Source organism: Thamnophis elegans, chromosome 2, assembly GCF_009769535.1.
Source record: "Thamnophis elegans isolate rThaEle1 chromosome 2, rThaEle1.pri, whole genome shotgun sequence".
NCBI lineage: Eukaryota > Metazoa > Chordata > Lepidosauria > Squamata > Colubridae > Thamnophis > Thamnophis elegans.
This window is the reverse complement of record NC_045542.1, coordinates 145398207-145469487: the sequence shown is the minus strand read 5'-3', so window position 1 is coordinate 145469487 and position 71281 is coordinate 145398207. Positions and strand designations below refer to the sequence as shown.

Here is a 71281-nt window from a genome sequence, read left to right as displayed (position 1 = left end):
TTTTGCCCTCCCCAGCCCCCAGGAGTACTTTGCAGGCCTCCCAAACCCTCTGCACGTTCATTTTTGCAAAGGGGGCGGAGTTTCGGGAGGTCAAAAATGCTGTATTCAGTGTATAAGACGCACCCAGATTTTCACCCTCTTTTTGTGGGGGGAAAGGTGTGTCTTATGCTCCGAAAAATACGGTAATCCTCTACTTAAAGCCATTCGTTTAGTGACCGTTTGAATTTACAATAGCACTGAGAAAAACATTTTTCCCCACTTATAACCACTGCAGCATTCCCCTAGTCCAGGGGTCAGCAAACTTAAACACTCAAAGAGCCATTTGGACCAGTTTCCCACAGAAAAGAAAACACCGGGAGCCACAAAGGTCCTAACCGGAAGCCCCCTGTTCAGTTCTGGAGCTGACCGGAAGTTCAGTTCTCCCACCATAGAGTCTCCTCCTAGCGCAGCATCCTTTTTCCTCTACCTGTCATAACCGAAAGCCCAATCAATTGTGGAGACAACTGGAAAACCCTCCCCTTACCATAGAGTCTTCTCCTGGCGCATTGTGCTTCTCCCCCCCCCCCACTGGAAGCTCCTCTCAAAATTGTGGTGCCGACCAGTGACGGAGCCGCAGCAGAAGGAGGAAAGAGCCACATGCAGCTCCAGAGCCACAGTTTGCTGACCCCTGCCCTAATACAGGCTTGTCAAACTGGTGGCCTGCGGACCAGATGCGTCATGCACAGGCCATGCCTACCCTAGCTCCGCAAAGCGGAGAAACGTCATGTGACAGCAATGTGATGCTGCACGCTTGACACCCGTGCCCTAGTACATGATAAAATGACTCAGGCTCCTAGCAACTGGCCTGTGTTTATGACAGGTGCATTGTCCTGGGCTCATGTGATCACCATTTGTAACCTTCCCAGTTGGCTTCCAACAAGCAAAAATCAATGAGGGAGGCCAGATTCACTTAACAACCACATGATCTGCTTAACAACTGTAGCATAAATGTTGCAAAATGTGACAAAGCTCATTTAACAGCCACCTTGCTTAGCAATGGAAATTTTGCTCAGTTGCGGCTGTAAGTCAAGGACCACCTGTGATCATATTAGAAAATCTGCCTATTGACAAACTTTCCCTCCGCCAAGCACACCCACGCTCTCTTTTAATGGTTTTTCAGACTCTTTCTATGCCACAGTGATTGGTCTCATTCGAGACAACGATGAAACCGCATCTAGATGGGAGGTTTTAACAACTAGCCTCGTGGTGTGACCGAAACAATCTGGAACTGAACACACTCAAAACCGTAGAAATGGTGGTAGACTTTAAGAGAAACCCTCCCATACCACCACCTCTTACAATACTAGGCAACACAGTATCAACAGTAGAGACCTTCAAATTTCTAGGTTCTCTCATATCTCAAGACCTAAAATGGACACCTAACATCAAAAATGCAGAACAAAAAATGTTCTTTCCAACTCAGGAAGCTCAAACTGCCCAAAGAGCTGCTGATTCAGTTCTACAGAGGAATTATTGGGTCTGTCATCTGCACCTCCATAACTGTCTGGATTGGTTCTGCAACCCAACAAGACAGACACGGACTTCAAAGGATGATCAGAACTGCGGAAAACACAATTACTGCCAACCTGCCTTCCATTGAGGACCTGTACATTGCATGGGTCAAAAAGAGGGCCATGAAAATATTTACAAACCCCCTTGCATCCTGGACATAAACTGTTTCAACTCCTACCCTCAAAATGACACTATAGAGCACTGCACACCCAGACAACTAGACACAAGAACAGTTTTTCCCCAAACGCCATCACTCTGCTAAACGAATAATTCCCTCACCACTGTCAAACCATCCACTAAGACTGCATTACTATTACTATTAGTCTGCTCATCATTCCTATCACCCATCTCCTCCCACTTATGACTGCAGGACTGTAACTTTGTTGCTTGCATCATTACAATTTATATTGATACTGATTATTTCCCGATTGCTTATTTGTACCCTATGACTATCATTAAGTGCTGTACCTTATGATTCTTGACAAATGTATCTTGTCTTTTTATGTACACTGAGAGCATATGCGCCAAAGACAAATTCCTTGTGGGTCCAATCACACTTGGTCAATAAAGAATGCTGTTCTATTCTGTTCTATTCTATTCTATATTCCAATTCTATTCCTATTCCTATTCCAATTCTATTCCTACTCCTACTCTCTGGCCATTTCCTCTACCAGGGCTGCTACTTCTACATCGACCTGCCTCCTCACCTGCACTCCGCCCACTGCCTTGACCCCGCAATTCTCAGGGGTCACATGTCTCACATGTCCCAACACATGTGCATTGAAGGGGACCCCTTTCCAGACCCTGAAAAGCTTGGCAACTGATTCATACTTATGACCATTGCTATGTCCCAAGGTCATGTGATCCCCTCTATTGCAACCTTCTGATAAGCAAAGTCAATGGGGAAGTAACAACTGCATTACTTATCAACGGCAGTGAGTCACTTAACAACGGTGGCAAGGAAGGTCGTAAAATGGGTCAAAACTAACTTAACAAAATGTCTCATTTAAAATCAGTAAATTTTGGGCTCAATTGTGGTTGTAAGTAGACAAGGCTACCTGCACTACTCCACAATAGTGTTGTGAGTCTCCGGGCTACTGAAACTAATAATAAGACTGGGTTTTTCTCACTGAGCAAGCTTCTGTCCCTTTAAGGGCTCCAGAGAAGGAGAAACCCAAGGCCAGGGGTGTCCAAACTTGGGAACTTTAAGACTTGTGGACTTCAACTCCCAGAATTCCGACGTCCACAAGTCTTAAAGTTCCCAAGTTTGGACACCCCTGCTCCAGGCAAAGCAAGTCTTCATAGACAAAAGGCACCCCAGGGCCATATTGAAAGGCTCCCGGGCGCAGGTGGCGTTAAGCTCTGCTCTCCTCCTCGTTATTTGCATCCAGCTGAGGGAGCAGCCGGTTGTCTGAGGACCAAACACACAAACACACAAACACACAGAGGGGGAGAGCCAAGGCTTGCTTACTTGCATCGCTCGCGCGGAAGGCGACCAGAGCAGAAAGGACCAGGCGCCGGAATCCCTCCCTTTCCTCGTATGGAAAAGGGAGCCCTTGCCTGTCGTTTTGCGCTCACGGCGGAGACCGGGGACGGAAGGATTACAGGCACCCGCCGCTCCAGAGTCCAGACGCTCGCGCCGTGGTTCTGCAAGTCAGTCGCTGCCCCGACTCCACATCCGAGTCTCCTGCCGGGCGCGGACCGCCTGCAAAACCTTGCAAGCGCCCGGGGCTGCGGAGCTGGCAGTGGAGGAGGAGGAGTGGCAGGAAACGGCGCCCGCGCCTAACCTGGAAGCCCAACCTCGGCGGCGAGGGAGGAGGGCGAAGCAAGCGAGGCGGAGGGCGAGCCGCTTCTTCCACCGAGGGAGCCCTCTCGCGGCAGCCGATCTCAGGCTCGGCTGCGTGGCTGTGGATGCACCATGAGTCCCGGTTTAAATCGAGCTCGACGCCGAAGTCTCCCCTCCCCCCCATCCCCTAAGCCAAGACAGTTCTAGGCTGCATAAACAGAGGATAGAATCAAGACCACGTGAAGTGTTGCTACCACTTTATAATGCCTTGGTAAGGCCACACTTGGAATACTGCAGTCAGTTTTGGTCGCCACGATGTAGAAAAGATGTGGAGACTCTAGAAAGAGTGCAGAGAAGAGCAACAAAGATGATTAGGGGACTGGAGGCTAAAACATATGAAGAACGGTTGCAGGAACTGGGTATGTCTAGTTTAATGAAAAGAAGGTCTAGGGGAGACATTATAGCAGTGTTCCAATATCTCAGGGGTTGCCACAAAGAAGAGGGAGTCAAACTATTCTCCAAGGTACCTGTGGGCAGAACAAGAAGCAATGGGTGGAAACTAATCAAGGAGAGAAGCAACCTAGAATTGAGGAGAAATTTCCTGACAGTTAGAACAATTAATCAGTGGAACAGCTTGCCTCCAGAAGTTGTGAATGCCCCAACACTTGAAGTCTTTAAGAAGTTGCTGGATAGCCATTTGTCTGAAATGGTATAGGGTTTCCTCCGTAGGCAGGGGGTTGGACTAGAAGACCTCCAAGGTCCCTTCCAACTCTGTTATTCTATTTAGTTATAATGTTAACATTGAAACCTCTAGTATATAACAGATATTTTGATATGAATTGTGATAATCCATAGGGCTGCGTGGGGAGCGGTCAAGGCCCTTATGCATCCGAGGGGAGCAGAAATGCCGGAAGATAGCAAAAAGGGTTCGCACTTGTGCTCCCTTCAAACCTTTCTGGGGAGGCCTGATTAGTTATTTTGGAAGAGGAAGAGTTCAAATAAAGTGTAGTGATTTTTGCTGGAGTTATATCTCGCATTTATCTTGTGCAGCTCAAGGAAGCGTACATCCACTTCCCTCCTCCTCTTTCCCCCCAGAACAACCTCCCTGCAAGGTGGGTTGGACCGAGAGAAAATAATAATCACTAGGCTGACTTCATGTCTAGAATTCCTGGTCTCCCAGTTTCTAATCTAGTATCTTTAATCTCTAGAACAGTATTTTTCAAACTTCGTCCCTTTGTTTGTTTGTCAAACATGTATGAGACAGCAGGCATAAGTATGAACATGGACATGGACAAAGGAAATGAATACAAGTAAATGGGGACAGTAGGACAGGGATGGTAGGCCTGCTGGTGATCTTATGCATGCCCCCTTTATGGACCTCTTAGGAATGAGGTGAGGTCCACAGCAGACAATTTAAAGTTGAAGTTGTGAAACTTTAACATGGAAAGTCAATTCCTCCCGTTTGGGAGTTGAAGTCCATATATCTTAAAGTGGCCAAGTTTCTCCTCGGTATGCCATTATAGGGCATTGCATGCCAAAACAACTACTAGACACACAATTCCCACCCCCCATGCTATCACTCTGCTAAACACATAATGGCACTAACTTATGTCTAAATTCCTTGTGTGTCCCATCACACTTGGCCAATAAAGAATATTCCATTTCCAATTTGAAAAAGACTACACCAAACTGACTCAATTTATGGACTTCAATTAAATTAAACACCTATTTTTCAAGATCATAAAGGTCTTGAAGCCCTTATTTTTTAATTGCCTATTGAATTAAGTTTCCAGGTTTCCCCACTGTAGAAATTCATTGAATTACTGCATCTCATAGGGCTGACTTTCTGGAAAGCTTGAAGGAGGGAGAACTTATACACTTAAAGTTGGATCATTCTCTTTAAAGCTTCCACTCTCTGATTCTTGTCCCATCCTCTTTTAAGCGTGTTGCTGCCATCTAGCGATCATCTGAATTTTGGCAGCCCAGGTTTCTTGTCCAGTCTTGTTAGTTGCGAAGTCGTGTCCGACCCATCGCGACCCCATGGACAACATTCCTCCAGGCCTTCCTGTCCTCTACCATCTTCTGGAGTCTATTTAAGCTCACACCTACTGCTTCCATGGCTCCATCCAGTCACCTCATTCTCTGTCCTTCTTCTTTTGCCCTCAATCGTTCCCAGCATGAGGCTCTTTTCCAGTGAGTCCTTCCTTCTCATTAGCTGGCCAAAGTATTTTAAGTTTCATCTATAGGATCTGGCCTTCCAAAGAGCAGTCAGGGTTGATCTCCTCTAGGCAAACTGACTGGTTTGATTGCCTCGCAGTCCAAGGGACTCGCAGGAGTCTTCTCCAGCACCATAGTTCAAAGGCCTCAATTCTTTGGTGCTCAGCCTTCCTTATTGTCCAACTTTCACAGCCATACATTGCAACTGGGAAAACCATAGCCTTGACTATACACATTTTTGTTGGTGCATTTACTTACTTATTTGTATCTCATTATTATTTTTTACAAATAACTCAGGGCAGCAAGTATATCTAACACACCTTCCTATTTCCCTCTCAACCACTACCTGTGAGGTGAGTTGGGCTGAGAGAGGGACTAGCCCAAAGTCACCCAGCTGATTTCCATGGCTAAGCCAGGACTTGAACTCAACACCTCCTCCTAGTGCCTTTGGGAAATATGCAAATCCAAACCAAGCAAACCACATTATGACTAAGTGAGATTCATGAACCTGTGAAACATGTAGTTTTGGGGTGAATCCTGCAAATAATTGTTACTGCCAATGGAATTTGGGACCCTTGGAAGGCTGCCTGGACAATTCAAAAGGTTCAGATCGGTTTCCAGACCTGTCAGTCATCTGAATGTCAAACTAGAAACTATCAGGAAACCAACCTGCTTAACTTCCAAGTCCTCCTGCTTTCCAAGCCAGTGGTTCATCTAGTCCAGCATTATTTGTGGCTGCAACTTCAAATTTAGATTCTTTGCAGTCCTTTAGTTTGAGATCTCTCTAGTGTAGAGGCCAAGGAGAACCAAGATTTTTTAAAGAGAGCCAAGATGTTTTAAATATAAAAGTATGCAACCCACCTTCCTGATTTGCCAGTAATTGATCTCATTTCAGATTATTTCCATGGGTGTTTTTTCTCCAGGGCCCATCTAAAATCAGTAGTGGAGTACACCCATAAGTGTCTCTCGTTGTGAGGCAAATATCCTTCAGATTTAAAGTAGCGTGCTTCCAATACTAATATCTGACCACCCAGTAAGCCCACCTACTGTGTATGCTGGCCAACCAAGACAGTGTGGCATGGTGGTCAAACCCTTGGCAGCCCTTGGATGCCAGGGCTCAAGGCCATCCTCAGCCATGCAAAACCAGTAGATGAATTTGGGTTAATTACACATAGTCCTTGACTTACAATGATTTGTCTCAGTTTTCTAATAGCAGCATTGAAAAGTTCCCCAGGCCCCCCAAATTGAAAAAAAATATTATTGAGTGATCAGGTGGTGATGGGTGTGTGTGTAATATCCTGGTAATGAGATTATTGCTTCACTCACAAAACACACAACGTGTGGTCCAATCTGTCCTCATGCCTGAAAACTTTCCCCCTCCCTCCATTTCCCGTTGCATCTTTTGTGAAATGTTGGCTTCTATACAATGTGTTTCAAAGTTGTGACACTGATTGCTGTACATGTGAGTTGTTGCTGGAGCAAAATATTTGTTCCTTATGTAATTAGAGACTTTTGGCCTCTGTTTCTCTTCCATCTCACTGGAACAGTTGAGCTCCACTTTAACTTCAGGGAGTCTACATTCCCTTTGGCAAGAATTACCACCGATTCTCATCCCTTGATAGGGCTCTCTCCATTCTTTCCTTAAACCTTTGCCATCCCGTGCTGTAGGGTTGTTGATAATATTGGCAGTCCTCAACTTACAACAATTTGTTTAGTGACCATTCAAAGTTACAACAGAACTGGAAAAAAAGTGGTTTATTACCATTTTTCACACAACCGGTTGCCGCATCCCCATGGCCATCTGACCAACATTCAGAGGCTTGGCAACTGGCATGCATTTCTGATGGTTGCAATGTCCCGGATTCATGGAATCGCGTTTTGCAGCCTTGGGATAAACAAAGTTGATGGGGAAGCAAGATTCATTTAGCAACCGTGTTGCTAACTTAGCAAATGCAGTTTCACTTTAACAATGGTGGCAAGACAGATTGCAAAATGGGACAAAACTCACTTAACTAATGTCTCACTTAGCAGCATACATTTTCAGCTCAATTGTGGTTGTAAGTCAAGGGCTACCTATAGTAAGGTAGTAGTATTTCACAGATAAATTATTTTTGTTCCTTGCTTGATTTAAAACAATCCAAATGAGATTGACTGAAAGAATAAAATCTTTCTCTAGTCATTTTCACCTGCTTTTTGAAAGACCAGTTTTAGGGGGGGAGGGCATTATTTGGGGGGAGGGCAATGGCAGCTGTGTAAAAATGCTCTTGTGTAATCACCACTTACGACCTTCCCAATTGGTTTCTAACATTTAAAGTCCATTTGGGAATCTGGATTGTTTAATGATCCCATAATTCACTCAACTGCAGTGATTTGCTTAATTGTGGCAAAAAATGATCATAAAAATTGAGCACAGTTTGTTTAAGAACTGTTTTGCTTAGCAATGGAAATTCTGCTCTTAGTTGTTGTAAATCAAGGATGTAGAGGTAAAGATTCCCTTCACACATACAGTATGTCCTAGTTCTTCCCGACTCTAGGGGGCGGTGCTCATCTCTGTTTCAAAGCCAAAGAGCCAGCGCTGTCCAAAGACGTCTCGGTGGTCATGTGGCCGGTATGATTAAACGCCGAAGGCGCACGGAATGCTGTTACCTTCCCATCAAAGGTGGTTCCTATTTTTCTACTTGCATTTTTACATGCTTTCGAACTGCTCAGTTGACAGAAGCTGGACAAGTAATGGGAGCTCATTCAGTTACTCAGCACTAGGGATTCAAACTGCGGAACTGCCAACCTTTCTGATTGACAAGCTCAGCGTCTTAGCCACTGAGCCACCGTGTCCCTAAAAAATCAAGGACTACTTCCATGTAAATTGCAAATCCTTTCTATGCTTCAGTTATTAAGGCCAAGAAGCCTGTGCAAGGCATCTTAGAGGTAAATCCAATATATCAAAGGGGCTCAAAGCTCAGGGAATTTGCCCAGATCGTATTTCATAAAGCCACTGGATGATATAAGTCTCTCATTCCCTTTTCTGAGGAGCAAAACCTTCTTCAATTGGCTGCATCACCTTCAGACCACCAACCTATCTGGTATAGCCTGATTAGATCAGACATATTTGCTGAAGCATTTGTTAGTGGCTGAAGGGCTATGGGGAAAGCCTGCAAGCCCAAGTATCTGAGATTCTAAGTATCTGAAGATACTTATAGTATCTAAAGATTATAACCTGGAGCTGCCAAGTCCTATCTTTCATGAATTGGTTTAATTCTTTCACAGAGAATGGTTACCAGCAGACCATGAAGAAATCACTCCCATGGTTGGACTAATATTCCCCATAAAACAGCCTCGGCCAAAGGAGTTATAAAGCAACAATTCTGCAACAAATGCAGAGCATAGAAGAAATCTCAAAAAACATTGCCAGTGCTCTAAAAATGTCTTGGATTCAGACTGAAGCCAGAATTAAACAAAGCAATATTGTTACGGATACAAGTAAGCATAAGAGCCAAACATCACAATTCTGCTCACCTGCTTATCTTTTTAGAAACCATTTTTCAAAGGTTCCACTGAAAGAATCTTAAGATGTATGGCTAGATTTTTTTTTATGGAGTCTAATTTTTCTTTCCAAAATGCATTGGAAAAAGTATAGAACATACTAGCAAAGGAGGAAATTCCCAATCCAGGAAAAAAAAACAAATAAAACTTCTGTCTCGGTTCATGTATCATGATAAATTATGAAGTTTTCTGATTTGGAGTTAGTGCGCTAGAATGCTTAGCTTATTGGAGACCACGGTTTAAATTTTATGCAGTGTGTAAATATAGCCAACTCTGGCTTGTTAAGTGACTCACAATGTAGCAGAATACATAAATTCAAGGATCCTGCTTATTATAAAAATGTTCACTCAGGGAGAGGGTATTTCTGGTTTGAGTACTCTTCTCACAGTTGGGCTGATTAAAAATAGCACACAATGCAGCCTGTTTGGACAGAATTTTTGAACATGATTTTGACGATGGAAACAGCCAGTAAAGATTATTTTGCATTTGCTCATCCAAAACAGAAGGACGTGGCTTAAGCTATACACCAGACCACCAATCTCCTAAAAGGAATACCAAAAAGTAGAGGTAGTCCTCGGCTTACAACAGTTCATTTAGTGATCATTCAAAGTTACAATGGCACTGAAAAAAGTGAATTGTAACTTACAAATGTTGCATCCCCATTGTCATGTAATTAAAATACTTGGCAACTGACTCCTATTGGTGATGGTGGCAGTGTCCCCGTGATCATCTTTTGCGACTTTCTGACAAGCAAAGTCAATAGGGAAACCAGATTTGTCAGAATATTCATGACTGGCAGAGACATGGTAACAAGGTCAGCCAATGAATAGGCCATGATGGCGAACCTATGGCACGTGGAGCCATATTTGGTGGCATGCCAGTCATCAGCTACAGCCTGCATGTGCGCACCGGCCAGATGATTTTTCACCCTCCCCAGGCTTCAGGAAAGTCTCAGGAGACTGGAGAGGGCGAAAAACGGCCCCAGCGGGCCAACCGGAAAGCCGGGGGAGGCTGTTTTCGCCCTCTCCAGGCTTCTGGAAAGCCTCTGGAGTCTGGGGAGGGGTCGCATGTGCAGGTAGGTGAGATTGAGTGGGCATGCTATCACACATTCAATTTTGGCACGCCTTAAGAAAAAGGTTCACCATCACTGGAATAAGGCTTAGTAACAAGGTCAGCCAATGGGAGCTGCAACAGCTTGGAGTCTCGGCATGGTTTAGTCCTGCAGCTCTGAGTGCTGTGTTCAGAATTGAAACTGAAACTAGTCTAATCTAGTCTGCTCTCTGAATTGAAACTGGAAACCAATCTCTCCTCTCTACCATGTTGAAAGAATCTGCTGTTGGTATTGTACATTTATTCATGTATATAAAGAAGTTACTGAATCCTGCTCAATCAGTTATCTGGGTGTGCTTTCTGGATTTGATTTTTGCAACAAACTCTGGCAAGATTCATTTAACAACCGTGTTACTAATTTAACAACAGCAGTGACTCACTTAACAACTGTGGCAATAAAGGTCCTGAAATGGGGCAAAACTCACTTGACAAGGTTCTCATTTAGCAACATAAATTTTGTGCTCAATTGTCATCGGAAGTCAAAAACTAACTCCACACTCCCTTCTCCAAAGTAGGAGCATTTTCAAGAACCAAATTAATGAAGAAACCTTTGCTGTAGATGATCACTGATGCAGAGATAAGATTTATACATTTTATTATTTTTTTTTAATTCAAAAAAAAAAGCATAGAGGAAACACAAGAATGAGGGGCGAAAAGCAAATCCGAGGCTAGATATTGTTTATTTCTGAACAATTATCTCCCCTAATCCTTCCTTGCAAGCTTATTTTAACAGCTTTAATTTAGTTTTCATTTATCTGACTCTCGTCTTGGTATCAGCTCTTCTTCCTGTCCCTCAAGGTACAGCCAACCTTCGACTCATGTGATTTCAGTCGCACACTTGTGTCAACTGATTAGCATCTCTAATAGCAGGCAAAGTAAGTAAGTACTATCCTCTAAGTGGGTTCATTGACTAATGCACCTGTGACTTTCCCCACCAATCAAATCCATAAAAGATGCATACTTAATCCAGAGAAAATAATTTATACTTGTAAATAATGGCAGAGCATAAATCAAAACGAAACTTCAAGTACTAGAAAATGTGGAGAGGCTCCTGCACATTCAAAAACAATGTTATGTCTGAAACCCTGCATATTCTGTTGAGAGGCAAAGAAGAAACCAGCCTTCGACTCATGACTGTAATGGGGTCTGCACATTGCGGTCAGAAGTCACGACAGCCACTAAGTGAAGTGTCCGTGTGTCATCACTTCACTTACAAGCCCCGCCGCTCCTCTCCCCGATATGGTTGTTAAATGAACACATGGGTCATTAAGTGGAGCATCGGGGTGCCTCAAAGGGAGGCCTAGCATCAGCTCTTCCCCAGCCCTCGCCCACTTTGAGGCAACAGATGCTCTGCTTCCCACCCCTTAGGGTCCCTGCAGGTCTTGGAAATGCTTCTCACCTCTCTGGGCCTCATCCCACATCAGCCATCACACACCTTTCTCAGGTGCTGGCATTAGGGAAGAGTTCTTTGTTCCTAGACCAGTGTTTCTCAACCTTGGGGACTTTAAGTCCTGTGGACTTAAAGTCCCCAAGGTTGAGAAACACTGTCCTAGACCATATGGTGTGATCCAAGAAACAGCTGCCGTTCTGGGGCAGCCACACTGAACTCTTGAGTGCTTTGAAAATGTTGGTCACTTCCGAACTCATGCCATGCAACCTGGGATACAAGCTCAGCTTCTCTTCACATCAGTTTTGGACTGCTGCAAAGACCCGTGGACCTTTCTGGAGCGTGCAAAGACGAGCAACTATCTGGGTGCTGCAGCAGCCACCATTTTGAGAGACCGCCTGCTGCCAATTACCTCCAACAGACCTATCAGATCCCACAGATTAGGCCTCCTCCGAATTCCATCTCCTGGCCAATGCCGATTGGCTACCACCCGGAGGAGGGCCTTCTCTGTGGCTGCTCCGGCCCTCTGGAACGAGCTCCCCGTGGAGATTTGGACTATCACCGCCCTTCAGGCTTTCCGCAAAGCCCTTAAAACCTGGCTGTTCCGACAGGCCTGGGGCTGATGAGTTCCCCGCCCCCGCTCGAATTTGTGTGGTTGTTGATCTTTTTTTAAAATTGTTGTAGTTGTTTGTCCGTTGTCTTTCCTCTTGTTTGTATTCCCCCCCTTACTTTGGTTTGTGAGCCACCCAGTCCCTCTGGGAATAGGGTGGCATAGAAGTGCAATAAAATAAATAAATAAATTTTGTGACTGGTTCATAAGTAACATGTTTGGATGTCCACCCGAACAGTCACTATATGACCGGTGGTAAGTTAAAACACCTGTAATTCCTTCTGCTCAGTACAGAAAGTCAGCAGGCTGTACCAACAACAATTTTGTTGTTAGTTGCGAAGTTGTGTTTGACCCATCGCAACCCCATGGATGTTCCTCCAGGCCTTCCTGTCCTCTACCATCTTCTGGAGTCTATTTAAGCTCACGCCTATTGCTTCCATGGCTCCATTCAGTCACCTCATTCTCTGTCCTCCTTCTTTTGCCCTCAATCGTTCCCAGCATTAGGCTCTTCTCCAGTGAGTCCTTCCTTCTCGTTAGGTGGCCAAAGTACTTGAGTTTCATCTTCAGGATCCGGCCTTCCAAAGAGCAATCAGGGTTAATCTCCTCTAGGACTGACCAGCTGGATGGCCATGCAGTCCAAGGGACTCGCAGGAGTCTTCTCCAGCACCAGAGTTCAAAGGCCTCCAGTCTTTGGCACTCAGCCTTCCTTATGATCCCAACTTTCACAGCCATACATTGCAACTTGGAAAACCATAGCCCTGACTATACACACTTTTGTTGGCAGGGTGATGTCTCTGCTTTTTAGTATGCTGTCTACATTTGTCATAGCTTTCCTCCGCAGGAGCAAACATCTTTTAATTTCTTGGCTGCAGTCCCCATCTGCGGTGATCTTGGGAGCCCAGGAAAATAAAATCTATCATTACCTCCATTTCTTCCCCATCTTTTTGCCAGAAATTGAGAGGGCCAGATGCCATGATTTTAGTTTTCTTAATGTTGCGTTTCAATTCAAAGCCTTTACAATGTACAATTGATGCGATGCAAACACCAGGGTATTAATTTGCAGGTCAATTTCTACATTCAAGATCTCAACATAGGATAAGTTATTTGGTTGCATTTGGAGGATCCTGGCCAAAATATGCAAATCTTGATTTGCCTTCCGTTAGGAAGAAATGGCACATATGACATATCTGTGATTGATGCTGGTGCCCTTGCCTACAATTTCTCTGGGTTGCAAGAAAGTATTTGTGAAAGCCCCTTATGAATGGGACATAGAGGGACACCATCCTTTCTGCTCTTTTGTGCAATATTGCTTACCCGAAAAGGGAGTAGCATGAAGGTTATATACGTATGTCTTAATTATCCAAGATGTGAGCCCCTAAAACAAGGGTGGGCAATTAATTTTCCCAAGGGGCCACATGAGAAACTGGACTGTTATGGAAGGCCAAATCAATAGGGCTGTGTAGGTTCATAGGTATGCATGCACGCACACACATACCATAAATTGAAAATAATTAGTAGTCATCTTCAAAATACAGTAAAAAGTAACGCAATTGTATTGTCTGCAGGGCATACACTATTTCAGGCCTGTCAAACTCACAGCCCGCAGGCTGGTTGCATCATGCGCTGGTCATGCCCACATGTCCTGATACATCATGTGACACTACCATGACAACGTAAGTTTGACACTCCTGCACTATTTGATTTTTAATTTCCAATTGAAATTAGAAGGGTCCCGACAGAGACAGCCGAACCAGGAGTTGTAAGATGCCCAGATCTGCTCGAGAAGCACAATCGGTGCAGGAATTTAGAACAGAAAAATAGAAAGAGGCAGCCTGAACATAGTAAGTTGGATTTTATTTTATTTTTAAATTTTTCATTCACCAGGGAAATGCTTAGATACTATGCCGATTAAATTATTATAAATCTCCATTCACTTTAACAGCATGATTGCTTTAAAATTATATCACGTTACCTTTTTGGGGGGAAGGGGGAGAAGTGACTCACACGGACACACACACACACACACACACATCCCGAGCTGTGCTCTAAATTAATGGTAGTCACAATGGGGAGCAGGTTTCAATACCCACCAATCCAGAGCCCCAGGTTCCCCCACTGTTCCCTTGTGAGATCCAGTAAGGTAATCCTCCCTGTGAAGGGAATGTTATTTGGTGTATACAGGTGTATTTATACCTGAAATTGATATGAAAGCTTGCTTTGGAAAACAGATGAGCAGACTGTGGGAAAACTCAGTGCACTGGGAAACATATGGACTATAAACACCTCATGGATGCCCGATGTTCATTCAAGTTCCATCGTTAAGAACTTAGTGTACCAACTATAGGTAACACTGTGAGTATAGGGGTAAGCAAGAGAAACATTTGGCAATAACCTTACTGATCCAGGGTGAAGACTCACTGAGTCTGACAGAGCTTAGTATCTGCTGAGAATGTTGGATTATCTTCCCAGACCAGCCTATTTAGTGGGAAAAGTAATATAAAGGATGACTCTATTATGGCGAAGTTTTCATTAGTTATGGGATGGAACATAATCAACCCTTTGCCTTCAACATCTGGTATTTAGTTATACTGCTAGCACTGGACCTGAATTTCCCTACATTTCTCACAATTGGCAGGCCTTGACTAATCTATCGGGAATGGGAGCATGACATGTCATCTTCCAGACCAGAGTTTCTCAATTTTAGCAACTTTATGAAGCCTGGACTTCAACTTCCAGAATTCCCCAGCCGCCCCCATGTTGGCTGGGGAATTCTGGGAGTTGAAGTCCAGACTTCATAAAGTTGACAAGATGGAGAAATGCTACTCTAGACGGAGCAGCAGGGACTGCTACAAATCGGGAGACCAACCAAATTTGGAGGGAGAAAAGTTCCCTATCACTTAATGGTGATGCATAACCCTTTTTAAAAAGTGAACTAGGCCACAATCCCCCTTTGTGAAACTTATCTTCAGGAGGCAGGTATAAAACCTTTCATAGTTTACTGACTTAGAAAACCCCATTATGCGGTTCAAATGAGCTTCTGGGGATACAAAGGTTCGTTGCCTTGGTTATCCAAGAATGCAAAACCACAAAAGGAAATGGTGCTTTGGGCACTCAAGTCACTCTCTATGCCATTGCAAAAAATACTTTGGGGTAGAGTTGTGCCAAGTGCTGCAATGACCAACATAATGAATGTTAGACTGCGGGCAGCGCTGCAGTGATATTTCAGAGATTATGCTGCAGACAAAACAGCAGAAACATTTTTGAGGTCAGGCCAAACTTAAAAACAAACAAGTCAAAACACAAACCCGCACAACGAAAACCAAACCAAAATTCTTACAAATAATGTGAACACATTCTAAATGCCCGTGTTAAACAAGAAATTGCTCTCTTGAATATATATAAAAAACAGAAACAACTGGAATGCTTTGTGGGTTTTTTGTTGTTGTTGTTGCTGTTCTTTTCCCCCTCTATTTGTAGAATTAAGGAAACACTTATCCCTTTCCTTCTCAGTATCATCAGTAATAAACTAAAAAACCTCAATTAACCTGTAGAATCAACTGCTACAATAGATCAAAGGTCCTATCAGATTCTATTAAATGACAAATATTTTCGGAAAGGATACCTACGGAAAGGATAAAAGGTAGCCACAAAAATTATTTCGCTACAGCAAAAAACATTCTTCTACGGACAGCTAATTCCAAACCTTCCCCACCATATTACATATTTTTCATTTTCTGGCTACTTCTGTTAGATCTAGATATGCAGCCCCAGCTGACTTCTATCAACATTATTTGCCTTCTTTTCATTAATTAATCAACACAACTCTCTGGTTAGTAGATCGCTACATATCCCTGGTGGATCTTTTCTTTCTATTTTTCCTTCCTCTTTTCAAAATACAGACAAGAACCCGAGACATAGAAGGAACAGCTCTGCCTGCACAAGTGTCAAGATTCAAATAATATTTTCTCCAATCTGAGTAGCAGAGACTGCTAGATGGACCAGAACTTTGTGAGAACATGTATCTGAACATAAACTGGACTTAACAAATGAGAATATACGCAGAAATTAATTATTAGCTCTTCTGGACATTCCAACTTTGTCCTGAAGGCTGCAATACTTAAAATAAAAAAAGTGTCAGAAAAACAGGACTCAGGTCCCCTAGGAATTTTGGTAAGATTCTTCATGGGGGGAAATAAATGTATCTATATGTGACCTGCTCACCACAAAAAAAGTACAAATATCCTCCATTTCATTACATATTGCATTCATATGTTTTATGGTCCGCTAATCCAGGTGTGTTGAGTTATTTTCAGATTCCACCTTGCTTAGTTTGGTTTTTAATCAGTCTGTGTGTACATGTGACACCCACCTACACAGACATATATGTACACACCTCCTCAGTCTCCTGGGTGAGCAACTGAGGGAGTCTCTGGCCTGGAGAAGTCCAAGCACCATAGCCACACAACAGTCTCTTTAAAGTGCCAACGCACAATTTGTCTTCCTGTCATTAGAGAATTGTGACCATCTTCAGCTGCTGGACGTCCATTCCTAATTGCCAAATGAGGAGAAAGAGCAGCAAAGAACAACAGATCCGAGATTTGACAAACATAATTTTTAGAGAGGCCTCAAGGGAATTCAACCCACTCAGCTAACCAAAACAAGAGATCTGGAGGGGGGAAAAAATCTCAGTCCATCAAAACATAGGTTTCACTAACTTGAAACTTCACTAACTCCTTCTAATTTAGCAGATGGTTGCAGGGAGTGTTCAATGACTAGGAAATATTCTCCTCTAAAGCCAAAGACTTCATATAGGCAATTTTACACCTTGCCTAAATTACTCCACAGTGTCTTTGCATAGAGACTGGAAGACTTCCCATCTCTCTTCACTTGTGGCTGGTCCGTGCAATCCAGCTTCTCTCAATGCAGTTTACCCAGACGTATGTGATTACAACTCCCATCCTCCCCAGGCTGAAGCGGAGGAGGATGGGAGTCACTATCCAGCAAACCTGGAGATCCCTGGGCTGAGAGGAAGGCTTGTTTAGGTGAGCCAGAAACAAAGGGAATCAAAACAATGGAATCATCAGGAAGTTCGCTCACAATTAAATAAAATTAGGAGATTGTCAATAAATAGATAGTTTTCCATACAAAAACAGAACTGATATATATATATATATCTACAGGATTTCAAAGTATCCCCAATATTCCTGTGAAGGACCCATTTGAGGAACAACCAAATATCGATATTCTGAAACCCCACCTGGAATTAGGAATACTTCCAAGGCTCTTACCAAAATTCAGCACACTTTGAGCATTCATTCTAACTTACCCGGTAGTTTTCTCCAAACCAATGTGCTGTAGCTGTATTGAATTGTAGCCTCATAAATTCCCAGAAAAGCACCACCACTAAAACTGCAGTTCAACACCCCCTTAGAGCAATGTTCCTCAACCTTAGCAGCTGGAAGATGTGTGAACTTCAACTCCCAGAATTCTCCAGTCAGCAAGCTGCATGGGAAATTCTGGGAATTGAAGTCCACACATCTTCCATCAGCCAAGGTTGAAGAGCACTGCCGTAGAACATTCCAAGCACACCTTTAGACATTGCCAAGTTATATTCAACTGAAAGCAAACTTTCTGGGGCAGAAATCAGTCAAAAGGGTCCTACACGCTTCAGAAACAAAAATAAAGGAAGTTCCCCAAGACACAGTTATCTCTATCCTCCCTTCCAACGGGAGCAACCTGTTAAAACAAGGGGATCGGGTAGGCAAAGAGAGGGTTCTCTCGGTTGTGGATCTTCTCGTGTCTCTTGTGGTGGGAGCTGTGGCTGAAACATTTGCCACAGAACCGGCAAGCGTAAGGTTTCTCCCCGGTGTGGATCCGATGGTGCTGGACCAGGGTCGATTTGTCAGTGAAGCAATTCCCACACTCGGAACACACGTACGGCTTTTCGCCGGTGTGGATCCTCTGGTGCCGAAAGAGGTTAGAACTGACGTTGAAGCTCTTCTCACAGATGTTACACTTGTAGGGTTTTTCCCCCGTGTGGATGCGCATGTGCTTGATCAGGTCAGCGTTGTGGCCGAAACTCCGCAGGCACTCCGTACACGTGTTCATCACTTCTGCTTTCTGCTTCGCTTTGGGCTTCTCGTCCGCGGCACTGGCGTTGGCCCTGTCCGCCGGGGCGCAGACTTCTCGCGGCTCTTCCGCCGGGTCCTTCAAATGCTTCTTCTTGTGAGAGCTGCGGCTGTAGCTTTTGCCACAATCAATGCACTCGTAGGGCTTCTCGCCCGTGTGGATCCGCTGGTGCTGAGTCAGGTTGGACTTATCGTTGAACCGCTTGCCGCAGTCGAGACAGATGTACGGCTTTTCTCCGGTGTGGATCCTCTGGTGTCTGTTGAGGCTGGAACGGACGGAAAAGCTTTTCCCGCATTCAGAACACTTGTGCGGCTTCTCGTCGCTCTGGACGGGCCACGGGCTGATCAGGCTGGAGTTCTGGATGAAGACCTTCCCACATTCGATGCAGATATCCGGTATCTCTTCTGTCTGGGTACCCCGGTGCACCAAGAAGGCTTTGCGTTTCTTGATAGTATGCACTGTTTTCACAGGCCATGTCATGGATGGTATTTTCTTCTCCCTTGTTTCAGACCCGCGGGCTTGGCTGTGTCCAGGGCTTAGGCTTAGCATCTTAAGCAATTTTCTTTTGGTTACCAGCTGAGACCGAGCCTCGTCAGGGCTGAAGTTCTCCTCCATATGGCTCATCCTGTGACCTCCTCTCACCTGGGGGGGGGGGGGGAGTGAGAGTCAATATGTTGTACAGTTTAGGTTGGAAAATTCACACAACAGGAAAAACATCTATACTTTAAGCCTGCCCCAGCACCCACAGCATCTAGAAAACCTACATTCCTGGAAAATTTCCCATGTGACCTACCGTGTTTCCTCGAAAATAAGACTAGGTCTTATATTATTATTTTTGCTCCAAAAGATGCATTAGAGCTTATTTTCTGATTAGGTCTTATTTTGGAGGAAGTAGGGCTTATATTACAAGCATCCTGAAAAATCATGCTAGATTTTATTTTTCCAATTGGGTCTTATTTTCAGCGAAACAGGGTGCTCTCTTCTGACTTCCACTTTTTAATCATTTTTCCACCAATTCACCTATTTTTCTAATCTATCTGCAGACTTGCAACACAAACAACTTCTTAGAAAAGTACACATTGAACGACCAGTGGAGTAAAATTTGCAGGACTCCTATCAATTCCAGGCAGGAAAATCTATGCTACAAGCAGGGCCGGATTTTCCTATAGGCTAACTAGGCTTCAGCCTAGGGCCTCAAGATCAAGAGGGGCCTACATTCAAATTGTTAGCAAAATTAAAATTACACTATTCTAAAAACAGTGAACACTAAAACACTGAACCGAAAATAAGGAGAAATTCTACGCATATGACTAATAAACAAACATAAAAATATATTGGTTAAGATCGTTCCAGCGCCGTGGCAGTTGGGGAACCCACCCATGTTCCCGGCACTGGCGGTCGGGTGAGAGGCGTGGCCGCTCCCAGTAGCCGCCCCGTCGACACGGAGCCCACCAGTGGCCAGGCAGGTGAGGGCGAGGGGGCCGAGCCGGGCAGCTGAGCGCAGCAGGGGAGGCGGCTGGCCTCGCTGCCTTTGCCGCAGAGCAGAGCCACCCTCCGTCGGGAGGCCAGCTATATATATTGATATATATTGATATATCACAGTAATGATGTATTTTATTATCTCTCATGTAATTTACAAACTTAAAAATGGGAGGTGAAAGGGCCTCATAAGTGGAATAGCCTAGGGCCTCTTTTCATCTAAATCCGGTCCTGGCTACAAGGTTCAAAGAATAACCATGCTCTATCAATTAAAAATGACCTGAAAAACTTACCTCTGGAGTTCTTTTGGTGCTCTCTGTTCTTGGTTATTTGCTTACAGACATTTCATTAGCCAACTTAGTAACATCACAAGGCACAATGAAGTTACTTAGTCGCATGACAAAATGTCTGCAAACAAACAAAAGTTCAGAGAGTACCAAGAACTCCACAGTTCAACCCTGAGCTACCCGTCTTTTAATGGGTATTTAAGTATTTTATCACTAGGAAAACTCTTTGGGAGGCCACAGTATTTAGAACTTCAGAATGCATGTGCTAATTTATATATAATCCCCCTCCCATTATTTTACTATGTTAACTTACTTAAATGTTCCTAATAGTACGATATGCGTGTGAGAGACACGCTTGCAAGTGTGTTCCAGTATGGTAATTGGAAAGTTTGGGGTTTTGTTCCACTTTCCTTTTTTTACACCTAAAATAATTTAGAATTATTTATTGTACCGAATTATTTAAAGTATATAGAATTTCAGAATTTAAAAATCCTGCATTCCCTAGAAAGGGTCAAGGGGACTGAATGGGTGCTGCAAACACTGCAGGGTGGACCAGTTTCTAAAGTCTGCAAGCAGCAATTTACCTGTACTCATAAAGCCAGACATATTTACTTAAGTTAAGTTTAGATTGGGCAGTCTTTAATGTCCTGTAACAGTAAAAAAAAAAAAAACTAATAAAATGAGATAAACCTCCCTCTCCATCTTCTGCTAGGAGCCATCATTTATCTACTTCATTTCTTCCTCAAGCAAAGCACACCCTATGAGGACCTTATTCCAAAACATTTCATTTACTCACTACACAGACAAGGGGCGTTTTGATTAAGGAGCAGTAAACATCCAGAATACAAAGCAACTCACACTTGCTATCACTAAGCAAACAGGGAGAATAACCCTGTAGTATACTCTCATCTGTAAACGTCTGCTTGCATTTCGCACGATGTGGGAGAAAGGCACAGAAGACCGTTCAGAAAGGAAAGTCACTCTGCGTATGCTCAGAGACACTATGCTCCCTCGCTTGCTCAGCCCCCAGATGAGGAGTAGCAATGCAAAGGCTTGCAACTCGACCCGCCGCTCTCCACCCGATTCCACTCCGGGGAAGGCTTGGCGGGGACACTCTTACCTTGTGCTCCCGGACGCCCGAGCTCATAAAGGCGGCAGCGGCGAGCGCCGCGTCCCGCGGAGGGCGCACACGGGTTGGCGGGAGGGGGGAACGGAGGAACCGCGGAGCCGCTTTGTGCCGCGAAGTCGGGGGTGCAAAAGGTCCGCGCGCCCGCCTACATCGCCGCCGCGCGCCGCCCGGGCTTCGTGGGGAAGGGCGCGAGAGCAGCCCCGCGCCTGCAACTTGCCCGCCTCGCCTACAATGGAAGAGCAGAAGGAGGCGGCTGCTTGCAGCAAGAGCTACCTCTGACCCAGGAAACTAACTCAACGCTACCAAGCGGCCCCTGTTCAAACAAAGCCAAGAAGCCTCCTGATGCAAACGCCAGAGCCCCCTGCTGGACGACGGGGGATCTGGCAGCGGCCTGCTGGGAACTCCCTGCCTCAATGGCAGAGCGAGGGGGTGTGGGTCTCTGAGCTTGTGCAGAGTGCTTTTGGGGCCTCGCATCAAAGGCCTTCCAGCTGCGAGAGCATTTGAGCAGATTTAGGGAAGTGTAGGTCTTGAAAATTCCTCTTTTTGCTCACGCAACCCAGTTTTGTGTGAATAGAATAGAATAGAATAGAATAGAATAGAATAGAATTCTTTATTGGCCAAGTGTGATTGGACACACAAGGAATTTGTCTTTGGCGCCTATGCTCTCAGTGTACATAAAAAGACAATATACATTCATCAAAAATCATAAGGTACAACACTTAATGATAGTCATAGGGTAAAAATAAGCAATCAGGAACAATCAATATAAATCGTGAGGATACAAGCAACAAAGTTACAGTCCTGCAGCCATAAGTGGGAGGAGATGGGTGATAGGAAGGATGAGAAGACTAATAGTAATAGTAATGCAGCCTTAGTGAATAGTTTGACCGTTCAAGGGAATACAGACTTTGGAGACAGGGTCTGATTCAGTTTCTGGGATTCTCCACAAATGGATTAATTGTGTGGATTACTATATAATGCTTAATTAATATGTGATTGCAGCATCACACATTCCTTATATTTGAGTAATGAAGCTCTTTGTACACGGCCATCACCGTTGTGGTAAAACGTTTCAGTGTAAAAAATTATTTAGCTTCAGTTGGTAGCGTTTATATACAGTATGGAATGACTTGACTTCTCCCTCCCTGCATCCCTCTTTTTTCCCCAGTTCTTGGTTTCTTATTGCCATTAATTGCAGTGTTATACATTAATTTATTTGCATTTTTAATGGATTAAATTACTTTAGCTACTTTAAGTGTTTTTTCAGCAGCAAAGTGGAATTGCAATATATTTACTGAATGAGTGAATGAATACATGATTGCCAATAAAGTACAGGCTTTTAAAAAAAAAGCTATAAAATTGTGCCTCCCTATTTTCGTATTCCACAGTCCTTTGTATTGTTGAAAGAATCGTCCTTCTGGGTTCAGCTCCAAGTGGGGAAGAAGACACTGGAGATATGGAGGCTGCTTGGAAAGATGGTTTATTGTTGGACAGGACCACATGGTTTGAGCCCTGTACAGAAAAGGTGATCACATGTTTCAATGTTGATGGAGAAGAAGAGAAGGACTGAGAAAGGGGCTTGCTAGGCTTTTTATACCCTGTTCAGTCCCACCTCTCTGTTTCCTGTTCCTGTGTAAGAAATGTATTCTGACTGGTTGTCAGACTCCCATGGTGCCATGCAGGGGGCTACTCTAGGCTGTGATGAGTTCTCAGATGCCTTGTGGTCAGTTGAATAATATTCCTTCCCCCTACAGCTGCAGTGAGGAGAAGTCTTTATTATGTAAAGTGGACTAGCCTGGCCATCTTAATGGCCCATTAGCTGGGGGTGGGCAGGAAGCTACAGATAACTATTCTGTCTTTTAAAACATGTTTCTTTTCACATCCAGAGAAATATTCTGCCTTTTCAATATTTCCTAGGATATTTCATTTTTCTGTGAGAGGGCTGGATGATAACTTCCCACAGTATTTTGATGCATAACTCCTTTAAAGGACCTTCTGGGAGAAATGGCCACTGTTTAAATAGCCATCAGAGGAAGAAGTCTCTTTTTCCCCAGAAGCAGCCTTGTGTTGCTTCAGATCATGCTAGTTTGTGGATTTATTGGGTTGTTTTTTTCCTATTGCTTTTATGCCTTGAGACCTAGGTGTTGAGCAGGATATAAAACCATGTACTATTTATAATAAACTATTGCATCATTCAGTGCACATTTTTAAAAATGGCCATGGGTGTTGCAAAAACTCATAAGAAAGTGAGATGCATTCATCCTACAATTCCCTTTCAGGGTAAGCAAAGTTATGCGAAGGGCAAAAAAGTCACAGAAGGCTTGGTTCTAAGAAAAGGAAATATAAGTAAAACTAATCTATAACAGAGGTGCTATTCAGCAGGTTCCAACCAGTTCTGGAGAACCAGTAGTGGAAATTTTGGGTAGTTTGGAGAACCAGTAAATGCCACCTCTGACTGACCCTCCTGCCATCTATTTTCTGCCTCCTGAGTCCCAGCTGATTGGGAGGGAATGGAGATTTTACAGTATCCTTCCCCTGCCATGCCCACCAAGCCTTGCCCATAGAATCGGTAGTAAAAAAAAATTGAATCCCACTACTGCTCTAAAACAGTGCTTGTCCATTTCTTTTAGCAGTATGTGTTGCGGAAGATTGAAACAGTCAAGATGGCCAAAACTATACAACTGTTTTCTCTTTCATGTGCTTGGCATGCAGTAGCATGCCAAGAATGGTAGAATAGCAGTAGCAATAGCTCTTAAGACTTATATACCACTCCATCCTTTACAGCATTCTTTTCTTTACAGCATTCTCTGAGTGGTTTACAGTGTCAGCATATTGCCCACAACAATTTGGGTCTTCATTTTACCAACTTCGGAAGAATGGAAGGCTGAGTCAATCTTGAGCCCACCAGGATCAAACTGCTGGCCGTGGAATGCAGAATTATTCTAACCACTGCACCCCACAGCTCAGAAAAGGAAGTGGAACTTTAAATTGCAGAATCATGACCGCCAACTTGACTTTTTTTTTTACTAGGTTTGCAGATCTTAACCAATTTTGTTGTATTTATTTTGTACGATGACAATAAAGACTATACTATCTTGGCTCTTTAGACCGTTGTTTCTTCCCTGCCCATTTGCAGCTTCAGCCATCAAAGACCTTTATGGGGACTCTTGCATTCTTGTCCCCCAAAGTCACCCTTCCTTAAAAATCTGTAAAAGAATCCTCTCCTTTACTTTTGTGATTTGTGGAAGTGGAGAGGCATGAAATTTCATTCAAGCACTCAATAAGACTTAAAATCTGCCCAGAAAAATAAATTACCTGCCTCAAGGCTGTTCCTTTAAAAGGGGGGATGGGAATCAGAACTGAAAGACAATGATTGATGAGGTCAAGGGATAGCTGTTGCAATGTCCCCCTGAAATTCACTTGTAAAATTGATTTATACATGGCCTCTTTCCAGGATTAAGGAGGTATATGGAGCCCTGTAATTTATGCAGTCAAAAAGTATGGGCTTACAGAACTGGCCCACACAGCCACATCTTGTTAGAATTTCTTCCTGACATATCTGTATCTAAGCTAAAATTACAATATCTTGTTGGAAGAAATGTCCATCTGGCTTCAGTTCCAAGTGGGAAGAAAGACACTAGAAACATGGAGACTGCTTGGAAAGATGATTTAATGCCTTGGAGCTCCTGGGTGAAAAGGGAAGAGATGTTGAGAGTCCCTGGATTTTATGCCCTCTCTGGGCTTTGAACTGCCTGGGGCACAGGAAGAGTATCCTAATTGGTTGCTGTCAGAGGTCATAGCCAGCTTTGTAAGTTGGCTGTGTGTTACGTTTGGTTGAAACCTGGTGGGTGGTGCAATGAAGGGCAATGAAATGATTCTGCCTGAAGAAGGTAGAACTTTGTTATGTAGAATATACTGGCTCGGGCCTTAATGGCCCATTGACAAAGATGGGGGGTTATTAAGAGTGAGTCTGTTTCCTGCCTAAAAATATGTTTCTCCATTTCTCATCCAGGGAAATATAATATCCTACCTTTTTATTATTTCCTAAGATATTTCATTCTTCTAGGAGGGGTGGGTGGGTGCTAACTTCCTTCAGTCTGAAGAAGCAGAATGTGGAGGTGATAGAAAGCCCAGTGTTTCTCCTGCTCTACTTTCTCCCATTAAGCTGCATTACTAAATACAATCTGACAATGGACAAAAACCCATTGAATGTCATTTTATGCGTAACAATTGAGGAATTCATCACCGCTGTAGAGAGGACAGCCTTTCTCTCTCCAAATTCTTCTGAAATTTGAGAAGAGAGAAGCAAATCAAGTAATTTGGAATATGATGTCAGCACGAATCTTCCACTTGTACATAACGTTTGTACTGAACTATCAGGAAATGTATTTATTGCATGTTTAAGAATAAGACAAGAAAGAAACAGAAGTACAAGGACAAACCAGTTGCAAGGTGGATGGAGTTAATGACAGCAGTGATGGGTGCACCATTGGAAGACCTGAAGAGCCAAGTTGGGAACAGAACATCCTAGAGAAGACCTCTCAGTGTGGTTACTAAGAGTCATCACCAATCTGATGGCACATAATCGTCAACCAAAGGAACAAGATATTATTATTAATGCATTTTAATGCCTACTTGATTCCATATGAACGCAAAAGTTCCTTACTTCTATCTCTTGGGAATTTGTACCAAATTGGAAAAGAATCCCATTCCATTTCATTTAATGACCTTGTCAGCATTCCAAATACCATGTAGAATCAAATCAGAATCGAAGGAAAACTGTGCTTAAAGTTCCAATTTAATAAAGCAGGCATGTTGGCACATAGCTGTGGGGATCCCAACTCTGGAAGTTACATCAGAATCCCACCCAGTTAAAAGTTCATGATCTTGTCCCCACACCCACAATCCATCACATGGTCAAATCTCCTTCTTCCACGCTGGCGTCCATGCCCAGCTTCTTCCGATCAGGTGTACTGGTGTGGAGAACAAAGGATGACCTTGGCTTCTAGCAAAGAATGAAAAACAATACATTCCAAAATCCTACTCCTCAAAATCCCCCCTCCCATTGACTATACTTAAAGAAACAGCATAATTAAATAAGAGAAAGTGTGGCAGGCCAAAATTCTAAAAGGAATATAAATGCAGATCTGACAGACCTCTTATTTCCTCAGGACACGTCTAGGTGAGTTAATCTGAAAGCAACACTACTTTTTTGGCTTCTAGCGATGGATGAGAAATTAGAACAGCCACAAAATGGAAATGGTCTCACTGCAGTGTCTCCTCCGTATTTTTTTTTTTAATGATTTGATACAGGCTAGAATACAGTATGGTTGAAAAAGTCAGTGGCCTCAACAGCAAGACTGAAACTCTGCCTTTGGCCATAACTTGCAGACACCCCAAATACTGGCCAAAATGCTGAACCAGCAAGGCAGAATTAGTCTCAGTATGCAGCTTGGTGTGGCTTGTACAGCAAATTGTTCACCTGTGGTCAGATAAATATGTGAATTCAGCATGTTGTGCAAATATGCTGTCTGCCAATGAATATAGAAAAATTAAAAGTAATGAGGAAGTTGGACAATTAAGAAATATGAAATATAAACAAAAAAAAACTTTCCCCACCTAAGAACTCTTTCAGTATTTCCAGTAAATACTACAAATTGCAACAATTAAAATATGTTCATTTTACCTTGGCTTAAAAATGGAACATGCAAAAAAAAAATGCAATGAAAAGGTAAGTACTCATTTTAAGCTGAGCCACGCAGATGACCAAATGCTGCAAGGAAGTGAAGCAAGGACTGACCCCTATAGAAATGACTCCAGCCCCCCCCCCCCCCGGACAACTCCTCCTTCTATGGGAGTATTTCCCATAGAATAGCAATAGCAATAGCAGTAGACTTATATACCGCTTCATAGGCCTTTCAGGCCTCTCTAAGCAGTTTACAGAGAGTCAGCATATTGCCCCCAACAATCTGGGTCCTCATTTTACCCACCTCGGAAGGATGAACCCTGAGCCGCTGACCTGCTGATCTAGCAGTAGCCTGCAGTGCTGCATTTAACCACTGCGCCACCTTGGCTCATACCAGGGCAGCACAGCCCTAAAAAGCCAAGGATATTTGTGGATTTGAAAGACAATCATTTTAACACAGTATTTTAAGGGTTAAAGAAGAGAGTTATATTGTTTTTATTTCCCAGCCTCTGTTTAGACAGGATGTACAGTGATGGAACGGCTAGTAAGCGTTAATTGGAGAATTTGCCCTGTTTTGCTTGCAAGGATAAAATAAGGGCATTTAAGCAACAACATTGTTTCTTTATTTCCTAACTTTATAATTACATCAAGATATGAGGTCCTGATTAACTAATCCCAGAAGTAGCTGAGGAACTTAGTATCAACCAACTACATTTAGTCCTTCAGTTGGTGAAGGAAAGGTATTAGTGATTTGAGTGGTTCGTTTGTCCTTGATGTTTTCCAGATCATCCTTTCCGGCTTTGTGGAGTGGCGGGGTGGGTGGGGGGGAGAGGGGATAGTTCCAAAGGGGTGGGTGGGGGGTGGGGGGGAGAGGGGATAGTTCCAAGCGAGCAGCAGGCCTACCACTCCCACAGCTCCGTTCTCAATAGCTGAAGGCCCAGTGAATTGGGATTATGTCTCTTAGAATTCCTGACTAGTGTGGGAATTTTTTTGCCACCCCAACATTAACAGGTTGAGGGATGCTCTTGTACTCTGGTACAGAAGAGTGAGACAACAATATGCAATTTATGGAGTCCTTGGTGGTCTATGAGCTTGATGGCGGTTTGCTTGCAGATGTTTAGTTACTCAGGTGACTTGCAAGATTCTATTAATGTAGCTTTACAACAAAGTAGAATTAACATTATCTGGTTGTGTTTCCTCTTTGCTCTACTTGGTAAGGCTGACATCATCAATTTTGCAAGCCTGAAATTATAATTCTCTCACCATCTCTTTTACAGCCCAAGAAATTAGGGAGGATCTCTTCTGAGCTTCTTACTATTCCCACTATCCAGTTGCAGGCTAAGCAGTCTTATCTGACCATTCAATAGCCAGCATCTTCCAAGGTCCTTTTCCATATACCATCACAGGAAAGTGCTTCCAGGCCTAAAAGATTTTGCTATTGTAAACTTACAATAAGGTAATGCTAGTCTTCATAGTTTTGGTTTCTTGTCTGGACTACCTCAAAGGATTGGCACACACTGACTGCACTTATAGGGCTCCCCTCTAAGGAAGATTCTTTGATGCCTATTCAGGTCGTAGCTGACTCATGTATTAGCCACAGTCATCATTTGTAGGGTTTTTCATAAAAATGTGTACACCAATGGTTGACAAGCTTGAGTTCTGGCTGAACTTCTTTCCACATTTACAAGTTTGGTTTCTCTTCTGCCCGGGTATCATGGTATATGATAAAACCCTTGCATTTCTTGATTCCCCTAAACAGCTTTTGCTGGCCCACCGCTTCTTATGCTTTAGTAATGCTCATTGCTCTGCCAAAGCTAACAAATAACTTAATTTCTAGACCAATTTACCCCATGTAAAATAATCATTAATTACATCCTGTGCATTCCCAGTTGCAATGTATGGCTGTGAAAGTTGGACCATAAGGAAGGCTGAGTGCCAAAGAATTGAGGCCTTTGAACTATGGTGCTGGAGAAGACTCCTGCGAGTCCCTTGGACTGCAAGGCAATCAAACCAGTCAGTTTGCCTAGAGGAGATCAACCCTGACTGCTCTTTGGAAGGCCAGATCCTATAGATGAAACTTAAAATACTTTGGCCAGCTAATGAGAAGGAAGGACTCACTGGAAAAGAGCCTCATGCTGGGAACGATTGAGGGCAAAAGAAGAAGGACAGAGAATGAGGTGACTGGATGGAGCCATGGAAGCAGTAGGTGTGAGACAGGAAGGCCTAGAGGAACCTTGTCTATGGGGTCGCAATGGGGTCGGACACGACTTCACGACTAACAACATCATCCTGTACTTCTCATCAAACTTTGGTAGATTGCTTAGTTCAATCAGTTCAAACTTATTCTCTGACCCAAAAGCCCATCAAATCTATAGCTGATGATCAAGATGAAATCAGGATACCTGAAAGAAACTGAATATAACTATATTTCCTGTTTGAATATCCTGTCTTTTTTTTACTACTACTTCAAACTCCATTTCTTTGCCTAACATTGTTTACTCATCGTGTAATATTTCCCTTTTTGGAGTAAACAACGTTAGGCAAAGAAGTGAAGTCTGAAATATTAATGGTTTTTCATATTTTTCTATCCATGAAATCACTCTGGCTTTCACCTTGCCTATATATCGTTTCATACATTGTATGTATGTCGTACCCCTTCCATATGCAATATTTTTTGCTAAAGGTAAGAAAAATGCCAACCATTCAAATCCCTGTTTTATCTCATCCATGCTCATGCTGTTCTAGCCAAACCAGCATTATTTATTAAGTTTGTACGCTAATGTACTGTTGCCTGCATCACACAAACTGAGATGCATGCAGTGTATTGACACACATGTGGGGTGTTTCTAAGTTTATCTGGCTGCAGCAAAATGTTTTCTGAGTAATTTCCCAATTTATAGCCATGCAGGATTTCAAGCGTAAACTAAATACCCAAACACCAGCAAACATTCCTTGAAATGTGATAACCCCATGCAGTGATTTCTAGTACAGATAGTCCTCGATTTACAACAGTTCATTTTGTGGCTGTTTGAAGGTACAACAGCACTGAAAAAAGTGATTTATGACTGTTTTCCACAGACGTTTGCAGCATCCCCATCTGATCCAAATTCAGATGTTTGCCAAGTGGTTCATACTTATGACCGTTGTAGCATCCTCGGGTCATGTGTCCCCCTTTTGCAACCTTCTGACAAGCAAAGTCAATGGGGAAGCTATTCGTTTAACAACCAGGTTACAAACTTACCAATTGCAGTGATTCATTTAACAACTTTGACAAGAAAGGTCACAAAAGGGGGCAAAACTCACTTAACAAATGTTCCACTTAGCAACAGAATTTTTGGGGTCAATTGTGGTTGTAAATCGACGACTACCTAAACATTATCAACACGGTGCAATTAATACATCTCTTTCAAACTGTATTAAGACATGAGGAACCTCACTCTAAACAAGAAGCTACAATTGTCTCCCCTCAATTTAGCACACCCAAATATGCAATTCCCATCGGCCCTTGACCCCATGTTCATCTACTGTATTTTCTGAATACCAAAAAAAGAAATCTTGGTCTGAGGGGTAGATCTTGGTCTGAGGGGTAATGAGATCATACCCCTGTCGTGGTCAGACCACTGCCTACTGAGGCTAGACTTCCGGAGGCCAAACCCCCACCGTAGGGAGGAGGAACCGACCAGGTGGTTCCGCCCCAGGTGACTTATGGACCCTGTAAGGTTCCAGACGGAGCTTGGGGTTATTCCTGATACTCTCGCCCACAGTTCGGCGGAGACTCTTGCTGCTGCCTGGCACTCGGCAGCGTCAGAGTCTCTGGACCGGATTGCGCCACTACGGCCCCTCCGGGTCAGCGGCTCCCGGAGGCCTCCTTGGTTCGCCGAGGAGCTCCGGGAGATAAAGCGCCAGAGGAGACGCCTAGAGCACCAGTGGAGATCCGATAGGTCCGAACCGAACCGAGCACTTTTGACAGCATGCACCAAGGAATACATCCGGGCATTAAGAACAGCTAAGAGAACACACATTGCCACCTTGGTAGCGTCCGCCGAGTCCCGCCCAGCCGCCCTGTTTAGGATAACCCGCTCCCTCCTAAATAGGAGGGAGACGGGGGACCCCTTACAGAGTAGGGCTGAGGAGTATGTTCAGTTCTTGGCGGACAAAGTTGCTCGGTTTCGGTCGGACCTGGACTCCACTCCCGCAGATCCAGCCAAGACACAAGGGAACGACTTGGCAGACCATCTCTGGGTTGAGTTTCAGGATGTTGCCTCCGGGGATGTGGACAAGGCTATGCGAGCTGTGCCTCCACCTGTATACTGGACCCGTGTCCCTCCTGGCTGGTTGTCAACAGCAGTGAGGTGACACGAGGCTGGATCCAGGTGGTTGTTACCGCCTCTCTTCGGGAGGGGTACTTCCCCACCGCGCTCAAGGTGGCGGTGGTAATAGCAATAGCAATAGCAGTAGACTTATATACCGCTTCATAGGCCTTTCAGGCCTCTCTAAGCGGTTTACAGAGAGTCAGCATATTGCCCCCAATAATCTGGGTCCTCATTTTACCCACCTCGGAAGGATGGAAGGCTGAGTCAACCCTGAGCCGGTGAGATTTGAACCGCTGACCTGCTGATCTAGCAGTAGCCTGCAGTGCTGCATTTAACCACTGCGCCACCTTGGCTCTTGAGACCCCTCCTGAAGAAACCGTCCTTGGATCCAGCCGTTCTTAATAACTACCGTCCAGTCTCCAACCTCCCCTTCGTGGGGAAGGTTGTTGAGAAGGTGGTGGCCTTCCAGCTTCAGCGTACCTTGGAGGAAGCTAACTATCTTGACCCCTTCCAGTCCGGCTTCAGGCCCGGTTACAGCACAGAAACCGCTTTGGTCGCATTGACCGATGATCTCTGGAGAGCCAGAGATGGAGGCCACGCGTCCATCCTGGTTCTCCTTGACCTCTCAGCGGCTTTCGATACCATTGACCATGGTATCCTTCTGCGACGACTGTGGGAGGTGGGGGTGGGCGGCACTGTTTTGCAGTGGTTCTCCTCCTACCTCTCGGACAGGTCGCAGTCGGTGTCGGTGGGGGGGCAGAGATCGTCCCCGAGGCCCCTAACTTATGGGGTGCCGCAGGGTTCGGTCTTATTCCCCCTGCTGTTTAACATATACATGAAACCGCTGGGCGAGATCATTCGGAGGCACGGGATAAAATACCATCAATATGCGGACGATACACAGTTGTATCTGTCCGCCCCGTGCCAACTCAATGAAGCGGTGGACATGATGAACCGGGGTCTTGAGGCTGTTAAAGACTGGATGAGAGCTAACAAACTGGTACTCAACCCGGACAAGACCGAGTGGCTGTTGTGTTTTCCTCCCAACAATTTGGCCGACGTTCCATCACTCAGGCTGGGGGGTCAAAATTTATACCCCTCAGACAGGGTCCGCAACTTGGGAGTCCTCCTGGACCCACAGCTGAGTTTCGACCATCACTTGTCAGCTGTGACCAGGGGGGCATTTGCCCAGGTTTGCCTGGTGCGCCAGTTGCGGCCCTACCTGAACCGGGAGGCCCTCACAACAGTCACTCGAGCCCTTGTGATCTCTAGGCTGGAATACTGCAATGTGCTCTACATGGGGCTGCCCTTGAAGAGCATCCGGCGACTTCAGCTAGTCCAAAATGCAGCCGCGCGAGTGATTGTGGGCGCACCACGGTTCGCCCACATAACACCGATCCTCCGTGAGCTGCGCTGGCTACCTGTTGGTCTCCGGGTGCACTTCAAGGTCCTACTTACCATTCATAAAGCGCTCCATGGTAGTGGATCTGGCTATTTGAGAGACTGCCTTCTGCCGATTACCTCCCTCCGTCCCATCAGATCGCATAGAGTAGGCCTCCTCCGAATTCCATCCGCCAGTCAGTGCTGACTGGCGACTACGCGGAGGAGAGCCTTCTCAGTTGCAGCTCCGACGCTATGGAACAATCTCCCCGTGGAGATCCGCACCCTCACCACCGTCCAGGCCTTCCGCACAGCCCTCAAGATCTGGCTATCCCGTCAGGCCTGGGGATAAGACTTTACTCTCGCCCCTCCCGAATGTTGAATGAATGTTGGGTTTTTACTGCTAATTATTTTTACTCACATTTTCTTTTTGTGTTTTGTCCTGCACTCCCCCCCCCCCTATTATTGTAAGCCGCCCTGAGTCCCCTCAGGGAAAAGGGCGGCCTATAAATGCTTAATAAAATGGGGAAAAAAATGAAATGAAACCATGGCCGAAAGAGTGAGCAGTCATTAAAACAAACCAATACTTTATTTTGTTTGAACAAAATGTACAAAGGTGCTTATATTAATGTTTCCCGCAACATTAGCTTGGAAATTCTTCCTACTGCTAAGCTTCAAAGGAGAAGGAACTCATTTTCTTTTTCTTGCCACAGCGGTCCCAGAGAACTCTCTACTTCTTGCCAGATTTTTTAATCCCACCTCCGGCTGCAAAAAATAAAAATAAAAAGGCGAGGGGGGGGGGGAGAGAGAGAGAGAGATTACTAATGGTTTTAGACAGCACTAGAGGAAAAAAACCTGAGACCTTATTTCTCAGCCTGAGCTGAGCTAAATGCTTCCTGAAGTTCAGCTCAATTGCTCATGAATACACAGACATGATTGTATGATGTTCTTCCATTTATTTTAGAAGTGATTTGCTGCTGCTTACTTGTCAGATTATTTTATGATCTCATAAATCTCTACACAGAAGATTCTATGAATCCACCTAATTTTTTTTTAGTTTCTAGAAATGTCGCAATGTTTTCTACTGCCTTTCCTTTTAAGATTAAAACACTGCACATTTGGAAAATATGCTGTGTTGACTATTCAGATTACATTAAGACGAAACATGCTTCCATGTAAAAATGATCAAGCTTAATGCCTTGAATATGCAAAATGAACCCAGGAAATTCTTTTAAAAAACCCAGGAAGTGGGGTGAAATTCAGCAGGTTCTGGAGAACTGGTAGCGGAAATTTTGAGTAGTTCAAAGAACCAGCAAATACCACCTCTGGCTGGCCCCAGAGTGGGGTGGGCATGGAGATTTTGCAATATCCTTCCCCTGCCATGCCCACAGAACCAGTAGTTTAAAAAAATGAATTTAACCTCTGGCAGGAAGTCTTTAAAAGGTAAGATTTTTTTTTACTGAAATACAATTAGAAAGATTACAATATCACTTAGCTTTATCATCCAATAAGTTCCAATGACCAACCCAGTTGAAGAATATATTATTACTCTATCATAGCTTGGTGCTATCTAGACATGTCAGACTACATCATACAGGCAATACATCTGAAAGGCAATGGTGATAAAAACACTTTATCCTATATATTTTTACTTATAAGTACCATTGACTAGAATAAATATAGTTTCACAAATATGTTAAGAAGCTTACCTAATTTAGGTAAGCTAAGATAACCTAAGACAAAATCAAACTTGAAATTCTACTGAAAAAAGTGGCAAGAGAAATATTTTCTTTACCCACCCACCCCAAGTAGAATATATATGAATACTACTATATTCCTTTTTAAGAAAGTTGTTGAGACAATTCTGTGATCTGAAAATGTGAATTCAGCTGTCTGTAAAAAAAAAGAAATCTTTCCTCTCTTCAAAATAGGGACATTAGCCCATCTTCCAAAGTGTACTGGGATAAGAAGAAGCAGCATAATAGTTGAGGGAACTGCAGTAAAAGCAGAGTTAAAGATACGGGCCATGCCAACATACATTCAATAAATAATCATATTCAGCATCAGCATACTATTCCCTACCATACAAAGGACATAAAGATGAACAATAGTAAGACCCACAATATATCAGGAGTCTGCAAACTCTTCAGTTGTTGGGTACCATTGTTTGGTGTTACATGCACCAAAAAACCCATAAATGACCAACATCTCATGGAATTTGGTCATTCAAGCTGAGATGTTGCAATGATCGATCTGTCGCTTCAAGTTTCATGAGATTTAAGCTGTTTCATTTTTAACAAAAAGTTTTGTTTCATTTTAAGTTTTCATAGGCTTCTTGGAGTTTCTTCAAAATGAAAAAGTGGTTAATTGAAACATTCTATTTTTTTTAAAAAAAACAGAGACTAAAATGTTGTGTGTTTGAATCTTGTGATTCACCACTAATTTCATTACAAGTCCTCCTGGTATTTCTTTATCCTGAACTATTTCTGTAGCTGCACTGCTAGGGAGGATCCCTCATTTGCAGGGAATTTAAAAGAAAGCAACTTACCAAGAGGGCCCTTGCCAGCAGCTTTTGTCTTCATCTCATCCAATTTCTTTTGCTCCTCCTTCTTCTTCTGCATGAAAGCTTTATCTTCCTGTTAAGACATTAACCAACCAGAGTTAAAAATGAACACCAAGCATTAACCATCTTCTTAAACCATGCAATTTCCCCAGCAGCCCCAACCATCTTCTTCCCATCCCCCCTCACTTTTTCCTCACCTCATCTAATTCCTTCGACTGTTTCTTGGGTTGCTTCAAGGGCTTCTTCTTTCCACCTGGAGCAAAGGAGAGAATATGAAATTAAACCACAGTGCAAAGCCTCCCAATCCGGTGTGTCTTCTGTCAAATGCTGGGATTCCCAGAATACCTTCGTGGCTGGGGATTCTGGGGCTTGAATGTCCCAGCGTACCTGGAGGAACTGTGCTAAAGCAAAGTGTCAGAGGGCTACAACAAAACCTTACACACCCCAACCATGTTTAGTTTCTCCAGATGGACCAGATTAGACATTCCTATCACACCCATCCAACATAACCCTAACAGCTGGGCATGATGGGGCTTGGAGTCAAAGAAACCAGGAAGGAGCCAGATTATAGAAAGGACTCAATTGAAGCCTTCTCCCCCATTCATGCACCAAATAGGATCTGCGGCAGGTGCCCCCCCCCCAAATATCAGCACAGCAGAGCTTCTTCCCTCGCCCCAAAGACCCCTCCGCTTCTGCCATCAGCTTCCCCCGCAATCCTCCCACTCGCTCTCCCTCTTTCCCGCCATCGTAACCCATCCATCTCGAGGCAAGCATTACCCTCGCGTCCCGACATGGCGCTCCCACTAGAAGGTGAAAGCGCTTCTTCTTGCCACCGTCTTGCTCGTCTCGTAAGAAAAGCCCCCCACCGGTGGACAACCCGGAAACTCAACCCGGGAACCCGGAAACCCCCCCAGAAACGGAGCTCACACAGCCATTTCCGCCCACAATCGTGACGGCGCAGCCATTAGCGTTAAGGGGGAAAATGCAATCCTAGAGATAGAAAAGGTGTAGAGCGACGCAAATGGTTCACTTCCGCAAATTTTGTCATGGGTTTCATCAAGGCGATCGTCCTGCATGTCAAACACATTGATTGGGGGTGTGTGTGTATATGTGGAGTGTTCAGTACAGTCTTTGTATATGAAAAGAGTATGGCGTGTGTGTGTGTATATTTATGTATACGATGTGACACATTTTTATAATATTTTTATAATATTTTTATAATATTTTTATATAATTTATACAGAGATGGTGGAGTTTTTCCTGTAGATCAGAAAAGAATAGATGTAGTTGTGGCTTAGTTGAGTGATCTTTACTACGGAGTAACAGTAACAGAGTTGGAAGGGACCATATACTCTGTATATCTATATACATTTATATAAATATATAAATATGCATATGATATAATACACATGCATGGAATACAGAGAATGCATGAATATGTATGCATTAATGTATATACACACCAGAGGTGGGTTGCTAATTTTTTTACTACCGGTTTGGGCATGCTGTCGCGCATATGAGCTTCTGCGCATGTGCAAGAGCAACCGGCTGGGTGGGTGCAGCCTCCTGCTGCCACTACTACCGGTTCACCCTATCTGGGAAGAAGCTAAGGTCAATCTAGAAGAAGCATACATGTGTATTAATGTATATACAGACAAACCCACACATTCAGACATGTGTATGTATTCATGTGTATTAATGTATCATTATGTATAATGTATAGGTCTCTGTGGTCATGTGGCCGGCATGACTAAATACATTCTGATCGACAAGGTCAGCGTCTTAGCCACTGAGCCAACGCACCCCTGTAATATAATATATATTAATGTATTAATGCATATATAATGTGTGTGTGTGTATGTATGTGTGTGTGTGTGTGTGTATCCATCCATCCATCCATCCATCCATCCATCCATCCATCTATCACACAGAGCCACTTTCATACATTTATATGTGTGTATTAATGTATATAGGGGACACAGTGGTTCAGTGGCTAAAATGCTGAGCTTGTCGATCAGAAAGATCGGCAGTTTGAATCACTAGCACCACATAACGGAGTGAGCTCTCGTTTCTTATCCCAGCTTCTGCCAACCTAGCAGTTCGAAAACATGTAAAAGATGTAAGTAGAAAAATAGGGACCACCTTTGGTGGGAAGGTAACAGTGATCCATGCGTCTTTGGCGTTTAGTCATGCTGGCCACATGACCATGGAGACGTCTTTGGACAGCACTGGCTCTTTGGCTTTGAAACGGAGATGAGCACCGCCCCCTAGAGTCAGGAATGACTAGCACATATGTGCGAGGGGAACCTTTATCTTTACCGTATTAATGTATATATACACAAAGACCCACACATTCATACATACATGTGTTGGGAGAAATGTCCTTCTGAGTTCGGCTCCAAGTTGAGAAAGAGACATTGGAGACATGGAGGCTGCTTGGAAAGATGGTTTAATGGTGGACAGGATCACATGGTTTGAGTTCCTGAACAGAAAAGGTGATCACATGCTTCAATGTTGGGTGAATAAGAAAGAGAAGGGTTGAAAGTTCCTGGCTTTATATTCTCTGTTCCACTCCACCTCTCTGTTTCCTGTTCCTGTGTAAGAAATGTATTCTGTTGGGTTGTTAGACTCCCATGGGACCAAGTTTCAGTTTCCAGATGCCATGTGGTGAGTTTCTCTGGAAGGCTAATCCTTCCTTTATTATTATATAAAGTACACTAGCTGAGGCTTAATGGATCATTGACAAAGGGGGGGGGGAAGCTGCAGGGAGCTACTTTGTCTTTAAAAATATGTTTCTCCCTTTTCACATCCAGGGAAATATAATATTGTGCCTCTTCAATATTTCCTAGGATATTTAATTTTTTCTAGGAAAGTGGGGTTGCTAACTTCCTACACATGCATTCACAGGCACTCTCTGTACCCCACGCCCGCGTGTGACAAAATATACATTTTTATATATTTATATAGATGTAGATAAATATACAGAGTACAGAGTATATCTAAGGATCCCGTAGTAAAGTTCACACAATAATACCACAGAGCTACATCTTTTCTGTTCTACAGGAAGAACGTCTGTATAAATTATATAAAATATATATTATAAAAATATATAAATTACTGTGGAAAATCTGGTTAATGGAAATGGCCAATCTGGCATATCTCTTCACTAGTTTTTTCCCCAAAAGCTTTTATGAGAAGCGCCTCCCACACGATTGAATGAAAGTTTCGCCGTGATCTAATGCGGGAGGGTTTTCACCTCCTTCATAGATTTACTAAAGTTAGAATGACACCACCCCCACCGTCCTTAGAAAACCTCCGTAGTTATTGAAGACTTTCGCTTTCGCTCCTAAATTCTCTGAATGCGTTTCCCTACAATCTGCAGAGAGACTTGCATTGTTTCCGCCGCGACTTTTGTTACACTTCCGGCTCGGCGGCATGTGAACGCGAGGAAGGAAGCGTGTAGCGGACTGGAGGGAGAACATCGTAGTGAGTGAGTGAATGAATGAATGAAGGGGTTCCTTCGGGGCAGAGACAAGCAGGGTTCGGGGTTGCTGCGATTCCGGGAAAGATGCACGTGGGGAGGCTTTAGGAATGGAGGGCACCAAAGCAGCCAAGGGAATGGGTAGACAGAAGAAATAACTTCCTGCATGCGTGCAGCTCTAATTTTTGAGATCCAGTGGGTTAGCCGAGGAGGCTTAATTCCCCTGAAATCGCAGTTTGATTTCCACTTCTCTTAAATGGAGCAATCTGTATGTTCCTTTGCAAGTGCCGCCCAAGCAAAAATTGTTACAGAGCAGGCAGCGGTTATACAATACAATACAATAGCAGAGTTGGAAGGGACCTTGGAGGTCTTCTAGTCCAACCCCCTGCCTAGGCAGGAAACCCTATACCATTTCAGAATGGCTATCCAAAATCTTCTTAAACACTTCCAGTGTTGGGGCATTCACAACTTCTGGAGGCAAGCTGTTCCACTGATTAATTGTTTTAACTATCAGGAAATTTCTCCTCAGTTCTAAATTGCTTCGCTCCTTGATTAGTTTCCACCCATTGCTTCTTGTTTGACTCCCTCTACTTTGTGGCAACCTCTGAGATATTGGAAGATTGCTATCATGCTTCCCCTAGTCCTTCTTTTCATTAAACTAGACATACCCAGTTCTGCAACTGTTCTTCATATGTTTTAGTCTCCAGTCCCCTAATCATCTTGATTGCTCTTCTCTGCACTCTTCCTAGAGTCTCCGCATCTTTTCTACATTGTGGTGACCAAAACTGAATGCAGTATTTACAACATTAACATTTTATTATAGAATTCAAACATCAGATTCCTCTCCGGAATAATTGAAATAATAATGACAGTGCTTAAAAATAAAGGTGGCAAATTAAAGGTTAGATTTTAAAAACCGACAGGGTATCTGCAAAACGGATCTCTGAAGTCTGAAGATGTAGGAGCGTGAAAGGCTTTTCATATGGAGATTAACCGAGCCTTCCTCATAGCTCTCTATAGTAGTGTTTCTCAACCTTGGAAACTTGAAGATGTGTGGACTTCAACTCCCAGAATTCCCAAGCCAGACAGGTAATTCTAGGAATCGAAGTTCACACTTCTTCAAGTTGCCGAAGAAACACTGCAGTCTATATAGTGATTTTGAAAATGTTGAATTGCAATAGGAAACATCTCTGTTAGCTTACCTATCAGGAATGAGTGAGAATTGTAACAGCATGGTGCTGATTTTGGGGGAGATGGACTGAAAACAAGATTTTGAAGGTTGTCCAGAAACAACAAAAAAATCATAGGAGCTTAAAAAAAATTTTTTTTACAACTCAAGCCAACAATTTTGTTGGACTCAGGGAAGTTCCTAAAACTCCTACATCCAGCGACCCTTCGTTTCAAGTTAGCAAAATAGAAATGATAGAATCTGAGCAAGTAGTGAAATTCAATTTTTTTTACTACTGGTTCTGTGAGCATGGCTTGGTGGGCATGGCAGGGGAAGGACACTGCAAAATCTCCATTCCCACCCCACTCTGGAGCCAGCTAGAGATGGTATTTGCCGGTTCTCCGAACTACTCAAAATTTCCGCTACTGGTTCTCCAGAACTGGTCATAACTTGCTGAATTTCACCCCTGATCTGAGCTCCTTGGCTTGGGGACACCATAACTGCTTTCCTGAAATGAGCTTGGGGAAATTGCTTTATGCCATAGCTATGACTTGGACATTTAAATAAGATCGAGCGATAAGAGACAGCAGTGTTTCTAAAGGTGTCAATCTGAGCATTAGAATGAAAGAGTTTATATAACTCTTAAAATCTAGGGACTATGAGAGATAGGACATATTCTGTGGGTGGCTGCCGGATGGGTAGCTTATTGCTCACAGAAAACATTTTTGGCAGTATTCATTTCAGCATATTCATTTTCCGTGCTGCTGTTCTCTTTCTGATGAACAATATAGCAGCTTCATTTACAAAACACCAGCTTCATTTATATGTATTTGATCATACGTTTTAAAACAGCGTTTTCCAACTTGCAACTTTAACTTATGCAGACTTCATGCAGCTTACAGTGGTATTTCTACATTCCATTTCTTTCCCCCATGTAATGAGTCAGTTATGTTGGCTGTCAGTGTCTTATGGGCAATATTCTCTTCAGCCTCCTAAGGTAGTTATATATATGCGAAGATGTCCCTTTGTCACCCCTTGTTCCACTTCAATCTTCGATAGACAGTCTAGACTTGGATAGTCATGGCCTATCTACAGCCCATCTTGACCTACCAGCTATTGTTTCTCCTTTTCAGAAGTCTTTAATTTCCATTTTTTCTTTCTCTTTGCCAGTCCCCACTTTTCCTATTTATTTATTCACATCATTGTAACCATCCATCTCATAGAACGTGATTGTTGGCATGCAATAAAACTACATGATAAAAAGTAACAATTCAAAACATCCTACAAAGAAGAGTTCCAGTCAGAATTACTAGTAGCGGACTAGCTGAAAGAATTATTAACGGTATTATAGGCAGTACAGCCATCTCACTAGTTCACCATTTCTCTGGGAAGCCTGATGTCACTACTGCAGTGAGCCAAGGTGGCGCAGTGGTTAGGGTGCAGGCCACTTCAGCTGACTGTTATCTGCAGATCAGCAGTTCTAATCTCACCGGCTCAAGGTTGACTCAGCCTTCCATCCTTCCGAGGTGGGTGAAATGAGGACCCAGACTGTGGGGGTGATATGCTGACTCTGTAAACCGCTTAGAGAGGGCTGAAAGCCCTATGAAGTGGTATATAAGTCTAATTGCTATTGCTATTGCTACTGTGTTTTAAGGGAATTCTGGAAAGATGTCAGAGACACGGCCAGTCCCACCTTCTAGGGAAATAATGTTCTACAGGGCAGGAACCACGAGACTAAAGGCCCATCTTCTGAGTCTTGCCAGATGTTACTGCTTCATGAACTGCACCCATAGAGTACCCCTTCTGTCGATCTGGCACTGAGTTGTGGGAAAGAGTGAAGCACCTGATTAGCTTTGAATCATTTGTGGGGAGGAAGCAGCTGAAGGGAGATTGCCCCCTTAAAGCTTCATATTTATCCAATAGTTATATAGTGAATGCTTTAGTCTGGCAAGATTCCTGTCTGTAGGCAAGCAGCCATAAACAAGCCACTCTGATCAGCTCTTCCTCTCGTTTCTGGTTCTTTGTGCCTGACATAAGCAGATGTAATTGGGCAGAGGTAGGTAAAGGTATAGGAACCCTTGCAGATTTTACTCTGCTAGCTTTAGACAACTATAATAGTGGTGCTCATATTCATTTCAAGGCCACTGAGCCAGCGCTGTCCGAAGAACTTTCCGTGGTCATGTGGCTAGCGCTGTAATCTACCCACTGAAGTGGTACCTATTTATCTACTTGCATTTGCATGCTTTCGAACTGCTTTCGAACTGCTAGGTTGGCAGAAGCTGGGACGAAAACGAGAGCTCCGGAGTCCTTCGGGATTGGGCGGCATATAAAGTCATTAAATTTGAAATTTGAATTTGAGCTCACCCAATCGCATGGCACTTAGGTCTTGAACCTGGGCTGTCAGCTTTTCAGCTGACAAGCCCAGAGTCTTAACTGCTAAGCGATCACGCTGCCTCAAATAACCTGATCCCATGAGATGTGAGATAGGCACTCTAAAGATTCAAATAAGCACCTTGAATTGAGCCTGGAAGCAAACTGGCAATTAATACCACTTGCAAAGCAGAGGTGTAACATGTGCCATTCTAGAGAGGCATGTAACTGCCCATGCTGCTGCATTTTGTACCAGGTGAAGCTCCTGAATAGTCTTCAAGGGCAGCCCCATGCAGAGCACAATTATAGCAATCCAGTCAAGAGGTTACGTGGGCATGAATACCTGTGAGCAGAACCACCTGCTCCAGGAATGCGCAGATCTGACAGACAACATGAAACTGTGCAGAGAAGTTTCTTTTAAAAAAAACTACTATGGGTAAGAAAATGTGTTTATCTCTGTCTCAGTTAACGTGAGCTAAGATAGAACAATTCCTATGCTTGGATAAGCAGTCCACAGGATGGTAGAAGGGCCTAGATGATGACATGCTGTCATAGGAGCATCAATGGCTTTTGACTCCAAACGTCTAGACTAAATTATTATGGCTGATTTTATAGATACCTCCATTCCTAACACCTGTAACTTATTTACGAGCAGCTTTCAGGATAACAACATTATACAAAAGGGTATTAATTCATATCAATATAGCTTATCATTTCCATGTAAATCTTCCAGGCATCCTCTCACTTTACTTTCATCCCAAATCTCATGATTTGTATTTAATTTCCAACCATTTTGCTGGAAGCTCCTTGTTTTATCCACTTGGTTCACATCCGTAGCATTTTTAATTTTTTAAAAATAAAAATTGCTCTACATTTTCCCTACCCTTTTAATCGTATACATTTTTTTGCTCTCTTTTATTTCTTTGTTTACAAGGTTTTTTTCATTATGCACAGTATAAAATATATTTCTCTCATTCTCATCTTTTTGTAGTAATCACCCTTCGATGTTGGCTTCATGTAGAGATTAAAAGGCCTGAGAAGCAGATAAAGCCTTTAGAAGTCCAAGCAAAGTAAAATAATCTGAAACAATGATTGCTTGCACCATCTGGAATTGGTCAACGAAGTAGGAATGGAACCACTGAATAATTGTGTCTTACTATCCCCATTTTGCCTCCAGGCAGCTAATCTGAAATCGATCTCATGGTGAAAAACCACTCGGAGATTTAATTGCTTGTGATAGTCTAGTGGCCACATAAATAAAAATTCATGTCATCCAAGAATTGCCTAGCGTTGAATCCCAGTTACCACTGCCTGGGATCCTTGCTTCAGAATGGAAGATTAGCAACTAGTTGACATTCTGTTCTAAACAAATAATTCCCTCAATATTGTCAAACTATTCACTAAGGCTGCATTACTATTACTATTAGTCTTCTTATCCTTCCTATCACTCATCTCCTCCCACTTATGACTGCAGGACTGTAACTTTGTTGCTTGTATCCTTACGATTTACATTGATATTGTTTCCTGATTGCTTATTTGTACCCTATGACTATCATTAAGTGTTGTAGCTTATGATTCTTGACGAATGTATCTTGTCTTTTTATGTACACTGAGAGCACAGGAACCAAAGACAAATTCCTTGGGTGTCCAATCACACTTGGCCAATAAAGAATTGTTCTGTTCTATTCTATTCTATTCTATTCTATTCTATTCTTCAAGTTTCAAAACCCAGCTTATTTAGAAATAATTTTTACAGCCATCTCCTTCCAGAAACTTTCAGTTTCCTACATTTTTAAAAATTTGGTGGTATAGTTCAAAAAATCTGTATATAAATGGGCCCATGAAGAAAATGTGTGCACAAAAATGTATAAGTGAAAAGTAAGCTCCCCCAAACTTGAATATTTTTAAGGAAAATGCTGTACATATATATAAATACCTACATCAGAATTGCTTCCAGAAATATGAATATCTTTATCTTTATCTTTATCTGTATCTATTTCTATTTTCTATATCTATATCTCTATCTCTATCTCTATATCTCTATCTATCTATCTATCTATCTATCTATCTATCTATCTATCTATCTATCATCTATCTATCTATCTATCTATCTATCTATCTATCTATCTATCTATCTATCTATCTATCTATCTATAAAGTTTGACGGGATCTTTTTCCTAAATTTGCAAACTGAAATAGAAGCCGAGATAAATGTATTGCATGGAAAAATGAGAATCTGAGCACAACTGATATGGACCTCTCTATCTGTTTATCTAGATCAATCAATTAGCTTAAGATAATGAAGAGTCTTCAATGTTTGTTTCTTTCTATTTCTCATCCAGAAAAAAACATGTATGTGCTGAATTTCTCCACCCAGCAGAGGGGGAGAGAATACAGGGTAGAAGCTGGAAATATAAAATTATGTGGTATGGGAGACTGTGATTTTTCCTCATCAGGAAAAGCTTTCCTTCCTTCTTTCGTTCCCCTTCCCCTCCCTCCCTCTCTTCCCCTTCCCTCCCTCCCTCCCTTCTTCCCTTTTCCTTCCTTTCCTCCTCCTCTCCCTTCCCCTTCTTTCCTTCCCTCCTTCCTTCCTTCCTCACTCTCACTCCCTCATTCTTTTTCTTTTTTTCTTTTCCTTTCCTTTCTTTTTTGATGGTGAGAACAATTAATCACTTCAGAAGAGATTTTTAAGAAGTGATTGGACAGCCATTTGTCTGGAAAGTTATAGGGTCTCCTGCTTGAGCACGAGGGTTGGACTAGAAGACCTCCAAGGTCCTTTCCAACTGTGTTATTCCTTCTTTCTGTTAATTTGGATGTAGCGAGTCCATTGGCATGTCATATCACTCTATGGGTGGCTCCAGGTGTAGAGATTAATTTGAGTGTGGGGTGCTCTCTGTGTTGCGTGGTTTTTCGTGCATACATTTCATTATCAAACTAGGGAACATCATCAGTGCTGGATTAATTTGAACACACATTTCAACCTGTGGCTTGCTTTAAAAAAAAAAACCCTTTGTAGATTAATTTTGTTAATGGGCTTCTGACGTAGTACTCTTGTTGTCTTCGATTCTTTCTCCTTGCAGATATCAGTCCCCCCTCCCTCCGCACACACACAGAATGGTGGCCCTGCTTGCACAGCTCCTGTGAAGTGCCCAGACTTCTCAGTTCACTTCTCAGTGCGTCACAAAATGCAACGTCCCCATTTGTTGTCTTTTGTGAGGATGTACTGTTCTCCGGCCTCCAAAAAGTCTGAAGCAGCCAACGCAATGGAAACAGCTAAAGTATTTCTTTGCCGCCTCTCTGGAGCTGGAAAGGATTTGGGAAGACGCTCCATTCAGCAAATCTCTGCCACCACGCAAAGCTGGTGGGACAAATACGAGGAATTTGTCGGCATTAATGAAGTCCGAGAAGCCCAGGGAAATGTGACAGAGGTAAGAAAGGGATAACTGGTCAATTTGGGGGAGCATTTCTTTCTCTTTGGTGGGAATGCCTGCTTACAGGTGGTCCTTGACTAACGACCACAGTTGAGCCCAAAATTTCTGTGGTTAAACGAGGCAGGTGAGTTTTGCCCAGGGATGAAATGCTATCGGTTTGGACAAGTTCGCCCAAACAGGTAGTAAAAATGCTACCCATTCGTCCGAACTGGTAGTAAAAAAAAATGCTACCAGTTCAGGCGAACCGGTTTTCCCGACGATCACGATTTATATTAGATAAAAAGCAGAATTTCCTGCTTTCTAGCTAATCTAAATTGCGTGGCACAGCAGATCCCTCCCCCAACTTTCACTTAACCTTTGCAGGCACACTTTACACATGTGCGGAAGGTCCTGTGCATGCGCAGAGGTGGTGTGTGCGTGCGCACTCACATTGCTACTGAACCAGTGGCAAAGTTAAGATTTCACCCCTGGTTTTGCCACATTTTTACAATCCTTTTTTTCCTTAGTTGTTAAGCTGCGTTGTGGTTAAAAGAATCATGCGGTTGTTAAATGAATCTGGATTCCCCGATTGACTTTCTTGTTGAAAGCCATGTGAGAAGTGATGATCACATGACTCCCAGGATGTGTAGCTGTCATAAATAGACGCCAGTGCCAAGTGCCTGAATTTTAGGTTTAGGTTTATTGACATTTGTATGCCGCCCACTCCCTACGGACTCTGGGCAGCTTACAGACAAAACAAGGGACATATATAAAAATTAAAATAAGAATACAATTATTAAAATTACACATCATGCATACTGCTTAGAGTGGGGCTGGATGCTAATCAACAGCCCCAGGCCTGCCGGAACAGCCAGGTCTTAGTAGCTTTACGGAAGGCCGGAAGAGTAGTAAGGGTCCGGATCTCTACGGGGAGATCATTCCATAGGGCCGGGGCAGCAACAGAGAAGGCCCTCCCCCGGGGAGCCGCCAACCGACATTGACCGACCGATGGCACCTGGAGGAGGCCCAATCTGTGTGATCTTATTGGTCTTTGGGAGGTAAATGGCAGGAGGCGGTCTCTCAGGTAGCCAGGTCCTAAACCATGTAGGGCTTTAAAAGTAATGACTAGCACCTTGAAGCGTGTCTGGAGACCAATGGGGAGCCAGTGCAGCTCGCGGAGGATAGGTGTAACGTGGGTGTATCTAGGTACCCCCACTATCGCTCGCGCGGCTGCATTCTGGACCAACTGCAGTCTTCGAACACTCTTCAGGGGCAGCCCCATGTAGAGCGCGTTACAGTACAATTTTGATTATGTTACCAGGCAGATGCTGTAGTGGTTATAAGAGTGAAAGCCGGTTATAAGTCACTGTCTTCAGTGCCACTGTAACTTCTGACTGTCACTAAACAAATAATTGTAAGTCACAATTGAGAGGATGAGATTGTTCTGATCAAGGCTTCCCAGCAGCACAAAGCCAAGTCCTCGTCTTGATAAATCCCTTTTATTTAATTTACAGTGATTTCCTCTCCAGCAAAGTCTTTCCTCTCCCAGTCTTTCAAGATAGTTCACAATTACCAAACATTATCACCCTTGGAGAGTGGCCAGGCCAATATCTTTCAGACACCGCAATATTTGGCAAGAATGCAGGAATGAATTAATTGTCTCCTGCAAACTCCCCTTTCGTTCCTCTTTTATTTCCTCTGGGAGGGGCCATTCATCGTCCACCTGTGGCCTTACTCCCAAGTCGACCCCTGTTCTTTAGCTGTTCCCTTCGTCTGGCAACTCTGCACACGCACACTCTGGGAACAGGCTCCAGCTGTTTGTCTGCCCCACTGATGTCTGACTCTGAAGGCAGCTGATAACTGTCAGACGGTTCTGGCCTCCTCTCTGCCTCCGACACAGAAACCTCATCAGAGCCTTCCCCAGATTCCAGGACTGACCCATGTTCCTCCCCAACTTCCTCACTTTCCAAATCTGCTGCCAGCTCTGCTGGCTGCTGGCGGGCCACAACAGAGATAAAACAGTTGATCCAAAGGAACCATCTTCACAGTAGATTGAAAGGCTGTTAGAATGGTAACAACCAAACCTTCCCCTTGCATAGTGGATGACATAATGAATGACTTATGCCTGCAGTTGAGCCCAACATTTCTGTTGTTAAGCAAGACAGTTAAGTGAGTTTTGGCCCATTTGATGGCTTCTCTTGTCATAGTTGTTAAGTGAATCACTGCAGTTGTTAAGTTAGTAGCATGGTTGTGAATCTGGCTTCCCCCTTGACTTGGCTTATCAGAAGGTTGCAAAAGGTGATCACATAATCCCCCCAGGACACTGCAACGGTCATAAATATGAGCCACCTGCCAAGTGGGGAGGTGGACACGGTCATAAATGTGAAAAATGATCATAAGTCATTTTTTTCAGTGCCATTGCAACTTCAAACAGTCACTAAAGAAAAGGTCGAGGACTATCTGTATTAGAAATATAACATTTCTCTGATAATTTTTGTCCCATCCTTTATGCAGCATGCCTACTATTATTAGCATAAGCTTGTTTATCTCAATTTGGTGCCTTGTAGTTTCAATCAATGGCATTGCCATTGCCAGAATTCACACAAGCATGGCCAAAATATGCTAGCTGAAGAAAGCAAGTATTCACCCCATTCTGGTGGATTAGGCCACGGTTGTGGATCTGGGTGTCTCGGTTCCAAATAGCCTCCAAAAGTAAATCAGAGTCTAAGGCAAAGTATTGCTCAAAGTTCGAATTTATTAAGAGAGCCATGTTGGCACATCTGGGAAAACCTGGATCTGAAAGCTTCCTGGTTTTCCCCATCCAGTTGAAAGTTCAAAACCTTGCCCCCACACCCACCAGTCCATCACATGGTCCATCTTCCACTGCCATGGTGGCAGTTCCACCCATCCAGTTCCGGTCAGGTGCAAAGGTGCAGAGACGAAGGATGACCTTGGCTTTCTGGAAAGAATTTTGTTATGGCTACATAGCATCTAACTCCGTAGAATCCCCCCCTCCCATTTTACCACAATAGAAAATGCATAGTAGAATAATAGAAAGTGTGGCAGGCCAAAGAGCCAACAGAAAAGATGTCTGCAGGCCTGCACCAGGCTGCAAACTCAACAGGATCACTAGATGGGTGGAAAGATTCAAAACTCTTTGTTGCCATCTAGTGGCAATCTGAATCTTTGCAGTTCAGTTGTATCTTATTTAGGCTATCGGATAAGCATACAGTCAACTTTCCCTTTTGTCTTAATGTCTTCCAGGCTGAAAAACAGTTTATGTTTGCTCGAGGAATTGTACGAGAAACCCGTGACACGTGGGAGACTCAGCAGCTGAAATTGAAAGAAATTCGGGATCGCTTAGACAGAGTTTCACGGGATGACGCTCAGTATCTGGAACTGGCAACTTTGGAGCACAAATTATTGCAGGTAAGAAGAGCCCTGGGTGTGGGAGGCATTTGAATCAGCCTGCTTTCCCTTTTTGAATTTTAGTTATGTTTGGATTTTTAAGGTAAAGGTAAAGGTTGCCTTTGCACATAGGTGCTAGTCGTTTCCAACTCTAGGGGGTGATGCTCATCTCTGTTTCAAAGCCAAAGAGCCAGCGCTGTCCGAAGACATCTCCGTGGTCATGTGGCTGGCATGACTAAATGCCAAAGGCGCACGGAATGCTGTTACCTTCCCACCAAAGGTGGTCCCTATTTTTCTACTTGGAATTTTACATGCTTCCGAACTGCTAGGTTGGCAGAAGCTGGGACGAGTAACGGGAGCTCACTCCGTTACGCGGCGCTAGGGATTCGAACCACCGAGCGGCCCACCTTTCTGATCAACAAGCTCAGCATCTTAGCCACTGAGCCCTTCATGATAACTTTTATTGGACTTTTATTCTCCCTCATTTTTGAACTGCTTCAGATGGACATGCTAAAACAAGGATATGCAATTATGGTGACTTTACGATCTGTGGACTTCAACTCCCAAAATTCCTGAGCCAACCATGCTGGCTCAGGAACTCTGGGAGTTGAAGTCCACAGATCGTAAACTTGCCACTGTTGGCTACCTCTGTGTTAAAATGGAAAATAGGATTTCCAATTAAAAAGCTGTCATAGTTTCGCTGACTGGTTATGGAAGTGTTTCTTTTAATTAAGGAGGGAGCTTAGCCAAATCCTATACCGCCAGAGCCTTTGTTGAAAGAAATGAAGCGTTCAATTAATCAGCAAAAATGCTAACAATAGGCTGACCTTTTATATACAGAGAGCATTTTCAACTAGCTACCAATCACATTTGGATAATTGGATTTGCTAAATTTATTCTGGGGAGAGGGATTTCTCTTTATTGATTATTTTGAGTAATTGTGCTTTCCTTTCGGTTTGGTATTTCTGAAGGCAGCTTAGGAAAGGTTAGATTTGTTGAGGTATGTGAGCTGGGGCGCATCAGAGGTGATATTCTGCTGATTCGGGCGAACCTGTAGTGGCAGTGGCGGAAGGTTCTGCCCACCTGCCCAGGCGTCATCACGGTGTCAGGGTTCCAAATAGCACCCAAAAATAAATCAGAGTCCAAAGCAAAGTATTGCTCAAAGTTCCAATTTATTAAGAGAGCCCTGTTGGCATATCTGGGAAAACCCGAATCTGAAAGCTTCCCGGTTTTCCTCACTCAGTTGAAAGTTCAAGATCTTGCCCCCACCCCCACAAGTCCATCACATGGTCCAATCTCCACTGCCCTGCTGGCATTTCCTCCCATTCCTGACACATGCTCTGCGTGTGTGCAGAAGGGCTGCACATGCACTCCCATTGCCGAACCAGTAGCAAAAATTAGAGCATTTCATGCCTGGGGCACACGGTACACAGCTTTCCATGGTTTCTTTCCCATAATACAAGTATAGTCTTAAGAGTAGAAACTGAGAACATGCAATCCTAAAACTTAATTTATCAAGGCACTTAGTTTACAAGTTGCTCTTGATATATGACTGGTCACTTAGCATTGGGGCATAACTAGCCCCAAATTTAAAGTTACGCTGGTTGTCTCACCCCCCCCCCCAAAAAAAAACACCCTTGTGACCAAACTGAGTGCTTGGGTTGTCGGCTAAACCATGTCCATAGCAAACCATTAGTTCATGTAATGACCGTGGCGTTTGCTTAACAACCTTGATGGCTGTTTTACAACAGCCGCATTTGCTTAATGAGCCCAGCAAAAAAAGTTTGTAAAATTGGGTGAAAAGGAGTCAGTCATCTGGCCAATCGGTTTTACGACCATCACGACTTACATCTGTGAAGTGCAGGCTCTATTACGGTTGTAAGACGAGGACTACCTGGTGACAGCTTCAAGCTAATCGTGGTTGAAACATGTAAGAGGAGTCAGACCCAATATTGTTGCCAAGAAAAATTCATGGATGGTTCCACGAAGTAACTAATAATTAAAGGAGATTTTAGTCAGGTAGGTGGCAGCACTTGATTTTGGTTGATCTTGAAAAGCTAAACAGGACTGAACCTCATTTCTATTTCTTGCCTTCCCTGGGATATGAAGCATTGAGTGTTTGCGTGACTTACTTAGAGGAACTGGGAGGGTGTTTCTCTTTTCTCACGTGGCTTCAAAAATATAGGTGAAATGTAAGCTCCAGAAAGCATCCTAGTGCTTGTAAGTGCAAGCTTCCCTTCTGATTATCTAAGGCAGTGTTTCCCAACTTTTGGCAACTTTAAGATATGTGGATTTCAATTCCTCAATGGCTGAAGGGGGAATTGTTGGACTTGAAGTCCACGCATCTAAAAGTTTGAGAAACACTGAGTCATGCTTTAGATCGGGCAGGCTGAGTGAGAGATTATCGTCCATGTAATATGCAATGCAACAGCATTGTTCCAGCCTTCCAAGGTGAGTAAAATGAGGATCCAGAGTGTTGGGGGCAATATGCTGACTCTGTAAACTGCTTAGAGAGGGCTGTAAAAGTACTGTGAAACGGTATATGAGTTGAAATGCTATTGCTATTGTGCAAAACTCTTGTCCCTGTTCTTAAAGCAGAGAACATAATTACTCAGCCTTCCCTAGATTCTACAGCAGCATTTAATATAGCAATAGCACTTAGACGTATATATTGCTTCACGGTGCTTTACAGCCCTCTCTAAGCAGTTTACAGAGTCATCTTATTTCCCCCAACAATCTGTGCCCTCATTTTACCAACCTTGGAAGGATGGAAGGCTGAGACAACCTTTAGCTGGCCAGGATTGAACTGTGACAGTGAGCAGTGAGTTAGCCTGCCATACTGCATTCTAACCACTGCACCACCACAGCTCTTATTGTCACCTACAGTCCACAAACACTTCTGTTTGTCCTAGTAGGTTTTTTATTTTGTTTTAATTGAGAATTAGGGGTTGAGAAATTTTAAGAGATGTATTAAGCCTTACAGAGACAACATGTTACCCCTTGAACTCTTTCTTCCATATCAGCTCCTGGACACACATAACACCCCCTCAGTGACATGATTGCATTTCAAATACTTGGCAACTGGCTCGCATTTAAAACTGGTTGCAGCAATGTGTGGTCATGTGACTGCGATTTGCAGTGGTTTTTGCTGTGGGAGAATAGATCCACTTAACAACCATGTGGTTTGCTTAATGACAGCAGTGATTTGCTTTACAGCTGTAGTAAAAATGGTTATAAAATCAAGTCCAGTCACCTCTCAGGTGGTAGAATGATAAGTCAACAATGATCTGGCTGTCTTTAAAACTGAGCATTATGTCCAGAATTTTTCACTGCATTCATGGAAAGCTAATTTTAATTAGAATTGTCTATTTAATACAATACAATACAATACAATAGCAGAGTTGGAAGGGACCTTGGTGGTCTTCTAGTCCAACCCCCTGCCTAGGCAGGAAATCCTATACCATTTCAGACAAATGGCTATCCAACATCTTCTGTACTGTGAAGTCGTTACCACGGCAACTCCACTGGGCTGCACAGTAGAAGCCATTTGAAGGCACAACATGCTGTATCTTAACAACACACACCCCGAGGGTATGTCTCCCCCCTCCTCACAAATTTTTTCCCGAGAGGGTAAGTCATCTGTATACCAAGTTTGGTTGAAATTGCTCGAGGTGTTCCAGAGTTATGCTGGAATGTAACACACACACATCCGTTTTTATATATATAGCAGAAGATATTTTTAGCAGTAATTTCTTTTTCTTTTGTCCATGGTTCCCATGCCTTGCTGTTTGCCAACTTGCCAATCCATCTAGAACACAGCTTTCCTTTTGGAAGTGCTTTTAAGAAGGTCTTACATTCCTTCCATTCCCAAAATACGCACGTGTCACTTTGTGGATACAGAAATAAATGGGTGGAAGGAAGAAGAGTCAAATCAAAATATTTCATCCATTTTTGCCCTTCAGTGCAGGGTAAAAGAATGCATCTTTCTCAGAGTCTTTTGCTACTATTATGTACATAGAATTTCAGAGTTACCTGCTTTTTACATCATACTTGATGGATAGCTAGGACAGGTCAGGTGACACAAGAAAGAAAATGTACTCATTCATGCATCTCTTAGAAAGCAACTCTGGGTTGTGCTTCTTGATACTTCTTGGGAAGAATATTGACTAGCTTGACAGGCTGGAATCCAGGTAGTCCTCGACTTATGACCACTATTGAACCCAAAATTTCTGTTGCTAAGCAAGACAGTTGTTAACCGTTTAATTTTCCCCCATGTTACGATCTTTCTTGCCACAGCAACTTTTGAGAATTACTGCAGTTGTTAAATTAGTCACATGGTTGTGAATTTGGCTTCCCCCGTTGACTTTACTTGCCAGAAGGTTACAAAAGGTGATCTCATGACCCTGGGACACTGCAACCGTCATAAATACGAGCCAGTTCGATCATGAGACCATGGGGATGCTGCAGTGTGAAAAATGGTCATGAGTCACTTTTTTTCACAGCCGTTGTAATTTTGAATGGTCACTAAAGAAATCGTTATAAGTCGAGGAATACCTGTAATGTTATTTCTTGGAATTCCTTTCAGACAAGCAGGATTCATACCTACTCTGGGATCCTCTCCCATGCAGCAGCTGGGCCCAGGATCAAACTATCCAGGGCTCCTCTATTTCTCCAGCTGTATTGCTAAGTGAATTCCCTTCTCCAGCTGCAATGCTAAGCATGCTTGCTGGAAATAAATTGAGTGCTGTGGGGGACATGGGGAGATTTAAGTTCTACTCAAACATGTTGTTAGTTGCGAAGTCATGTCTGACCCATGTAAAAATGGAAAAAAACAAAAGGAGATTTCTTCCAACAACCGGTTCTCCGAACTGCTTAGAAAGTTAACAACCGGTTCTCCTGAATAGGTGTGAACTGGCTGAATCCCACCACTGACCGGTGGGAAGTTAAAACACCCGTAATTCCTGCTGCTCAGTACAGAAAGTCAGCAGGCTGTACTAACAACAATTTTGTTGTTAGTTGCAAAGTCGTGTCCGATCCATCGCAACCCAATGGACAATGTTCCCCCAGGCCTTCCTGTCCTCTACCATCCTCTGGAGTCCATTTAAGCTCACGCCTACTGCTTCAGTGACTCCATCCAGCTACCTCATTCTCTGTCGTCCCCTTCTTCTCTTGCCCTCAATCGTTCCCAGCATTAGGCTCTTATCCAGTGAGTCCTTCCTTCTCTTTAGGTGGCCAAAGTATTTGAGTTTCCTCTTCAGGATCTGGTCTTCTAAAGAGCAGTCAGGGTTGATCTCCTCTAGGACTGACCGGTTTGATCACCTTGCAGTCCAAGAGACTCGCAGGAGTCTTCTCTGGCACCATACCAAGGGTAAATACCAACTGGCATGAACCCCTCCCAGCTCTCCATTTAGATTCCTCAAAACAATTCCCTGAACCCCATGTTCCAAAAGTTGAATAGCACAAAGATGCAAACTTAATTTGACATAGTTGAAAAGGTGTTATGTGCAATTTACAATACAATAGCAGAGTTGGAAGGGACCTTGGAGGTCTTCTAGTCCAACCCCCTGCCTAGGCAGGAAACCCTATACCATTTCAGACAAATGGCTATCCAACATCTTCTTAAAGACTTCCAGTGTTGGGGCATTCACAACTTCTGGAGGCAAACTGTTCCCCTGATTAATTGTTCTAACTGTCAGGAAATTTCTCCTCAGTTCTAAGTTGCTTCTCTCCTTGATTAGTTTCCACCCATTGCTTCTTGTTCTACCCTCAGGTGCCTTGGAGAATAGTTTGACTCCCTCTTCTTTCTGGCAACTCCTGAGATATTGGAACACTGCTATCATGTCTCCCCTAGTCCTTCTTTTCATTAAACTAGACATACCCAGTTCCTGCAACCATTCTTCATATGTTTTAGTCTCCAGTCCCCTAATCATCTTTGTTGCTGTTCTCTGCACTCTTTCTAGAGTCTCCACATCTTTTCTACATTGTGACAACCAAAACTGAATGCAGTATTCCAAGTGTGGCCTTACCAAGGCATTATAAAGTAGTATTAACACTTCATGTGATCTTGATTCTATCCCTCTGTTTATGCAGCTTAGAACTGTGTTGGCTTTTTTGGCAGCTGCTGCACACTGCTGGCTCATATTTAAATGGTTGTCACTAGGACTCCAAGATCCCTTTCACAGTTACTACTGTTGAGCAAAGTACTACCTATACTGTACCTGTGCATTTTGTTTTTCTTGCCTAAATGTAGAACCTTACTCTTTTCGCCATTGAATTTCATTTTATTAGATAGTGCCCAATGTTCAAGTTTGTCAATATCCTTTTGTATCTTAAGCCTGTCTTCTGGAGTGTTGGCTATTCCTGCCAGCTTGGTGTCATCTGCAAATTGGATGAGTTCCCCATTTATTCCCTCATCCAAATTATTGATGAAGATGTTGAAGAGTACTGGGCCTCAAACAGAGCCTTGGGGTATTCCACTGCATACTTCATGTAGATTCAGTTCCATTGAGGATTACACGTTGAATGCGGTTGGTCAGCCAGTTACGAATCCATCTGGTGATGATGCTGTCTAACCCACATTCTTCTACTTTACCTAGTAGTAGGTTATGGTCTACCTTATCAAATGCCTTACTGAAGTCCAAGTAAACTATATTGACATCATTCCTCTGGTCCACTAATTTTGTCACATTATCAAAGAATGCAATAAGATTAGTCTGGCATGATCTGTTTTTGACAAACCCATGTTGGCTTTTGGCTATTGTTTGCTTCTAGGTGTTTGCTAATTCATTGCTTGATTATCTTTTCCAGAATCTTTCCTGGTATTGAGTTCAGACTGATAGGTCTGTAGTTTCCTGGATCTGTTTTTGTATGATTATTTTAATACTATATTAATTTGTATGATTATTTCCCACCAATTTAAGTTTCTACCCCTTTTGTCACCTTGCAAAATTGCAATTTGGCAATGAACCGATGAGCTTGGAAGGGCTGGACCGAAGGCTCGGAGGGAACAGATTGTTTCCTAAATGAATATGTCTATTTGTTCTGGCTACAATCCCTCACACCTTTGAGTATCAAATCCAGTTTCTTCTCTTCAGCTTCTTTCTCCCCATAGGCTTCCTTGAAATGAGCTCCACTATTGGGTACTCTGTCGTGGCTGAAATGGTGCCACACATCATGAATGTGCCTTATTGCATGGTCAGAGCTTCTGATCTGCCCACTTCCCAACAGACAACAGGATTCAATTGTGCAACTTCAACAAACAGTCTGGGAAAGTTGGATCCCGACAATCCAATTGTAAACGGGAGCCTTTGCGCTCACCAAATTTCAACCTGTTTGTTCTGCTCTTGGCATACATTGATGAAGCTATTTCCACCTTCCCTTTGCTTCCCTCCGAAATGTGCTTCATGATGCATTAAAAACAACACAGGGCTATGTCCTGCTCCCATGGGAGAGGCTGCTCATGAGAAAAGAGGAAAGGGGATTTGCTCCTATCCTCTAGCTGACATGGCTCTCTAGCTAAGCAGAGGGAGTTGCTTCCCAGCATCCCAGATGTGTTTGCCCAAAGGGAAAACAGGACAAGAGAACCATCATATAAAGCAGAAGAATCACACTGCTCTTTCCCGAAGCAAATGCCACCATCCTAGATTACACACAGTGTTAAAAAAAAAAACACACACGACCGCACAGAATCTAAAACCTGGTTTATATTTCTTGGTTACACACTTCTGTGACCAAGAAAGAAAACTTAGAGTAGAATGATGCATGTAAGACTCTTTTTAGAAAGGAGAAAGGAGAGGAGGAAAGAAGAAAAGAGAAAGGAGAGGAGGAAAGAAGAAGGGAGAGAAGAAGGGAGCGTGGGAGGAAAAAAAGATGGAAATAGAAGTAGGGTCATTCTAAAACAAGATGGATGTATGGGGTGGCAGGAAAAGAACCCCGATTACATTTTTAAATGAATTGTGACAAAAGTTAAAAGATAACACATACATATTAACAGGACATATTGAGAATGTATATTTGTGAATGTATATATGAGAAATCAAAATAAAACTTTTTAGGAAAAAAAGGCTCTGTTTTTAGTGGCAACTACTGACATTAGTAAGATGAGAAAAATTAGTCATCGCAGGGACGAGGCCAAGCACAGCCTTATTCCTGACCTCAGTCCTCTGCCCTTGGGTTTCTGTTACACTGTAGATTTAATCTGATGGCTTTGTGAGCTTCCAGGTTTCCTGTTATTTGCTAGTAATGTTATAATTTTTATAAACGACTTCTTTTAAAGACTGTAAGCAAAAGCTGATTAATCTACCTCCTTAAGTCCATCTTCAAAATCCAATGCCACAAACAAAGACTTTGTTGGTACTCCAATGAGGCATTTGCCACAAATAATCAAGTATCTGCAAAACTCACCTTTCTGCAGGGAGGTTCAACTTTGGAAACTTTAAAACCTATGGACTTCAACTCCCAGAATTCCCCAGCCAACATGAAGTCTACAAGACTTAAAGTTGCCAAGGATAGAAAGGATGAAAGCTGCATTAAGTTCAGGAGGCATATCCTTTTTCAGGGAAGCTTAAAATATTGCAGGCTGAAAGGAAATGAGATTTCATCCTGTTTCAGGGGCAGGAATGAGTTGGGGGTCATGTGATCACCTTTTGCAACTTTCTGATTACCAAAGTCAATGGGAAAACCAGATTCGCTTAACCACCATGTAACTAACTGAACAATTGCAGTGGTTCACTTAACAACTGTGGCAAGAAAGCTTGTAAAATGTGGGAAAACTCAGATAACGACTGTTTTGCTTCGCAACAGAAATATTGGACTCAATTGTGGTCGTAAATCAAGGATTGTCTGCATATATCTTTGTAAATCTGGACCTGATGTGTTTTGCAAGTTCTGTTTGTACTATGACTTCCTGACCTACGTGTAAGTTTTTCACAAAGACAATGGGATGAACTGGGATTCTCATTTTTTTAAAAATCATAATCTACAGTTTGACATATTCAACACAATCTAAAAGCCTGCCTATAATCAATGAACCGCCTTCTTTGGGATATTCTTGGTCTATCCCAATTATCCAGCATCCCTCAGCAATAATGTCTTGTGTTCCTCACCTTTTACTAGCTTGAACATCTGGCCTCTCCCTTTCCATGAAGGCCTCTAATCTGCACTTGATTAATTACTGGGAGGTAAATCCCATTAGAGTTTTTGAAATTTACTTTTGAACAAATCATGCAGAGGAGCAGATTGTGCTCATCCCTGTTAATCAGACAGGCAATCCTTGGTGAAACTGCAGCGAGAGATTTTTGACTAGGACAATTCTGAGGTTCCGGGTTGCAGTTGGACCCCCCAAACTCTTTTATCAACATTGAGTCTTCTGAAAAGTTCATTGCTACCATTGTTAAAAGCCCTGAAATGGGCTTTGCCCATTTTAAATGGGTTTTACCTGGTTTAAACGCATCCCTCAGGTGTATGTGACATCCTCCTTGACCTGTGCCGCACCCTCACATACCCTTCCTGACCCACACCACATTCCTTATGCACCCCCACACACCCTCCCTAAGCCACACTGCGCCTCTCTCACACTTCATACCCTAATTATGCCTTTTGCACACTCCCTTGCACACTCCCTGACCCGTGACATGTGCCTCTCCCGTACCCCCTTGCAATCTCATGCCCCCTGCCTGACCACACTGAGGCTTATACATCTTTCCAGCCCACTTGCAGCCCCCTTTTAGTACCATGCTTCTCTCGTCCTCTCATCCCCTCCGACCCTCACCATTTATTTATTTATATTTATACATTTTTAATCACATTTTTCAACTACTCGTCTCCCTCACAGAGGATCCTCTTCCATTCTTGCACCCGATTGCACCATCTCTGCTTCCCGATTTGCCTCTTGCACACCATTTACTCACCCTCTCCACACTTCTCACCCCCTCCCTCATATCCTTACCTTTCCTGATTCATGTTGCACCGTCATGGAACCTATCCGACCGTGCTACGCCTTCTCTGAAACTCCTGGCAATTTTTGCACCGTCCCCGACCTGCACCACAATCCTGCATTACCTTCCCTGATTCGTTTCACACCCCTGGGAACGCTCCCTGACCCGCGCTGCCCCCTGTGCGCTTTCCCTGACAACTGCATCCCTTAGCGACATACATTCCAGACTGAGTTGCCGTTGTAATTTGAGGACTACCTGTAAAACCACAGTATTACTTTAAAGTTTTAAGCCAAGATTGTATGCTGATGGACCCTTGACAGCAAATCTGCAGGCAGATCAGCATGTCTTATAGGTTAAACCAAAAAAGCCCCCGAATGGTCCCACTTGTGTGTTTCTCAAAAGCTTGACCTGCAGAAACTAGCAAGTGAGATATTTCATTCCCACCTCCAAATATCAAATACTTGATATTAAATACTTTAGCAAATACTTGAAACAGGCACCTGAGCTGGGAGTGGTAAAACGGGGCCAACTTCATTCCGTTCTCGTCTGACGCATTGAGTTTCTTTTACTTTGCTTCTTCAGGCTTTTAACGACTTGCGGTGAGGGGTGATGGCTTTTCATAAGACCTGTTGGCTTTCTTACAGGAAGAGAAAAGGTACCGGATCAACCACCTAACAGCCGAGGAATCTGAGAGGGAAGCCTTCTCTCTCTTCTCTGCCGCCGTGCGGGAAAGTCACGAAAAAGAGAGAACGAGAGCTGAGAAGACAAAGAACTGGTCCATTATTGGCTCCGTGTTGGGGGCCGTGATTGGGGTCCTGGGCTCCACTTACATCAACCGAGTTAGGTTGCAAGAATTAAAAGCCTTAGTTTTCGAGGCCCAGAAGGGCCCTGCGAGCCTTCAGGAAGCCATCCGGGATCAAGCCACCTCCTATCACTCCCAAAAACAGGATCTCGGTGACCTCATTGCCAGTCTGAAGAACATCCTGCAACTTGCAACGGTGACGACGTCGCAGGAAGGGGAAGGGGCTTCCTTGGCCAAAGACAGATCGAGCGCCTCACTAAAAATAGACCCTGTCTTGGTTTCTGTGAGGGAGCAGCTGGCCTACTCTAAACAAATCAGCTCGTTCCTCGGCAGCTTGCAGGAGCAGCTTTGTGATTTGGAAAAAAACTTAGGGCAGGTGGTCCGTGAAGTACAGAACATTAAAGTCGTACCTCAGTCCGTACCTGAGGAAAGGGGATTGCTTAGCTTTCCCTCAGAGGCCAAAAGCCAGCCTTTAGAGGCAGAAGAGGTGGTTCTCGAATTGTGCAACACCGAAAAGAGGTTGGAAGCCCAAATGAGGAAGAACTCCATCTACAGTACAGCCTTCACCTGTACCCTGCTGGCTGTCAGCTTCCCCATTCTCTATATAATGCTGAAGGGAAATTAGACCGCAGTTTAGCCCGTTTTCCTCAAAAGTCTTTAAAACATAATAAAAGGGTGTACCTTGAACATAAATGCTGCCTCAAAGTCATTTTGCAGAAGCGCCTGGTGGTTGAGGGCCCAAGTCAGGATATACCGTATTTTTCGGAGTATAAAACGTACTTCCCCCCCCCCCCCAAAAGAGAGTGAAAATTTGGGTGCTTCTTATACACCGAATATAGCCAAAAACGCAAGGCACAGAGGAGGCGATGGTCTGTGGCAATCCCTGCGGCCTGGAGTAGCTGATTGGAGGTATTCTGGGAGACTGGTCCACCCGCCAATCAGCTGCTCATGCTGAATCAGGTTGCAATAATGTGCTGAAACTGACCTGGCCGTTCACTATTTGCTGCAAGGACGTGTCAGAGTTCGCAGCAGCAATCACATTCAGAAAGCACACACAAGCAACTGATTCAGCAGGATTCAGTAACTTCTCTTTATATATATATTAATAACACATTAAGCAAATATACAATCCCAAAAGCAGATTTTGCAAGTGGTAGTTCAGCGGAGAAGTTTCACTTTCAGTTTTAGTTTCAGATATCAGCACAGCATGCAGCTTTAGTACAGAACAAGCCACGGCCAGGCTCCTTCTACCTCCTTCCTTGTTGCTAACACAGCAAATACTGTTTGTTTCCAAACAGCCCTCAACTCTCTCACACACTGACAGGACGCTAGCCAGATAAATACCATGGATGTTGGTAGGCAGAGGCAGAATATTTTTTTTCTTATTTTCCTCCCCCAAAACTAAGGTGTGTCTCATACTCAGGTGCGTCTTATACTCCGAAAAATACGATAATGAAGTTTTCTCTAAGAGTCTTTTGCAGATTCCCCTTCTATGCAGACAGACAAATGATTTGTGGGTTTTTTTACACCATTGGTGCTCCTTGCTTTTGGAATCTGACAGAAAACCTCAATGCCTTTGAGCTGTTGATGAATGAGAGAAGCCATTCGGATGACCGAGTTGCCTTTTTTAAAAAGATAATTTTATTAGAAGTTACAGATATAGAGATAAACACTGGTAGTAATTAAAGTAGAAGAAAGAAACAGGTAAAGAATGAAAAAAAAATCACAAAGCCAAAAGTGCAGAAAGAAAAAAGGAAGACAAGCAAATGCCAAGGAGTGATTCTGGCTTTTCTTTGCAGCAGTTGTGAATATAAATTTACATTAAAGTCTTTGTAACACAGCTGTTGTTACTTTATGATCTACTACAGTGGTTCTCAACCTGTGGTCCACAGACCAATGGAGGGGGGGGGAATGTCATCACAGGGGGGTTCCGTGGGGTTCCGTGAAGACTTAAAGAAATGTTATGATTTAAGTCTTGAGTTAAGTCTTGGGATTCCGTGGCCACAACAGGTATTTACAGGGCAGTGGTGGGATTCAAAATCTTTTACTACCAGTTCTGTGAGCATGGCTTGGTGGGCGTGGCATGGCTTGGTGGGAGTGGTTTGGTGGGCGTGGCAGGAGAAGGATACTGTAAAATCTCCATTCCCTCCCCACTCCAGCGGAAGGATACTGCAAAATCCCCATTCCCTCCTGATCAGCGGAGACTCGGGAGGCAGAGAATAGATGGGGCGGGGGCAGTCAGAGGTGGTATTTACTGGTTCTCCGAACTACTCAAAAGTTCCATTACTGGTTCTCCAGAACTGATCAGAACCTGCTGAATACCACCTCTGTTATAGGGGGTTCATGGTGAGGAGGTTTGAGAGCTACTTGAACTACCATTTTATCTAATCAAATCCATTCTCGTTTTTTTCCTATTTCATGCCAAAAGTCCCAAAGGGGGTTTCCAATCAGCATTATTCTCTAATCATACAGCTCCTATCAACTTCGCCATCAGGTTTTCCCCATTGTAAGTGATGTCAAATCTTTCGATCATTGTGTGCATATAAACGTCTTGCTGCTATCATATGTAAAAATAAAGTTCCATGCATTGTTTTTTTTTCCAAATATTTGCCCATCAGTCCCAAAAGGAATATCTCTGGTTTCAGATGTTTTAAGATCTTTAAGGTCTTCTGAATGAATGAATGTATTTCAATCCAATTTTTTTAAAGCTTTTTTACATGTCTATTTTTTTACAAGTCCCCTCTTGTTCACATTTCCAGCATTCATATGAGGTATCTTCGTAAGTTTTAGACTATTTTTTTGGTGACAAATATCAACAATACATCACTTTATGAGATGTTCTTTAAGATTACAGCACAATGTGAACGTCATTTGTTTCATCCACATATTCTCCCACTGATCTATTTGTATATTACGTTTTAGTCCATTTTATTGTACCTTCTTTCATCTTCTCTCAAAGGTGCTTTTTCAAGAGGCAACTGGACTTTCTGGTTTTTCTTTGAAGATGTTTCACTTCTCATCCAAGAAGCTTCTTCAGCTCTGACTGGATGGTAGGGAATCCATTCAGCTTTGACTGGGTGGTAGGGAATCCATTCAGCTCTGACTGGATGGTAGGGAATCCATTCAGCTCTGACTGGATGGTAGGGAATCCATTCAGCTTTGACTGGGTGGTAGGGAATCCATTTAGCTCTGACTGGATGGTAGGGAATCCATTCAGTTTTGACTGGGTGGTAGGGATTCTATTCAGCTCTGACTGGGTGGTAGGGATTCTATTCAGCTCTGACTGGATGGTAGGGAATCCATTCAGCTCTGACTGGATGGTAGGGAATCCATTCAGCTTTGACTGGGTGGTAGGGAATCCATTTAGCTCTGACTGGATGGTAGGGAATCCATTCAGTTTTGACTGGATGGTAGGGAATCCATTCAGTTTTGACTGGATGGTAGGGAATCCATTCAGCTCTGACTGGGTGGTAGGGATTCTATTCAGCTCTGACTGGATGGTAGGGAATCCATTCAGCTCTGACTGGATGGTAGGGAATCCATTCAGCTCTGACTGGATGGTAGGGAATCCATCCAGCTCTGACTGGATGTTGGGGAATCCAATATTCTTCTATTCCCCATGAGAATTGAAATATATTCAAAGAAAAACCAGAAAGTCCAGTTGCCTCTTGAAAAAGCACCTTTGGGACCACCATGACCTGGATGACTGAGAATCTCCACCAGGGGTGGGTTCCTGCCAGTTCTAACGTCTTCTATAGAAGAGATTCCACAAATCTACAGAGCCGTTTAGAACCGGTTCCAGCTCCCTCCCCCCACCCATCCACACATCATCAAGATGAAGAGCGAGAGGAGGAATTCTGGGGGTTGAAGTCCACAAGTCTTAAAGCTGTCAAGTCTGAACACCCCTGGGGTTTTTTTTTCTAAAGGGTTAGGGGTGCAAGGGTCTTGTAACTTGACAGCTTTAAGACTTGCGTGCTTCAAATGCCAGAGTTTCTAGAGCCAACATTTTGGTTGCTAAGCAAGAGCGTCGTTAAGTGAGTTTCACCACATTTTACAAGTTGGCCATGCCCACCCAGTCACATGGCTGGCAAGACACTCCCACCCGGTCACATGGCCGGAAAGCCACTCTCACAAAGCAGGCCACACCTACAGAAGAGGTTCTAAAAAAATTTGAAACCCACCACTGATCTCCACAAACTATTGTTCATCTTCTGTTTCGGGTTTCAGTAAGAATTCATACATTTTAGCAATAAAGTGTTCACCCTTTGTAAATAATTCTGTTTCAAATTCTGTCTTGCCATATTCAAAACCAAAAGTTCTTTTATATACTTTGGATTGTTCTAATGGACACTTTTGACATATGAACCCTTCTGATAGCAAATTGTGTCTTGATTTCACCCCTGGAAAAATTCATATGATCACCAAAGATTAACCAATGATGCTTAATTATTATTTCTCTTCTATGCATCTATAGAAGATAATATTTGTAGTTCAGGATTGAACTGTGGGCTCCTTATTGCTCTCTAAATTTGATTATTTGCTTGTAGACATTTCATTATCCAACTAGGTAACATTTCCAGTGCTAAGATAATGAAATGTCTGCAAGAAAACAACCAAACTTAGAGAGCACCAGTGACTCTATAATATGCTTCTTGTGGTGAAACCATAAAGTTATTTTTGAACACAACTTAAGTTTGTATCTGTTCCATATTCTTCATAGGACATGTCTAACTAAAATGATTTTTGAAATCAACATTAACCTTAACTTACATCAACTTTATCATCCCATAAGTAGCTACACCACTCAAAACTCAAATCATGCCCATCCAGTAACCACCTGTTTCTCAATATCACCCACTCTTTCATCCAAACTAAACAACAAGCTGCAAAATGCAATTTCAAATCAGGTAAAATTAAGCCTCTTCTTTCTTTAGCATCCTGTAATACCTTATATCTAATGGTTTTTAGCTTGCCACACAAATTTAGATACGTCTTTCTGTCACTAAATAGTAGATCAGTTGTCAAAACAGTATTATCTTTAAAAAAAAAAAGCATTCTAGGTAAATTGTTAATCATAGAAATTCTCCCCAGCAGTGACATTTGTAATTTTTCCCATCCTGACATACCTTTTTAACTACATTCTACGTTGTAACATGATTATTTTGAAACAACGTGCAACTCATACAGTATTTGCCAAATTAATACCTAAATGTTTTAACCTTTTCTCAATCTTCAAACCCGTTTTCTTGATCAATTCTGTTTGACTTTATATTTTTTGCCAGTATCTTTTGTCTTCTGTTTATTACTCTTAAAAACAGCTAAAGCACTAAATTCTTTTAATTTCTCATTAATGTTTTAGATCCCTTTGAGAACCTGTGTCAAATGGTTTGCAGAAGCTCCAACTCAGGTTTTTTTTTTTACACCCATATCCCTGCTCAGTTTGCTGGGTATCTCTATTCAATACTTCAAGAACCAAAATAAAGAAAAGGGGGAATGATGGGCAGTCTTGTCTTGTTCCTTTAGTATCCTATAAAGTTTTGTTAAATCTTGATTTACAATAATTGTTTGCTTCTGTGAGGTATAAATCAATTTTACCCATTTTATATAATGCTCTCCGAAATTCTGATCTTCTAAAACTTTAAACATAAAGGACCAATTCACATTGTCAAAGGCTTTCTCACCTCTTAAAACATTAATGCTGGCATTAATCTGGAGTGCTTGGCAACATTTATGGCCATTTTCAGCATCTCACAGTCATATAACCATGTTTTATGACAGTTTCTCTGAAAATCGGCACTTCTGGTTTTTGACTAAATCAGACCCATATCAAACCATTAGTTTGGCTTTAAAGACTACAGCATTTGCTTAACAAATGTGGATTTGCTCAATAACCACTGCAGAAAAGGTCAAAAAAATTGGATCTGTCACATGACATATTTGTTTTGTAGCAATCACAATTTACAACTATGGTGGACAGGCTTCATTATGGTTGATAGTTGACTACCTATATAGGTTTTTATGTAAGTTAAATCTTGTCCTTCTTTCAGTATTAATGCTACAGTATGTTAGCCTTTTTCTAGAACTTTGGCTTTTATCTCCTAAGATAAGAGTAAGGGAGGCGGTGGCTCAGTGGCTAAGACGCTGAGCTTGTCGATCAGAATGGTTGGCAGTTCGGTGGTTCGAATCCCTAGCGTTGTGCAACAGAGTGAGCTCCTGTTACTTGTCCCAGCTTCTGCCAACCTAGCAGTTCAAAAGAACGTAAAAAATGCAAGTAGAAAAATAGGAACCACCTTTGGTGGGAAGGTAACCGCGTTCTGTGCGCCTTCAGAGTTTAGTCATGCCAGCCACATGACCACGGAGATGTCTTCGGACAGCACTGGATCTTCGGCTTTGAAACGGAGATGAGCACCGTCCCCAAGAGTCAGGAACGACTAGCACGCATGTATGAGGGGAACCTTTACCTTTAAGAGAAGAGTTCATCATATTTTGGAGAGGTTGTAAAAGTTCATCTTCAAAGCATTTGTAATAAGAGCCTAATAATACATCTGGTCCGAGTAGTTTCCTCATTTAATCTTTTTTTTTTTTTTTATTGCTTCAGAGGCTTCTTTCAGTCTGCGATTAAATTGCCTTTTTTCTTTAGTTTGAAAGAGCAGACAAGCAGGTACCCTGATGTTTCTGGTTCTATCTGTGGACCAGGATTTCAGAAATTAAATCTGTCAGCTGCTTAATTTCCGATTGTGCTACATGTTCTCTTTGTAAAGTTGTCTTGACATGGGTATTGTCCTTCTAGTCGGCATCTAGCTGGAAATAGGCGGAATCTCCTTGCCTTCACAAGCTTCTTGGCTGTACTTGCCTTTGGAGAGGCATCGTTTCAACATGAAATCACTTAGGGAAAAAAGGCGTAGGAGGGTGGAAACAGATAAACTCATGTGATGAATGGCATATACCTGCCTTCAGGCCTTACCCTGGCATTAGGCAATTTTCAGCCCGGCCTTGGCAAGCTTCCTCAAAGATCACAATTATTCTCTTGAACCTCATCAGATGTGATGGGCTTCTTTAATTGTCCTCCCTACCCAGCAGAAGCAGCCATAGAAACTTAGCTTTAATGCTGTGAATTCAATGGCCAGCTGTGTGCAGGATGTGGGTGGAAGAAACTGAGGTGCATAAGAACTGGAAAGCAAAGAGTTAATCTAAAGTTTGTGCTGACATCTTTATTTTATTGGAATTAGTTACATCACTGGAAAAATTGTTCCTCTCTTCAATCCTTCCCCATTCCAACAAGTTTGATTCTGCATTTTCTTTGATCTCATCTGAATCTCATCTCTTATGAAGCATTAGTGGTATAGTGGAGATAATACAGTGGTGGGATTCAACCAGTTCACACCTATTCGGGAGAGCAGGTTGTTAACTTTCTAAGCAGTTTTGAGAATCGGTTGTTGGAAGAAATCTCCTTTTGTTTTTTTCCCCCCACTTTACAGGGCTAATCCTGTAAGGAAGGCAGGAAGGAAACATTCTGGTGTTGTTTCTAGCCTAATCTTTATTGCCCTGCTTACAGAAACTGCCTTTCCACTTACTGTATATACTCGAGTATAAGCCTAGTTTTTCAGCCCACTTTTTGGGCTGAAAAAAGCCGCCTCGGCTTATACTCGAGTCAGTGAAAAATTTGCCCGAAATGGAGGAGAAAAGGGGGCGGGGCCATGCCGCTGGGTGACACTCGTGAATGGCCCAGTGCCCCTGTGAGTTTCCCCTCCCTCTGTGTCAGTTTGCCGCGCAGCGCGCACCGCACCATCCCCCCTCCTCATGTTCTAACGTAATGCAGGGCTGTCTTACGATTCCCCTTCCTCCCCCTCCTGCCGCTCTGCAACGATGTCCCACCTCCTCCTTGTTATGGCAAGCAGCCACATAGCGATGTCCCACCTCCTCTGGTACAGTGATCCAATGATAGGAATCACTGTGCCATGTGTCATAGGAGGCGGGACATAGCTCCCGCGGCTGCACGGGACATCATCATCACAGCGGGACATCAGCATCATGAGGTGAGTGAAGTATTTCATTGAATACACCGCTAGTTTACTGTTTTTCTTTGAAATAAATATTCAAAAACATTATTGGTATCTATTTTTATTTTTGAAATTTACCGGTAGCTGCTGCATTTCCCACCCTAGGCTTATACTCGAGTCAATAACTTTTCCAGTTTTTTGTGGTAAAATTAGGTGCCTCGGCTTATATTCGGGTCGGCCTATACTCGAGTATATACGGTAACCCTTATTACATTGTAACAGCGAAGGCGAAGTGCCCATCGACCTGAGTGATGTTGAGTTTGTCGTGCCCACCCAGTCACATGACCCCTGAGCCCTGCCTACCCACCTGGTCATGACGGCAGAGAACTGGTTGTTAAATTATTTGAATCCCACCACTGAGATCATAGCTGCCTTCGAAGCAGTGGATCCCAATGGCGGATTAAGGCTCACTGGTGCCCTAAGCACTGACAAATCTTGGTCGCCCCCATCCTTTGTACATACTATACAAATCTTCATTGATTTTTTTTCTTTCTCAACTTTGTGGTTCCCCCTTTGGGCCTGATGCCCTAAGTAAGTGGTTAGTCTGCTTAATGGTTAATACACCAATCGTGGACCCGGGTTGGATTTCCGGCCAATACAATTCATTTACCAGAGGGCAGGACAAGAAACAATAAATGGAAACTAATCAAGGAGAGAAGTAACCTGGAATTGAGGAGAAGCTTCCTAACAATGAAGACAATTAACCAGTGGAACAGCTTTGCCTTCAGACATTGTAGGTGCTTCATCACTGGAGGTTTCTAAGAAGAGATTGGACAGTCACTTGTCTGAAATGGTAGGGCTGGTAGAGCAGGGGGCTGGACTAGAAGACCACCAAGGTCCCTTCCAGCTCTATTCCCATTCTGAGTCTTTTTCTGTGCAGGATAGAGCTTCAGGCTGTTTTCCTTTTTCCTTTCCCTTACTTTATAGATAGTCCTCGACTTACACAAATGAGCCCAACATTTCTGTTGCTAAGCAAGACAGATGTTAAGTGAGTTTTGCCCCTATTTACGACCTATCTTGGCACAGTTCTTCACTGAATCGCTGCAGCTGTTCAAGTTAGTAACATGGCTGTTAAGGGGAATCTGGCTTCCCCAGGGATTTCGCTCATCAGAAGGCCACAAAAGGCAAGTGATCACATGACCCCTGGACACTGAAACCATCATAAATACATGCTAGTTGCCAAGCATCCAAATTTTCAACAATGACCATGGGAATGCTGCAACAGTCGTAAGTGTGAAAAAATGGGTCCTATGTCCAGTGCTTTTGTACCTTTGAATGGTCACTAAATGAATGGAAAGAGCCGTGGTGGCGCAATGGTTAGAATGCAGTCTTCCTGGTTAATTCTGCCGACTGCCAGCAGTTCGATCCTGACTGGCTCAAGATTGACTCAGCCTTCAATCTTGAAGTCTGTAAAATGAGAACCCAGATTGTTGGGGGCAATATGATGGTTCTGTTCACCACATGAAGAGTGCTGGAAAGCACTGTGAAGCGATAGATAAGTCTTAAGTGCTGCTGCTATTGGTATTCTAGGTTGAGGACTACCTGTAATATGCACTGTCCTGAACATCCATGAAGATTATGGCTGTATCCTTGGGGAACACTTAATTCCTAAAGCTCCTTTAAAGCCAGCATTTTATTTTCCTTTACATGGGCTTCTCTACATTTAATGGCAGGGGCGTGGTGGCTCAGTGGCTAAGATGGTGAGCTTGTCCATCAGAAAGGTCAGCAATTCAGCAGTTCGAATCCCTAGCGCCACGTAACGGAGCGAGCTCCCGTTACTTGACCCAGCTTCTGCCAACCTAGCAGTTAGAAAGAATGTAAAAAGTGCAAGTAGAAAAATAGTGACCACCTTTGCTGGGAAGGAGCCGCCCTGAGTCCCCTTCGGGGGAAAAGGGCGGCATATAAATATAATAAAATCAAAAATCAAGGTAACAGCGTTGTGTGCACCTCCGGGATTGAGTCATGCCAGCCACATGACCACGGAGACGTCTTCGGACAGTGCTGGCTCTTCAGCTTTGAAACGGGGATGAGCCCCGCCCCCTAGAGTCGGGAACGACTAGCATATATGTGCGAGGGGAATCTTTACCTTGCATTTAATGGCAGTACTAAAGGTGTATATTCAGACGGCAATGCTTCTTTCATCATTTCCATGGAGGCTGGATGAGTTTTCAGTGATTTATTTAGCAGTTTCTCCTCCTTTAACAGGAAATATTTTTTTTTTAAAAAAACAAGAACTAGCCATCCCGTTCCTTTAATTATCCCTCTTTCTCCTCAACAAATGTTTTTTTCACATCGTGCGTTGGAAAAAAACTGGGTGGTTTCAGAAAAAAACCCTTTGGTCAAAACTATGAGCAAACTCAAGGGACAAAGAAGCCCTTTTTAAAACTCCCAGGTTGCTCTCCCAAAGAAGATGGGCCTAACACAAAGTTTTTAGCATTTGCCTTTAGTTCCAGGGTGTTCTCTAAATTTCCTAAACGCTTCCTAGAAAGAAACACATTGCGCCTCAAGGATTCTCATGGTTAATTTAACTGGGCTGCCCTTTTCAGTCCTTGCAATGCTCTGGAGAAACTCTAAACAACTGCCCATAAAACTGACTGGCAGTCTGTGTATGTGTATTTGTGTGTGTGTGTGTGTCTTTAGAGGATTTTTGTCAAGAGGGTTACTGAGCTGTTTTTTGGGGAGCTGCTAAGTCATGGTTGCCTGGTGATGGATCCATAACAGCCAATACCAAAGAATGCTGTGCTTTACTCTCCAAAGACCCATGCTCTGGGGTGTATGTGTGTGTGTGTGCATTTGTGTGTTTTAACAGAGTCCTATTTCTGATCCTCCAGCTGAAACAAGACCCCCCACAAGAATCCCCAGTGAGTTTTGGATGGATGTGACTTTTCTTTTGCCCAGCAGCTTTTGCAAAAAAAAAAAGAAAGTGGGGGGAGAAAGCACCCTATAGAGGGGATTAAAGGGTTCTCTGGTTCCCAGGTGCTTATAATGAGGGAACTGACTAATTTCTGTATTTAATTTTGGAGAACAAGCTGGGGGAGCTTTTGTGGCTTTTGGAAAGCTGCCTGGCCCTTTGGAAGATATTCAGCAATCCCCACTCTGCCTCTTCGCAGAGACTAAGCCAGAAAACTCTTCGCCACTGTCCCAGATTCATCTTGTTGTACACCAGCAGGGGGAAGGAATCGATGGCACACAGAACCTGCGCATTGCTGGGAGGAGATCACACTTTTTCCAACCTTCCAGAATAGCCATAGGATCCCAATAACAGATTAACAGAGTTGGAAGGGACCTTATAGGTCATCTAATCCAAACCACCATTCCTCGCTCAAGCAGGAGACCCGACACCATTTCTGACAAATGGCAGTCCAATCTCATCTTGAAAGCTTCCAGTGATGAAGTTCCCACAACTTCTGAAGGCAAAGCTGTTCCATTGGTGCAGTCCCACTGAAACAAGGCCCTCCAGCTCTTAACCACCAGCAGCAC

General features: G+C 43.3%; 3 protein-coding genes and 1 long non-coding RNA gene across 6 annotated transcripts in view; 1 reads left to right on the top strand and 3 right to left on the bottom strand.

Moving 5' to 3' along the window:
• LOC116505055 (zinc finger protein 501-like) overlaps positions 1 to 3315 on the bottom strand; it is a 5357-nt gene extending 2042 nt beyond the window's left edge. The window contains exon 1 of the mRNA XM_032212367.1: positions 3023 to 3315. The gene's annotated coding sequence lies outside the window, so the exon portion shown is untranslated. The remainder of the gene's footprint in view (positions 1 to 3022) is intronic.
• A 10719-nt stretch (positions 3316 to 14034) lies between these two features.
• On the bottom strand, positions 14035 to 21520 carry LOC116504208 (zinc finger protein 470-like). The gene is made up of 2 exons (XM_032211091.1): positions 21217 to 21520; positions 14035 to 18972 (listed from the first exon to the last, which is right to left on the bottom strand). Exons 1-2 carry the CDS (start codon positions 21241 to 21243, stop codon positions 17941 to 17943), a joined length of 1059 nt encoding a protein of 352 aa, XP_032066982.1. The 5' UTR covers positions 21244 to 21520; the 3' UTR covers positions 14035 to 17940.
• An 11650-nt stretch (positions 21521 to 33170) lies between these two features.
• On the bottom strand, positions 33171 to 36111 carry LOC116502806. The gene is made up of 4 exons (XR_004254591.1): positions 35945 to 36111; positions 35365 to 35420; positions 35153 to 35240; positions 33171 to 33369 (listed from the first exon to the last, which is right to left on the bottom strand). It is a non-coding gene; the product is annotated as an uncharacterized LOC116502806 (long non-coding RNA).
• A 1701-nt stretch (positions 36112 to 37812) lies between these two features.
• Positions 37813 to 60725, top strand: CCDC51 (coiled-coil domain containing 51). Of its 3 annotated transcripts, none has more exons than XM_032208401.1 (4): positions 37813 to 37834; positions 45267 to 45614; positions 48861 to 49025; positions 59584 to 60725. In XM_032208401.1, the coding sequence occupies exons 2-4, from the start codon at positions 45372 to 45374 to the stop codon at positions 60364 to 60366; spliced, it is 1191 nt and encodes a 396-aa protein (XP_032064292.1). In that variant the 5' UTR covers positions 37813 to 37834; positions 45267 to 45371; the 3' UTR covers positions 60367 to 60725. The 3 variants fall into 3 exon arrangements, with proteins under 3 accessions (XP_032064292.1, XP_032064291.1, XP_032064290.1); XM_032208400.1 differs by lacking the exon at positions 37813 to 37834 and adding an exon at positions 38550 to 38653; XM_032208399.1 differs by lacking the exon at positions 37813 to 37834 and adding an exon at positions 38550 to 38657.
• The last annotated feature ends 10556 nt before the right edge of the window (positions 60726 to 71281 follow it).

What these genes read in the sequence shown, in the direction of transcription:
- LOC116504208 (XM_032211091.1), bottom strand. Translation starts at nt 21,243, where the DNA reads ATGAGCTCGGGCGTCCGGGAGCACAAG. An exon ending in CGGGCGTCCGGGAGCACAAG is followed by an intron (nt 18,973 to 21,216) that starts GTAAGAGTGTCC and finishes CCCCCCCCCCAG; the next exon opens with GTGAGAGGAGGTCACAGGAT.
- CCDC51 (XM_032208401.1), top strand. Translation starts at nt 45,372, where the DNA reads ATGCAACGTCCCCATTTGTTGTCTTTTGTGAGGATGTACTGTTCTCCG. An exon ending in CCCAGGGAAATGTGACAGAG is followed by an intron (nt 45,615 to 48,860) that starts GTAAGAAAGGGA and finishes AATGTCTTCCAG; the next exon opens with GCTGAAAAACAGTTTATGTT. An exon ending in TGGAGCACAAATTATTGCAG is followed by an intron (nt 49,026 to 59,583) that starts GTAAGAAGAGCC and finishes GCTTTCTTACAG; the next exon opens with GAAGAGAAAAGGTACCGGAT.